This window comes from Juglans microcarpa x Juglans regia, chromosome 3D, assembly GCF_004785595.1.
Source record: "Juglans microcarpa x Juglans regia isolate MS1-56 chromosome 3D, Jm3101_v1.0, whole genome shotgun sequence".
Lineage (NCBI taxonomy): Eukaryota > Viridiplantae > Streptophyta > Magnoliopsida > Fagales > Juglandaceae > Juglans > Juglans microcarpa x Juglans regia.
Window position 1 is genome coordinate 6383360 of NC_054598.1, and position 69473 is coordinate 6452832.

Genomic DNA, 69473 nt, shown 5'->3' on the forward strand with positions numbered 1-69473 from the left:
CGAACTTGCAGGCAACTCTACATTAACTCCTCCTTAGGAAAGAATCTTTATGGCGCCAAAAATCTAAAGTGACTTGGCTCACTATTACGGATTTAAACGCTAAATTTTTTCATGCCTTTACATTGATCAGACGTAGAAGCAACAATATTGATTGTCTCAAAATTGGAAGAAACCATTGGTCTTCTGATCCATCCATTATATTTGCAACATCTTGGAACACTTTTAGAATACTTTCACCTCTTTCAACCTTGTTCTATCTGTACATCTGGATCATTTTTTTCCCGAGGAAAGTTATTGATGCTGAAAATGGTTTCCTTTGCCGAATTCTTACTGACGAGGAAATTTCCCTAGTTGTCAAAACTCTTCCCTCCTCAAAAGCACCAGGACCTGATGGGTTTACTGGCCTTTTCTATAAAAAATTATGAGAAATCATCAAACTTTATATTTTGGTTGCTATTAAAAGCTTCTTCATTCATGGTAAACTCCTAAAAGAGTTCAACCATACCAATTTGGTTTTAATCCCCAAAGTGGAAAACCCAAATGATATCAATCAATTTAGATCTATTAGCCTCTCAAATGTTTGCTATAAGATTATAGCTAACATTCTTGCTAATAGGCTTAAAGCTATATTGCAAAATATCATCTCTCCATATCAATATGCTTTCTTGCCAAGTAGACTCATTCAGGAAAACACGATTTTGGCCCAAGAGACTTTCCACCTTATGAAAAAAAGAAGAAGCAGAACTTGCACTCTGGCTATTAAAATTGATATGGCCAAAACTTTTGACTTTATGGAATGGTCATTCATCCTGGATGTCCTTCAACTGGTTTTAATCTTAAATGGATTCATTGGATTAAAGAATGCATTTCAACCATCTCCTACTCAATCATTATCATTGGATCCCTACATGGTTTCTTCCAACCCTCGAGAGGATTAAGATAGGGAGATCCTTTATCTCCCTTTCTTTTCATTCTTGGCACTGAAGTGTTAACTAGACTCATTATTCATAAAAAAAATCTTGACTGTCTTAGGGGCATAAAACTGTCAAGAGAGGGCCCCTCCATCTCCCATTTACTCTTTGGTGATGATTTATTCTTATTTGGAACTGCCAATTCTCAAACTGCCCAAGCTTTTGCACTAGACACTTATAACTCTTGGTCCGGGCAAAATATTAACCACAAAAAATCCTCTTTTCACTTTAGTGCAAACATCAATCCTGTAAAAAATTTCTTTGATTTCAGAATTTCTCTTCCAAACTCTAAATATTTGGGACTGCCCCTCATAAATGGTGTTGAGAAAAAAAAAATTCCTATCAGACCTTATTGAAAAAATTCAAGTCAAACTTCAAGGTTTGAAGATAAAAATTCTATCTAAAACATCAAAAACTGTCCTGATCAGATCGGTGGCTAGTTCTTTGCCCTCATATGCCATGTCCACCATTCTCTTCCCTAAATAAATGGCAAAAAAAATTGACTCCTTGTTAAGAAGGTTCTGGTGGGGGTATGAAGATAATAAAAAAAAGAAGTTTATCCCAAAATCTTGGAATTCCATATGCTTGCCAAAATCCATTGGAGGTCTTGGTTTGAAACAAATTTCCATTTTCAATATTGCCTTCATTTCTAAACTAGCTTGGGCTTTTATCAATGGTTCCACCAACCTATGGAAAGAAACTCTTTCTAAGAAATATCTGAGATCAAATTCTTTCATAGAAGTATATTCCAAGTCTACCGACTCCAGATTTTGGAAAAGCCTCTTAACACAAAGAGACTTCTTAAGGTCTAGCATCTGTTTTCAGATTAATAATGGAGTCAACACGAGAGTATGGACTGATCATTGGATTCCCACTCTACCTACTAGTATACCTTTGCCACGTCCTATTAATACCATTGTAGACTACTCCATGACTGTTTCTGAGCTCATCTTAGAAGAGCCAAGGCGTTGGAACACTCTTATCTTGGATACCATTTTCTCTGAAAATACCTCTAGAGAGATCCAAAAAATCCCCTTAGCCAATCATAACTTCTAACACATTCTTGATAAGACCAAATGGCTTCATCATGCTTTTGGAAAATTTTCTGTAAAATCAGCCTATGCAACCTTGGTTTATGAAAATGATATATCTTCTACTAGTAATTTGTTCATCAATTGGAAGATCATTTGGAAGATGAAGCTGTAGGATAGATTAAAAATGCTTCTTTGGAAAATTAGTCATAATATTCTTCCTACAAAAACCATGATCAACAAAGCTATTCCCCTTGATGATGACCAAATCCGATGCCCCTTATGCAAGACAGAACCTGAAGATTTCCCTCATCTCTTTCTAAACTGCATATTTTCTAGAGTGATGTGGAGACATTCCAATTGGTTGATTGATACCTCCCGCTTTGCAAGCCAACCGATCTCTAATTGGATTAACAATATTATTAATGCATTATCCAACCTGAAAATACTTGAAGAAGAGCAACATGATTTCTAGATTTTTGCTACCATTGTAATGGATAACCTATCGTCATTAGAAATAAGTTTGAACATCATCAAGCAGCACCCTCAATTTATGTGTATATAGAATCAGTGTTTAGACTTTCCAAACAGCACATAAGAGCATAGGCATGGCAAGAAAACCATATTGAAGAAAATGAAGAAAGACAACCCGATGGATATCAACTCATAACATTTGATGTTGCTACTAGAAAAGAGGGATTTATTCTTGCATCACTTTGTTGGGGAGTCAATGGGGAATTATTATTTGCAAAAACAGACCCCATCAGCAAAGTAAGCTCAAATGTAGGAGAAGCATCTGCAGCCTTAATGGCCATTAATGAAGCAGAAAAGTTGAAGCTAGAAAAAATTATCTTGGAAGGTGGTTCAAAAGTTACTATCCAAGCAATCTTAAATACCTCTCTAATCTAAGAATGGATCATAAGCCCAATCATCAATGATATTAGACACCACTTTGATTCATTAAAAAAATAGAAGGTGAGAAAAATTTATCGATCTAAAAATCGATGTGCGCATAACTTAACACAGTGGGCAGAGGCAAAGCAAACCTTTGATAATATCCCTCTAATCTAAATTCTCTCATCACTGCTGCAATTCTACAGTGGAAAGAATCCTCCCAACCATGATATATTTTATTAATCTCCAATCTTCAGAACTTATTGTATGCAATTTCTATTAATATCATGCAACTTGCTTAAAAAAAAAAAAAAAAATTATGTGCTCCAAACATTAAACAAATGGAAAGAATGTTTCGGGGGTTAATGGTTATTTTGGCACCATCGGTCGTCCCGGGTTGTCGGGGAATACCCTCTGTAATTTGGTACACGGGAGTTTCGTTGCTTTTTTTTTTTTTTTTTTTTTTTTTTTTTTTTTTTTTTTTCTACAAATAATTTCCTTTACAAAATACAGTAATGGTGAGTAGGACACCTAAGCCACCCATGGATAATTAAAGAACAGTGCTAGCGGACTGTCAAGTGGTTACCGTTGGGTGAGTTTATTTTTATTTTTTTTATTTATTTAATGATTTTTAATATTTTTAATCATTAACAAAATAAAAAATACATAATTTTATTAATATTCATTTTCTTAATTATTAAATAAAAAATAAAAATAATTAAATATCTTTAAAGCACTCTCTACTGACATTTTTTCATTATTAAATTGACGTAATGGACGTGCTTAATTGAGGCTCATCATGCGCCATTATGGAACATATTCCATAGCTTCCAACATTATAAAGAGTCGGGCTACTCTCATTTTGACCGATTGTTTTTATGTAAACCTTTTTTTTTTCATTTTTATGTTCATATTTTTTAATATATTTAAATATTTTTTAAAAATAAAAAATATATCAATATACTTAAAATTATTTTTTTTAATCACTAAATAAAAAATATTTTTTTTTTTTCAAGTGATCAACTTGAACAGTCAAATTGAAACGTAAGGTAGCTTTTTCTTTACATAAAATAAAAGGATCCTAGAAAATAAACATAAAATAATATAAGATTGCAGTCTTTTTCACCAGAATTCTTGTCAGGTGTATTAAAAGAATAGAAAAATATCAGTAATTATTCGAGAAATCAGATAAGGGTAACTGCTAACTGTCTTAAAAAATAACTAAATAAATAAAAAGTTCAATATTAAATTGAGTTGAAAGGAATTGTGTTAAAATGATAAAATATTATTTTTAATATTATTATTATTATTTTAAAATTTAAAAAAATTAAATTATTTATTATATTTTGTTAAAATTTTAAAAAATTATAAAAATAAATTAAATTGAGTTAAAATGAGTGTACGTCTCAAGCATTAGTTTTTTTTTTTTTTTTAATTTTAAAGTTGCCATTGCGAGTTCCAAAAAAATAAAAAGGATTGGCTAAAAAGGTGGTCGGACAGGCAGACACACACGCACAGGAAAAAGACAAGAAATAACCGTTGTATGCTTGGCTTGGCTTGGCTTTAGTTGCATGACAGGCTGACGCCTGAGCCGGTGAGCCCCACTGACCCCCCCAAATCCACCCCAAAGATGATTTTCCTTTCATGATTAGACCCATCACATGGTCTCGCTGTACACTCTGGTCCCACCCCACCTCGCTCTCTCTCTCTAAACCCTAACCCTAGCTAGCACCCTCTGGACTCTGGAGGAGTCTGGACCCTCTATATCCAAGAGTCTATAGTCTTTTCTTATTTCCCAAGTTCTAGCATATATTTTATTCAAAAAATGCCCTTAACCATAAGATGCACAATTTCCCTACCCTCCTCTCCGCTCTTTAAAAGACTGTCTCCCTCGCCATCTTCACCCACAAAGAAAGTTTAGAGAAAGAGAGAGACAGAGAGTTGGGAAAACAGAGAGACCTCGTCTACAGTACAGAGCGAGCAGAGGGAAAATACTAATTGTAACTTAGGTGTGAAAGATGTCGAAGGAAGTGAGCGAAGAGGGGCATGGCCACCACCATGGCAAAGACTACGTCGACCCTCCACCCGCACCTCTCGTCGACATGGCAGAGCTCAAGCTCTGGTCTTTCTACCGAGCCCTCATCGCCGAGTTCATCGCAACCCTCCTCTTCCTCTACATCACCGTAGCCACCGTCATCGGCTACAAGAAGTCCGCGGATCCCTGTAACAGCGTCGGCCTTCTCGGTGTAGCTTGGGCTTTTGGGGGCATGATCTTCGTCCTTGTCTACTGCACCGCCGGTATCTCTGGTAAAACCTCTATCGCTAACCTTCAATTAATTATCACCCAAATAGTTTCATGATTCGTCGCCACCCTTCGGGTTTTCTTCATTATCGAAATATTTTTTTGATGTTCGGTGGGATTTCTTGGCATATTATATGCAGGTGGTCATATCAACCCGGCTGTGACGTTCGGGCTCTTCTTGGCCAGGAAGGTGTCGCTGATACGGGCTGTGGCGTACATGGTGGCACAGTGCTTGGGAGCCATTTGTGGTGTTGGTTTGGTTAAGGCTTTCATGAAGCACGACTACAACGCGCAGGGTGGCGGAGCCAACTCAGTGGCTCATGGGTACAGCAAGGGTACAGCTTTGGGTGCTGAGATCATTGGTACCTTTGTGCTGGTCTACACTGTTTTCTCTGCCACTGACCCGAAGAGGAGCGCACGTGACTCACACATCCCTGTATGTAGCCCTTCGTCTTTACCTTTGTTTCGTGCAATTTTTAGAACTCAGAACATTGTATGGTGGTAAAGTATAAAATTTTGTTTGTTTTTTGGCATATGGGTCTGAGTTTTTTATATGGTTTTTGTATGTGCAGGTGTTGGCTCCACTCCCTATTGGGTTTGCCGTGTTCATGGTGCACTTGGCCACCATCCCCATCACTGGTACTGGTATTAACCCAGCTAGGAGCTTTGGTGCTGCTGTTATCTACGACAATGATAAAATCTGGGATGAACATGTATGAACTTTTCCATGAATGGGCTCTACCATATGCATATATACATATATATATATATTCCAATTTTTTTTTTAATTTTAATTTGTTATTTGGAGTATTAACTGTTAAGGCTATGTAATGATTTGGGCATGCAGTGGATCTTCTGGGTTGGTCCATTTGTGGGAGCACTGGCCGCAGCAGCATACCACCAGTACATCCTGAGAGCAGCGGCTATCAAAGCTTTGGGATCCTTCCGCAGCAACCCCTCCAACTAAAAATAGAGACGGAAAGGAAAATCCCCACCTTGAAACAAAACGTTTAATTTTTTGTCTCATTTCTCTCTCGCCCCCTACTTGTTTTGTTTGCGTGTGTATTCGAGGATGTTAATGAGGTCACCCTTTCTCTTGTTCTTGTTTTATTTATAACTTGAATCTTTTGTACGTTGTTTAGCATTATTAATGGATGTGTATTATATTTGTTCATGGGTACTGCTGCAGCTGCTGCTTCTTTTATAGTCCGTGTACTACTCTCTCTCTCTCTCATCTTAATTATTGCTTGTGATTATCGTAAATCAATCTATACGCTTAGTAAGGAAAAAGTTTCTCCAATGAAAGAGTGGGAAACAAATAGCCCAGATCTACCGTTTTAGTGAATGATAAAAACAGTACTGTAACTCATGACTAGTACCCAATTTCGTTGAAACTGTTCAGGAAATGGGGAGGAAGGGTGAGCTTCTGGTAAATACTGAATTGATAAACCAAGCCTAGCTATGTTGATACATGAAGAATTGAAAGGATTCATGGACCCCCAATCCATTATCCAACGGATTCATGAACTTCGATGGGTCCAGATTCCCCTAGTCATGATGTGCCACGTGTGTACTTACAAGGGCACCTGGAAAGGACCAAAGATGCTTTCATGGGTTCGGTACCTTGCTTTTTCAATCTGAAAGGGGCCCTTGAGTCCTTGACAATCTGGCATGACAAGAATTGTCTGCTTTTGGACACCAGTCCACCCAATGGGTGTTATAGCTAACGAAAAGCTAAGAAAAAGAAAATGGAATTCGAGGACTTTGCCAGGCCTGCCATGTCAACGTGTCATGGCTCCCATAGGACCATCATGTCATGGCATCACATGGCCACATGGGGGGTGGGTCTCAATTTCAGCATCCGTCCAAAAACTGTAACAAAAGCTATAAAATAAAAAGGAGAAGAGTTAAAAGAAAAAAAAAAAATTACTTTTTGATGTATTTTATAATTTAGCACATAGGTGGGGAGAATCATGAATTTCATCTTTTAACATTACATGGGGGTCATTTCTTTGATTGAACCATAGAGAGGAGCAGTGGTCCTCAAAGGGTAAAAAAAGGGGCTGACAGTGGTCCCGTGCCTTTTATCAATGTGTTTCAGAATCGTTTACCCGGGTTCGTTCTTCTTCGGCCACTTCAATATTTTACCATCAAGCTTTTCTCTGGAGCCCCCCTTGGGTGGTACTAGTTTGTCTCTACCAGATACCGAAGGCTATCATTCAACCTTTGAAGTGTGCGTTCCGAACTCAAATTTTAATTTTTTCACCTAGAGAGTCGAGTCATACGACACCAGACTGTTGACGGCTACCATTCAACCTGAACAGCTTCGTCGCCCCTTGGTTCACTGTACCCTATCTTTTAAAAGACGTACGGGGCCCCTCCAAGAGGGGATAGGCGAGACTTGTTTTTATTTCCGAGTTATTTTATAAAAAAAACCTCACGCATTTCCATCTAATTATTATATAAATTATCATTTTATTTAAACATATTTCCATCTATTAAGTGTAGAACTTTCATTTAAAATTTAAATATTTCATTGGAAATGGATTAAGTAAAGAGTAATGCTACTACATATAATTGTGAAGTGTATAAATATCACGTAATTTTTTTTTAAAAAGTCAGATTTATTATTAAAAAATTAATTTTTTTCATGTGAATCTCGTATTTATTTATTTTTTTAAAAAAAATTATACGGCACTTATATAGTCATGACTAAAAATTTTATTTTTCTTTAAGTAAATACATTTTGATTTGCCAGTCGATGCTTCTGAAAATTGAATGGTAAGCAAATCAGTACCACGTTTGTAAACTTGCTCTCCTCCGTTTGTTTACAACCGTTCTCTCCAGTCAAGCTAAGTGCTCCAACTGCTCAAGGAACACTTTTGGAATCCACCCATTGTTTCTGTTTTTTTTGTTTTGAGGGGGGTGGGAGGGTTTAATATTTCTATAGAATATTAGCATTGACTTCATTAAAAGCCTAACTAAATATAAAATTTGATAAATTTCATTAAAATAAGACTGTATTAGATTAGTAAAAAATATAAACGTGAAATTTTAAGCTACAGTAAATGGATAGATTTTTTCAAATTTGAAAGATTACTATTCACTCATCAAATCTATTTTTTATTCACTTTTAAACTTCGTTTGGAAGCTCAACTTACTTCAACCCATCTCAACTCATCATTATAACTTTTTCAAATCTCAATACAAAATATAATAAATAATTTAACTTTATTAAATTCTAAAATAATAATAATATTAAAAAATAATATTTTAACAATATTTTATCATCTCAACTCAACTCAACTCAATTCAACATCTAAACACACTTTTAATCTCCAAAAGTCTTTTTTATTCTCGTTTAATCTCCAACCGTCTTGTAATAATAATGTAAAAATCAAATTAAATTATTAATTAACATACAATTAATATAATTGTAAAATATGAAAAAAAAAATTTATTAAAAAAATAATATTATATTATTATTTTGATGAATTCAATAACTAATACAACGTGGAGTTATAGCTAAGAAAATTTTGAATTTATAGAAATCATGTACTTTTCATCAAATTTTAAAGATAAAAACCCAATGTCAATGCTCTTATAATTGACCAAATCTGATGATTTTCGGAAGAGATTGCAAGTGGGTTAAACAATTACTGGACCTCTCTGCTTGTATCCTCATCAACAAGTAACTTGGATAAATCTAAAACTTCATTGGAAAATTAATCACGATGCATTTCACACCAATCGATATCATTCTCTGGCAACAGATTAGCCATACGCCTTCCATTATATAAAATATAGGAGAATCAGATTTCAAACATATCATACCCCATTTGACAGAGTTGCACAACTAAACAAGAAAATTTACTCCAGGCAATTGCTTTAATCAGGTAGCGCAGTTCCGCGCTCAAGATTGTTCTTAATCTCCAGCGTGTATTTACCGAAGGCTCGTTCAATCTTCTTGTTGAAATGCTCGTTACGGTCATTGATTGAGTCGATATCCTTCTCATCGTGGAACCTCCTCCTCCTGCTAAATGATTTGCGCTTCTCTTCTCGCTCCTTGAGTTCCTTCACCATCTTATCAATCTTTTCTTCTGAGGTCTTCGGTGCCTGCAATATGAAAGAAAACCCAGAGCTTAAGGACCCTAATATAAGCCAGATCCACCACAGCAAAATTGGCTTTTCTTTGATTGAATTGTACCTTCCCATATTGGAGACTTGAAGCTTCACGAAAGAACTCAGGGTCAGCTTCTTTCATTCTGTTATATTCTTCCAAGTCAACCTCAACGTTCTTTGTTCGCTTTTTGTACGCATCGTACAAAGTTTTCTGATTGAAAACTGTTATAATAGATAGGTGTTAGCTTCACTCTTAAGGTAACATCTGTGCCCTTCATTTACAAAGCTTCAAGTTCATCTTTAGTAACAACCAATTTAGGTACTTTAGAAAAGAAAAAAAGAGGAAGATTTATGACAAGTAAAAAAACGGAGGAAGATTGAGACATGATTTTGTAATCATTAGACTAAACACAGGAAAGCTATCTAAACATCTATAGATATAGGAATAAATTAATAAAATATCTCTAAACATACCATCCCAACCATATGGAGCAGGATCCTTCTCCCATTTCTTGTATTTTGATTCTGCCGACTCTTGTGTGTCTAACATATAAGCCTTTGCCAGATCCAAACCATTTGCATCAAGAAGCTTTCCAATTTTTTTCTTCCTCTCGTCAAGCCATTTTTGCTTAGAAATGCCTCTTGACTCGGTCGGAGCTTCCATTCTTTTCTTTTCAGCAGCAATTTCTTTTTGATTGTCGCTTTTTGCCTTCATCTGCAATCACATAGCCACAAGCCATTTTAGTTTCAAAGGTCTATAATTTACAGAAGTAAACAATATAGCACTTTTTTTTATAGGTAACAATATAGAACTATTTTTAATAAGTAACAATATAGAACTATGTGCTGTAGCTAACAACAAACTCACCATCTTATTTCTCAACTCCCACAATTTCTTCTTCCTTCCTGTGAGTTTTGTGACATCTCCTTCTAGGTTCTCTTCAACAGGATTCTCTTTACCACCATCAGCATGATCTTCAAAATCCTGGCTGTCATCATGTAGATCTTCGTCCAGCTCTGGAGCACCAGACCCGGACTGAACACTCCTACCACTAGCTTTCACTACTTCTGATACAAGTAAATACCATTGTTGAGCATGGAAAATAGAAAAGCATGATGGTATAACAATAGAGTATGGGAAAAACATATTATCTTGATATTGTACTCAACCTATCAGTCAAATAACATGGCGTGCATATTTGAAAGTAGCCAACGTTTTAGGCTAAGTAGGGCAGAGCCTGGAATTTTAAAAAAATAGAGAAATACTAATAAAATATAACTAACGCAACTCCCTAATCCACCTTGAATAATTATAGTTATTTACGTTATTTAAGTACACCTTCCATAAACTATTGTACTTACAGGAGTTGGAGCAGCCTTGAAAGATCCTAGAGACACAAGTGCAGCTAATTTTTCAAACTTTATTGAAAGATCCTAGAGACAGGAGCGAAGCTAATTTTTCAAACTTTAGTAGGATGCAAGATCCAAGAAAGCGTTGATCTACATAAGGAAAAGCTTAAAAACCAAACTATAACAAAGGCTGTGTTAAAAACCCCCCAAGAAAGTCTTGCCCAGCATATTAGTGATGAAAGGAAAGTCCCGAAACAGAGAGACACATATAATGATAACTTTCTAAATAAGTAACAAATATTATAATGTACAAGCTTATAACGATGAAAGTAACTTCAAAATAATGCAAAAGGAAACCAAACATAAAGAGGAGATAGGCAACCTGATTCCTTTTGCTCCATCCAAGCCTTTGTATCAGCAATGATTTGGAAGCAATATTCACTGCATTCATGGTAGGGATTTGAGGCATTTCTGCAATCTGGGTGTACTCCTCTTTCATCAGTCATTTTTATGCTAAGCTCGCCTACTACTATATCACTTCAGTTACCTGAAAGACACGATCGATAATGAAAACGTTGTATTTGGGCAACCAAAACCTAATAAATTCCCTACAGAATAAGCAAAATAAAAGCCCCAAGCCCCATTTTCAGATTTCATGTTGAAAATTGACCACGCAGTAAAGGCTTCAGTACTCAGCTTTGACTATTCTAGCCATTCTGAAAAAAGGCAGTTTCAACTACAACACAATATATATATATATATATATATATATATATATATATATATATATCACTTCGTAGAGATAATACCACAACAATATACGCAATGATTTTAACTACAAGAAGGCTCTCTAAAATGACACCCATATATACAAATTGCAAATAGATTCGAATGATTTCATAACCCTATGTTCGGTGCCCGAGAAAACCACGGGAAAGAAATCAGAAAATTTGAGGTTGTACAAGTTTCTCCATCTAATTACCGGTCAAGCAAAAAATAATCAGCTACATACAACCAAATAGGCAAGTGAGACATTTAGCCTGGTTATCTCATTTGATTCTGAAACACAGAAGAAACAGAAAGAAAAAAACTTCGATTCTTTCCGTGGTTTCTCAGTAACCAAACAAGCATAAAAAGCCCTAGAAAACCAACTTAAATCTCAGCAAAGCAATCATTTCAATTGCACAAAGACAAAAGATACGAACCTGCGAACGAAATAGCTTCGATTGCAGTGTGCGGTGCCTCGAAGTTTTGTTTGGCAAAGAATGAAATAAGATTAGGGATTGAGAAGCGCGACCCTGAGGAACGCAGATGCGATGAATTTCACGAATAGAAATTTTATCTTCTTAACCATCGTCGTTTCACGAAGATCGTATTTTTTATTTGTAAAAATATGAGCATCCGCAGCGCAAAAAAAGCCATCACGCCACGTGGGTGTGCTGCAGCTGTAGATTGATGTATAGAATGCTCTTTTTATTTATCTTACGAGTACCACACTCGTGATAAAATTAGGATGGAAAATAATTTATACAATATTTTCTACAATATATTTTATAACAATATGTTAGATGATGAGTAATTTTATAAAATATTTTATAAAAATAATATTACTTTATAAAGATATTCTTATCTTATAATATTATTGTGAAATATGTTGTGAATATGTATTGTCTGTATCAATACTCAATTAGGATTTAAGACTTGCAACACGGCATATTCTAACATGTCATTAGGAAACAAATCGGAAAATCAATTCGGCCGGACTAGACTGGTGGATTCGGTTCGGTTTTTAAAAGAACTTATGTGGTACCAGTTCTTAATAATCGAAATTGTTCTAAATTGATACTGTATCGATTTTCATATAATTTAAATTGAACCGAACCGATATGTATTTATAATTTTTTATATTATATTATATATATTATATACTACATTGTTAATTAAGATAACGTGAAATTATAATCTTATTATTAAAACCTATTAATCTTATAATTTTTAATATAACATTTGATATAATATATAAATTTTAATCTTATAATATAAAATTAATATAACATAAAATTTTAATATTAACATTAAAATTAATATACCATAAACATTAATATTAAGTTATTAATATAAACTTACTTTATATATATATATCAATGATAAATACATTTTTGGCATAATAACTTATAATATATATTCTTTTTGTAAATACATTTTTATACATTTGATCATATATACTCATATAGAACTTATATGTATTATAGTTAAATTCAATATTATTCTCATCATATGTAGGGGTGTAACGGGTTAAATATCGGTTCTTAAATTTTCAAAATCGGTGTATACATGTTTGGTTCTAAAAAATGTACAAAATCGAACCGGTTACACCCCTACACGTCATCCCCACATCACACACCAACACGTGATTTATTATTTTTGTCATTTTATTTAAACACACATATTTATACATCAATATGTGTGTTTAAAATAAAAGGACAAAAATGATAAATCACATGTTGATGTGTTGTGTAAATGATGATAAGTAAAATTTTTCATTTTTTTTTCCAGATATTTCATTTCTAAACATAATTTAAATACATAATATTTTTTTAATTTTAAATTTGATAAAATATCTTAATTCAAACTATTTAACTATTATTCACAGATATATTGAAGTAATCTAAGTATCCAAACAAGTCTTTAATGTTTTTTTAAAGGCTAATGCTACTATGTCTCCTAATTTATACAACTTACTTTATCTCCTTAGATGTGACATTACAATATGGTGTCACTTGACTTATTAAGAAATTTTAAAAAATATACATTCAAAACAAAATAGTGTTCAGAAAAAAAAAAGAAGCTAAAACTCTAGATTTTCTAGTATAAATTAGGGAATACAATAGCATTATCATTGTTAAAATAATAATTAAACATATAATAAATATTATTTTTATTTGGTAATAATTTGTCAAGACGGTTCCAAAATAAATTACTATTATATTCGCAATGCATGTATATAATCTTAAGCAAAAAAAAAAAAAAAAAAACAGTAATAAAATTAACTCGTTAGTTTTTAGACTTTTCAGTTCATAAAAAGTGATATCACTTTTACAAATGATAAAACAACTAGTAAATCATTTATTTTATGCGAACTATGTTAATCATCGGGATCAATTATTGTACAAAGAGTGTCATATCTATAAAAATAAAATAAAATAAAATAATTCACAAAATGACGTTATTTAATGTGAAACTTCAAATTTATTTTAAGGTAAATTCTAAAGAAAAAATTTTTATTATAGCCTACTGTGTGCTACAGTCGCAGCACACCATGTGCTGAGTTGAAAAAAAAAAATTCATATAAAGTGTACAAAGAGAGTGCGGCTGATGAGCAGAATATCTCAATTCTAAAAGATAATTTATAATGTAATATACTACAATGACCTCATCATGATCAAGTTACATTCGTAATCAAATATGATTCTCTCCTAATATATTACTCAAAATATCCAATTCGTACATATAGCAAATCTTGTGAGTATGGTTTTGCCAAAATAATAAGGATAGAATTTGGATCTATTCGTTTGTTTTCACAGATAATATGAGATAATTTGAGATAAAAATTAAAAATTAAATAAAATATTATTAAAAAAATATTTTTTTAATATTATTTTTATTTTAAAATTTAAAAAAATTGAATTATTTATTTTATTTTATATTATAATTTAAAAAAATTATAATAATTAGATGAGTTAAAATTAATTGTGAAAACAAACGAGACCTGACAATAGATAGAAATATAATTTAGTACCAACAAGAAGGCAAAATCTGTCTCGTTTATCCCAAATTTTGTCAGCATTGAAGTAGGTATATCATTGGCAAGATGCATTTGTGCTACAGTACTTTATAATTATATAGAAAATGATAATATGACTATTAAATATGTTTATTTATATATTTTTATTTTTTTAATAATTAAGTAAGCGACTATTAATAAATATATATTTTTAATTCATTTTAATAATTAAAGATGTTTAAAAGTGCTTAAAAAAAACTCATTTAAAGTTCTGATGGCTTTGTTTGGAAGCTAAAATCACTTCAACTTATCTTAACTCATTATTACAATTTTTTCAAATCTTAACATAAAATATAATAAATAATTCAACTTTTTTAAATCTTAAAATAATAATAAAATTAAAAAATAATATTCTAATAATATTTTATCATTTTAACTCAACTCAATTTAACATCTAAACACAATTTTAATTTGCCTGCCTAGCATTATCCTAAATATATATATATATGTGTGTGTGTGTCCAGTCTACTGTTGCTTAGCTAACATATTTTTAATTGTTTTCTCACTCTATCAAACGGTAAAATATTCTATTATTCTTTCACTTCGCGGTATCATGTATATGAGTTTTGCTATATATCAATCATTACTTACACTTTTTTTCCATAACGGTGTCACCTCCTTTCATGCAGAGAGCCCCTTCTATATTTTCTCATCCATTTCATCTCCAATGTTTTGCTCTCATTTTTTTCCTCAATATTTTTCTTCTCTGTTTCACCCACAGGACCACACCAAATGGACGGAGAGCCCCCATGTCGGTCACTTGTTTTCATTGTTGCCAATAAAATAAATCCTGCCGTTAGTAAATAATACGAGACTCAATTCAATTCATGTATCTATTTTAGGTTCTAGAGTTCAGATAAGAATTGTAATGTATCCCTATCTAATTAGAGGATAATAAGATAATCAACTTGGTATCACACCATGTTGTCTGAATCTTTATGATTAGAAGATTTGAGAATGGAAAAAAAAAAGAGTAATACTACATATAATCGTAAAGTGCTCAAGCACCTTATAGTCGCTTTGAAAAGAGTGAGGTTCACTATTTAAAATTAATTAATTATTTTTTTCATATAGATCCCGTATTTATTCAATTTTTTCAAAATAACTACACGGCGCTTGCACACTCACAACTACAACTATCATTTCTAAAAGAAAAACGTTGTTATAAATGGTTCTAAGCTCAAGAATATAGTAGAACATAATTTACCAAAACAGAAAAACAATTACAGAACAGTGTAGTGCCATAAGAAAGTTGGGAAATGGAGGCAGGGGAAAAAGAGAGAAATAAATAAGGATGCAAGTGTCAACTAAAGCAAAGCATTTAATCCAATTATATCGTATCGTTTATGCATGCAAAATATGCCGGAACATTCTTTTTAGTGTTCTATTCTACTGCTTCATCGTACAACATGAGAAAATGAAACCTTTTGGTTCTTTAAAAGTTGCATCACAATAATTCATCTAACAAGGATTGGCCGGGAGAATTCTCGATCTTGGACCTGATAGACAAGCTAGTCTCATTCAACTGGGAAGATTTGAGCTCAAACTCACTCAGTCGAGCTCTGGTTTTAGCTACTTGTTTCTTGGCAATGTCAACCTCTTTTTCTTTGAGAGAAAGATCTTCCATTTGAGATTCTAGTTCTTTCCTCATGGATTCCAAATCACGATCACAGTCGGCCTTTGCTGCCTCGATGGATCGATGCTGACCAATGAGCTCAATGTCCTCTGTGATCTCATTGATTCTGCCTCGCAGCCAACTGACATCAATTTGAGAAGATTCTGCATCCTTGAGAATAGCCAAGAGTTCTTTGAGTTTGGCTTTGGTCAGATGAATAATCGAACTGGATTGTAATTCCTTAACCACAGTGCACACACACTCTAAATAATAAGAGCGCAAGGAAATTGATTCTAATTGACAGCTTGCAGCTATGTCTCCATACTTGTCAAAGATTGACTGCAGAATGGAGGCCAAACTTTCTTTTACATGGTATCTTCCAACAGAGACACAGGAATCAGAAATTACAGATTGGATCTCTTCCTCATCACTGCCTTCTGAAGCATTGGGAATACCAAAGAAACTAAAGGTCATGGACCCAGCAGCTGAACCAGCACCATGTTCTACCATGTCATCAACAATTGCATTCGGCTTTTCATCCACTTTTTGATTGTTTGGTGTTTTGCCAAAAATGCTGGTACTATTTTCCTTTGGCGTGTCTATGGGATGGGAAGGCTGTCAATGAGAGAGAGTCAAATGGATATAAAAAACAGAGGACACGTGTGCTAATTGTCAAAAAGGGAAAAAAGAAAGAAAAAACATGTGTACATGTGCTTGACGAGAGTGTGAGAGAGAGTATGCACCAATGCTATAATTCCAGAAGTAGGCACTGAGTGAGAGGATTGGACTGGACCCTTGTAAGAAGGCTCTTGGGAATGTGTTTCCTTTGCACGTGCCGGAGAGTGAGGAAAATCCTCACCGTTTTTGGCTTCCACCTTTTTCTTTGAAGAAAGATCAGAAGGGTAAACCGTGTTCCGAAAAGATGCATTGTCATTCACTTGTGGGGAATTTGGTTGGGAACGTTCCTTCTTTCTCCTGCCAAAACTTCTGGAAACATCAAGAATCATGGAACCTGCAATTACAAAAAAAAAAAAAAAAAACTGGATTTAGGAACCAATATAACATAACATGTGGATGTGGGCGCATTATGTACAACAGTGTTAATTCCTGACCAACTACATATTTGAATTAGCAAGGCAGACTGCCAATCAGAATTCTGAAATATTGTAGAATTTAAAAGAACCAAGGAAATAATACTTCATAAACACCAACGTCTGGTGTCACAAGGTCAGCATCATGTTTTGTCATTGGTTCCTCTGTCCTAGCAGTTGTAAATGTAGGGCCTTGAATGGCACAAACTCTTAACATGTTGAACTGAATTCAATAGTTGTTTAATTGAATACCAAACACGTCAAAGAAGAAAAGAGAGGAAAAATTGGTGCTAAGTGCTAACTAATTTAGATCAATTGGATTTTGAAGATTTTTGGAAGCAATATTGCAATCACCCAAGGAAAGTCCAAACAACATATGGATTATATGCTGCAAAGGCGAGTCAAAGCTATAATTGGAGTTCCTTAGAATCATTATAAAATCCAATCCCACTTAGTAAGGAACCAATATGAGACTTGACAGTTAATTCATCTTTATCATAGGCATTCATCTCTATTATTCTTCATACATCCAATGTGGGACTTGGTAAGACATCACAATAACCCCCCCCCCCCCCCCCCCCGGTAAAATCCCTGATGAACATTGCACCAAGTGTTCATTTCCACATGATGTTATTAGGTCAACTTTGATACCATTTGTAATGACTCAAGGAAGGTGAAGGTCACATTGAAGCTCATAATCTAAAAGAACTACTAGCTAAGGTTATGATTGAAGTTCCTTAGAATCATTCTAAAGTCTAATTCCAGCTAGTAGCCTAGTACATAACTAGTATGGTACTCGACACTCATAGCACTTTTATCATATCCATTTACCTCTATCATACTTCCCTCAGCCAAAGTTTTTACTTAGATGTTACAATTATTACTGTTTTTGTGAAATCCAATGAAGATCTAAGTAAGAAGGAAACTTTTGAAAAAAAAAGAATCAGTGTTTTGCTAGTAATTCGACAAATCAAATGGAGTGATTAAAATGGTAGAAAAGAGAGAGTGTGAGAGAGGACTGAAAATCAGGTGATGGGTGACTGGTGGTGAGTGGCAGCCCAGGATGAGCTCTGTGACAACTGAAGAGATCAACCTGTCTCTTGAGCACAGGCTGAGATACTTGCATCTCTTTTCTATGGGAAGGATGATCGGTTTTCAACTCAGCAAGTCATTATATGTGCTCTTGGGTCTTCCTTCTCGTTGATCTGCAGTATATTTTTTATTGACCAAGCATCTTTTGCACTCTAAACAGGAGAAAATAAGTAAAATGTATTCTTGACGGTCATCTTCTATGACACAAACACAGATTACTTTAATGAGGTTAGCTTCCAAGGCAAATACTAGAGCCATATATATATATATATATATATATATATATATATATTCCCCTTTTTTCCCTTTTCTGATAACTAATGAAAATACGGAGCCATTCCGCAAGGTTTCTAAACTTTGTGCTCAAGTGTTCCAAAATATACAAGAACTGCCAGTCGGACTTAGTCCATGGTCAGACTGCTCATAGGCTCATAACATATACCGGGTTGTTTCCATAGTTCTCTTTGATGAATAGATTGCCCAACCATCGAGTCGGTTTTTTGCCAAGAGACTATCACCACCTCAGAGCTTTTCCGTCCTTTAATTGGTTTTCCTATGTGCCCATATTTTGTGACTGGCTGCTCTTCTTCCTTTTCTATCAGCTTGTGCAAACCATCATAAAAAAAAAAACAAAATATGATGAACTACAGAAATTACTTTAAAGAACTCACAGAGAAAATACCATACACGAAAAGGCACTAACAACCTGTTTCCTTCTTATCCCTCCGCACCTCAGCTCCAGCAACTCTTTTGATGCAAAATTCATCACATTCATGGTAAGGATTGGATGCCTTAGGGCAAGCTGAGTGCGTTTTTATTTCTCCATTGCCATCATCTTAAAAGAAAAAAGAAAGAAAAAAATCCAAATTTTCCACCTATGTTCAAATGAGGTCAAGAAAACTTATATTGAATAAAAATACTGTGTTTACCAATATTAATATGTAACTGATCATTCACCCCCCCTTCCTCTCCCACCCCCCCCCCCCCCCCCCCCCCCCCCCCCCCCCCCCCCCCCCCCCCCCCCCCCCCAACCCCCAAACCCAAAAAAGAGAAAATAATGAAATAAAGAAAGAAAATAGGTTATCCAATAAAGCTATCCATATCAAACACAGTGGATGAATTTAAACATTAGGATAGGTTTAGCAATTCACAAACCAGATTAAGTGCGCTAAATTAAAATTTAATCAATTCCCAAGCATAACAAAAATCTAAGGCATGCATGTCATCGGGAAAGCTTGCAAAGCAGCAGGTGCCAAATTACAGAAGATGCATCTGCAAGACTAACTGCAAATTTGGTATAAACAGTTACCTGATTTCTTTTTCTCCTGGCGTGTTTGCCCTTGAGCAATCTTTTTGATACAAGACTCGGTGCATTCGTGGTAGGGGTTTGATGCGTTAGGGCAATCTAGGAGTACATTTCCTTTCTCAGCCATCTCTTTGTTTAGCCCTCGGGTACTCCTGCAAACCAAGAATGAATGAAAAACCTTGTTAATTTCAATAAATCTTCCCAGACATGACTCACTAAATTTGAAATTCCCAACTTCTTCTTCCACTTTTCAATTGAAAATGCATACCGAAGGGTAAATATCTTATCTTCCCTTTCAGTCCTTTAAAATTTCCAAACATGATCCAAGTAAAACGTATGTGAAGATGCCAACTTCAGTTGGCACAACTTAAGAAACTCTATCTAGTCAGAAAAACACAAGCGATAGCTTTTCAGATTGAACATAATTCTCAACGAACTCAGAAAAAGCTAAAACAAAACCCAACTGAAGCCAAGGTACTTCGAATTTCGTACAAGACTCACAAGCACCGATCAGCAAAATAAATCACAGGTCCAACGCATAATTTGAAAGAAAAAAATTGTTTTAGAGACTGCAAAATTGAAATCCAGACATACCCAGAATTTCCTTAAACCTCTGTATAGTTGCTGAGAACTTGTAGGAAAAGAATATCAATCAAACTCTGGTCAAACTTTTCATTGCTAGGTACACAAGAAAGACAACCACCGCTCAAATCAGCTCGATTCAACCAGTCAACTTAGTTGTGGCTAGTTTTTTCAACTCCGTAAGGCGGAAAGTTTTATGTTCAGTTCTTTTCCCACCTTTTCTCCCCAACCAAACGAAAGTAGGAGAATCTACACAAATGTAGACCCAATATGGAAATATCAATCACGCAACTTTTTTCCTTCAAAAACTAAATACACGCAAGAAAGAAGGTTGGTGAAGCTCAAAAAGCAAAAAGGGTATAAAAATTAGGTACAGAGGACTTTCTTCCTTCACAAATTAAATAAATGAACCAATCAATTTATTTCAAGAGTACACTTGCATCCAATAAAATCCAAAAAGAATGATTCGGCACCCATAAAAAATATAGCAAAACAAAAGTTTTTGTTAAAAAAAGAAAGAATTAGCGAGCATCAAACAAACAAAAAGAAAGAATTAGCGAGCATCAAACAAACCCAGCAAAATCACAGTAAATTTGCAAAACAGAAGGTTCAATTTGAGAGAGAGAGAGATAGAGAGAGAGAGGGAGGGAGGGAGAGAGACGGACCTTTGAATCAAATTGGTATATGCAGGAGCGAGTTCTCCGATGCTATAATAATTTTCTCTTTCTTGCAGCCCTGCAGGTACAGCAGAAGTGAATTCTTGACGTTCTTGCCGTCGCTGTTTTGCTTGACCACGTTAATAAGTTAATAACAGTTCTCGAAGGTCGACGAATTTCCAACGGACAATAAAGTTAAAAAAGGATGGAAAGTGTATCAACAACATTTTCAAAAGGTTTGAACTTTGAATTCCAGACCTTTGATAATCAGAGGTGGCCGTGCAGCACGCGGACACCTTCGCAATTCCTGACGTGTAACACCTTAGAAGAGAATGGATTGTGGCTGTGGGTGTTAGTATTCCTTTCCCATTATATTGGGTCGGGCTAAGAAGTAAACATCCACGGTGCAGTTCTTCTGGACATTTAAGTGGACTACAGTTGGGGGAAGAAATCCTCTCCTTCCACGTATACGTTTGAAAAGATGGTTTTTATTTACATGGAGGGAGATTTTATCTTTTATTCGAGAAATTAAGATCAATTGATTCAAAGAAAATAATTAATTACAATTACACATGTTATATATATATATATATATATATATATATTTTCAGGTCATACATTAGCTTTATTTTATAATAAAAATAATTTTATAATATAATATATTATATTAAATCATATTAATTTATAAATTTATTTTATGATAAAAATGTTTCTCGATTAATGATAATAAGTACAGTTTTTTTTTTATTATTGTTAATTGACTTTTCATTAACCTTTGATATCGTACCTTAAAATGCGCGCAATATGGTGTTTCACTATTTGGACAGAGTTGAATAGTTGATTGAGTGAAACTAGGATGTCTAAAATTACCTTGTTGCTTGAAAAAAATAATGATGATGGCCGGTTTAGGTTTTTTTGTTTTCGTAACTATTTTTACCTTATCTAATCATTAAAATTTTATTAAATTTTTATATAAAATAAAATAAATAATTTAATTTTTTTAAAATTTTAAAATAAAAATAATATTAAAAAATATATTTTAATAATATTTTATTTAACTTTTATCTCAACAAAAAATTTACACGAATTAATTAAGAAAAAATCCACTAAAGAAATTATAGCGTGATTGTATAAATAATTAGGATGTTTTTGGGTTGCAAAGTGGGTTATTCTATTTCTTCTGTTGCACGTAAGGAAATTAATGGGTGTATTTTCTTTTCTTTTATGTGGCAGAAATGAGTATTTTATTTTATTTTATAATTATTAAAAATATGATTATTAATGAATTGGTGTATTTTTTTTTAAATAATTAAAGAAGTTTAAAATATATTTTAAAAAAATAAAAAGTACAACTTAATAAATTTAAAAAAGTAAACTCACGGGCTGAATAGCAGTAGTGTAGACTGTAGACTGTAACCAAGTGGTAGTTGTGGGCGTCTTTAACTTTATCTGTTTAAGTTCTAGTTGCAGTCTATTTCAATTCATTTCAATTCATTTTATTATTATTTATTATTATTTATTAATTTTAATTCATAAATTTTATTACTATTCATAATTTATTTCAACTCACCTCCAAATCAAAACGACACCTTAATAAACTTCAATAGGCAAGACATCGGATATCATTTGTTTATATATACATGCGGCCGAAATAAAAATATTATTCATGTCATTTTAATTATCATTCTCTAATTTATGTTTGGCAAGTGAGATGTCATTATTACATATTTTTTAAATTTTTATATAAAATATAATAAATAATTTAATTTTTTCAAATATCAATTCAATTTTTTTAAATTTTTAAATAATAATAATATTAAAAAAATAATATTTTAATTTTTTATTTAAAATTAAAAATTCTCGTATCACTATCCAAACTTGACAAAACGGGCAAGTTCGGTGCACATTTTGAAAAAAAAAAAAAATTATGACATTTATATTAAAAATTTTATTTTTTAACGATGTTAAAAGAGAATATGCGAAATTTGTAGGTAAAACATGATAAATAATTTAATTTTCAATTAATAAAATAATAAGACGTGCAGAAAATGACAGTAATTTCCAATAGAACCTTCCTTTGTAGCTTGAAAAGCTGATCCTACGGATAAAGTTTATTAATTTGAGGCTAGACCTGACTAACCATAGTCTACTATAGTAGGAGCGTAGAACAAATATCATTCACGATCAGGGTACTGGGAGATAGGAAATGATGAAAAAAGTCCCGCTTTTTAGCTCGTGCTTGGGGAAAAAAAGGTCTGGTTCTAATCAGATTGGGACAACCTAGCTAGCTCGAATTCCTTTCCATGTCATTATTATTATTTTTATTGAAAATAGACTTTTTTTTTTATTCAATAAAATCGAAATTATATTTATGACAAATCAATATAAGAAAAACTTAGATTATAAATTAAACTACTCATCTGTTCGAAATATCTAGCACACAAATTTTTTTGTGATAGACATTGTTTTAATTTCTATAAACTTTCTACTAACAAACCTTCCGGTTCTTAAAGAACTCTATAAAAACAGAGCTAACAATTCTCTTCCTCCAAATTGAGAAGGTTTGTAAAACCACCATACTTGACTTTGGTGGTGACGTTCTCATTTATAAAAATATAAGTTGACAACGTACAGATATGGAAGCATTTATAATTGTATATTGTACAACTAACTATTAAAACTATCATCTAAAAATATCTCCTATAATCAAGGGAGATCTCGTGAATATGGTTCACAATCATAGAGTAATATTCTCGAATCATCTACACAAAAGAGAAGAGGGACAACCACTCAACATCCTCCAAAGAAGGAACTGTGACATTTTTGCTATAGACATAAAGTCCTTTTCTATGTCATTACTAAATAGAAAAAATTACTTTGTCCTCTCAATTGTACTGTTTAATTTGACTGCTTGTTAATTTTATTTTATTTATTTTTACTTAGTGATTAAAAAAATAATTTTATGTGTATTAGAGTATTTTTTTATTTTTTTAAAATGTTTAAATATATTATAAAAAAAAAAACTGAAGAGCGGTAAACTTGAGCGGGTGAGCCCGACTCTTATTGAATTGCTGATGTGTTAGCTTTCATTTTTAGCTCAAAGTTGTGGAGTAGTTGAAACATGGAAGAGTATACAAACAAGAACTGATAGAAAAGGTCGTCATGCAATATGCTCCTCCCATCATTACCAACTCACGGATTATCTTTCTACGACCTTTTTTTTTTTTTCTCCTGTCAATTCTGTTATCTCACTCATGCAAGGGCTGCAGTTCACCTACCAGTTTAACAGCTTGGATCCAAATATAAAAAGAAACACTTCGTAGAATGAAGAGTGGTTAGCTTTTATATCCTTTGTTTCTTCTTCATTAAGAAGATCCAAAAGAAAAAAAAAAAAAAAGGGTTTTTGTTACTGCTGCTCAATTTGCTGAGATGGGTGTTTTGGGATGAGGTAACGATGCAGGACATGTAGAGATTTAGAACAAAACACAAGGCTTTAGAAAAATAAGCTCAACTATCAAAATTAAAAAATGGTCAGTTGATAAGTACTGGTATTTTTTTTTGTTTGATTCTCTGAGATTTTGATGAGCTTGGCTAGTTGATGTTGGATACTCGGTGTCAGAAGGGTGCTATATATATATATATATATATAAGCTTGGATGGTGATGCAGTTAACTATTGCAATAACTTGTAATTTGTATATATTATCTGCTTCTCTTTTGTTGCTAATTATTCCATTCCTCTATTTTCTGCCAGGCCTCTCTCTCATTTTCTCACTCTCAAAATGTTTGATTCAGTTGTATACTTCACACACAGACAAACATGCACATACCATAAAAGTTTTATGATGAATTTTTATGTTACCTTTTTTTATTTGCTGACACACTGTAGTAGATGCTAGGATTCTTTAAGCATTTGCAATCCCATTTTTTCACTTGCTTTATTCAATTACGGCAGCAAACAAGAACATCATCGTGCACAACCTAATGGATATGCCAAGACCACTCATCGGTTTGAAAAGTTGGGATTGCTGTGTTCTGTGGAAATTGAGTGAAGACCACCAAAGGTAAAATTCAGACAGTACTGTCTAATCTCTCTCTCTTCCTCCCTGACTTCTGTGATTTATGTTAGGTCTATTGAGTGGATGGATTGTTGTTGTGCTGGGGCTAACAACACTCAAAATGCCGGAGAACTTCTTTTCCCCTGTTTCTTCAAGCCTTCCATGTAGGGATACCATGTTTCAGAATCCAAAGACAAATTCTTGTGAATTTTTAGCTCAACTGCCTTCTTCCATGCCCGTCGACTCCGGGTATCTAGTCACTTGTGTATTTAGGGAAGTCATATTAGTTATTCTTGAAACTCTTTTCTTTCAAAATTCAAAATGTTTAATCTCATGAAGGGTGTGTAAGATGGAGCAGAATTTATATATAGACCTTGATATTCAAACCAACCCAGTTGGCTAAACTTCTCAAATACCACAAGATCAAGTGTTCTAGAAGTGAGTACTCAACAACCCCACCCCTCCCCCTTCTTGTTCCTAAAGAAATTAACCCCTAGTTCATAAAATTGATAATGGTCCTATTCGCAATTGCAGGAAACTTTTGGTACTAGGGTTTTGATTCCATTGGCAGGAGTAATTATTGAGTTGTTTGCTAATAAGCAAGTATGGTGTTTCTTAATTAATACCTTTCTTACCTTTCTTCAGAATGAATTTAAGAAATACAAGAATACTTTTCATCCTACTTTCGCACGAGCATTATGGTCTCTGGCCTTTTCTTTGTTTATTTGCTGAAAATGATCTTTTCATGATGCCTATTATATTCTGGAAAAAATATCTAAACTATTTTCCATAACAGGTTACTAAAGATAAGCGTGCCATTGATCTTATCATAGCCTGATGCAACATTTCACAGGAGCAGAAGGCCCCCATCAATTCAATCAACATGGACACAAGCTTCCCTGTTAATTTAAGTGCGATGAGTGAAATTCAATCAAAGCCTTCTTTTTCAAGTGATGAAGAAAATGATCAAAAGGATCCTAACAATCATTTTCAGCCACCAGTTTCACCCAAAACAGCATTCGGAAATTTGAATCTACCTTACAATATCTCTGTTGACCGAGTTCACCTATATGATTCTCCAGTGGACTTCCTTCAGCAATGCAATTACACTTCTGAAAACAGAACCAAGAATGACATCAACCATGAAGGATCGCACAATCCATCTGTTTCTGACAAAGCCATAAGCCCATTCAAATCTTCCCCCAGAATGAGTACCAATTCGAGATGTATGCATTACATCAGTCCAAGATGAGCAATTCATCTAACATGCATATGCAGTTTATGGAACCGCTTTCACACAAAGAGCAGCAGGGGAACAATAAGTATTCCATCAATCATGAAACGAGGAGAACAAATTCAATCTCAGATTGCAGTGATCAGTCTGACGATGAGGATGATGCAAAGTATAAGCGAAGGACTGGAAATAGGCCTCAGTCGAAAAACCTTCTTGCTGAAAGGAGAAGAAGAAAGAAGCTTAATGATAGGCTCTATGCTCTTCGGGCTTTGGTCCCTAAGATTTCCAAGGTAATCATCTTTAATGCTTTGCTTGGCTCATAAGAATAATAGAACTGGAAAAGTCATTGGATCTTCGAAGTTTCTTTATGCTGCATGTGAAAACTTCTCCTAGCTACTGATGTTGTAAACTCTAATGCGTGGTGGCATGTTCAGATGGATAAGGCTTCTATCCTGGGGGATGCAATTGAGTTTGTGAAGGAGCTGCAGAAGCAAGTAAAAGATCTCCAAGATGAGCTTGAAGAGCATTCAGATGATGGAGGTAGAAATACAGGCACGCCTGGCAACCACCACAACGTCCAACCCGAAATTCTAAACCAAAATGGAATCAATGTTGGGCCTAAAAGGGAACATGATAAAGCTCCAAATGGCATTCATTTAGAAGAATCAGGCAATGGCAGTGTCTCGAAACATAATCAACACTCGGAAAGTACTAATGATAAGGCACTGCAGATGGAGGTATCTTAATGTCTTCTTCTTCTTCTTTTTTCTTTTCTTTTTTTGTCTTGGAATATGTTCTTTTAATTCTTCATGAGAAAGAGGAATGAGACAAACATAGGTGCAAGTGGAAGCGGCACAGATAGATGGGAAGGAATTCTTTGTGAAGGTATTTTGCGAGCACAAGCCTGGGGGGTTTGTGAGATTAATGGAGGCATTGAACTCTCTGGGACTAGAAGCAACAAATGCAAATGTAACTAGCTTCAGAGGCCTTGTGTCCAATGTTTTCAAAGTAGAGGTAAACTGCTTTTAATAGGTGATCTTTTGTTTACAAAGGGCCAAGTTCAAAATATAACATGCCATAGAGAGTTATTAGTATATTTTTTTTTTCTTTTATTTATTTTATGGGATATTAGGATTTCTTATTCATGCAATCTGTGGGTAGCATAAAAGCGACAGCGAAATAGTTCAAGTTGGTCATGTGAGGAACTCCTTGCTTGAGCTAACGCGAAACTCATCCCGAGGGTGGCTGGAGACGGCTAAAGCATCAGAGAATGGTGGCAGCACCAACTATCATCATAACCAGCACCACCTGCTCAACCACCATGCTAGTTCCTACCACCACCCTCTACTCCATCTTCATAACTAAGATTTAATTCCAGAGTATCAAATGAGAAGAACCTCGAACTTGTTTCTTTTACTTTCTATATGACCCTATGCGGGCATCTTCTACAAACTATGTATTAGTCTGTAGATAGTGTAGACAAACTTCAAGGGTGTGTTTAACCTTTAAGAAATTATGCATGCACGAAGATTGTTGCATAAACAAAGAATGATAGCGTGAAGGATACGGATGGGGTATCTAACTTCCTCTGATTAGTTAATGCAAGTGCCTTAGCCCCAAATAAACAAAGCTTAAAAGAATACCCAGATTAATTTGATCCAAAAATTAAAAAATGACCATATATTATGACGATGACGATGAAATAACTGACAATAAAAAGGAGGAAGATGCTAATTAATAAATATTGCCAATCAATGTGATGCAATTTTCCCTCAAATATCCAATATTACTGCACTCACAGTAACATTCCAAATGCAACAAGATGAATTCCCATGCTCCACCTAACAGGGTCATAACTTCTACAAGAACTGACTGGTGGAGATGATTGCCTCGGAGGAGTTGATATTGCACTGTTTGTGGTATTAGCCCCAGAATCAGAGGCACTTGCTTCTTTAACATCTATGCCAAACCTCATTCCCCCGAGGCAATGTCCAGGGATATTGCAAATGAACCAATACTTCTTTGCTTGAGTAAGTTTTACTTGATCGTCTCCACTCTCATACTTTGCCAACACTCCAGAGCTCGCATCACATGATCGGTAGGTAGCTTCTGTTACTTCATAAGCATTGTGTTTCCCCTTCACATATTTAAAACCTGCACCATATGAACAAACAAGGTAAAAATCAGATTTTACTAATTAATGACCATTTGCAAGGTAATAATGTATATAACCTGCTAACATTGGAGATCATTCGATGAGAAAATGTGAGTAAAATGAAACAAATCTTGTCTGAGTTAGTTTTTTGAAATATTTACAACGTGAACCAATCCAATTAAACAACAAATCCAACTGAATTAAATACAGTATGCAAAGAGAAAAAAACCTAAAAACAAAATAAACCCAGATATTAAAAGGCTTAAAGCAGCAGAGCAAAAAGCATAGTTTTAACTATTCAATATTTGTTTCTTTCTTCTTCTCCACCACCATATATGTTCTGAATTTTAAAGGGAAAGGTACATACGAAGAACATCACCAACTTTGAATTTGCTTTTCTGTGACCATGAGACGAAGTCTGCCTCATCATTCCACTTTCCCTCATCACCAACTGTATAAGCATCAGATGTAGCACTTTTCAAAAACTGAATATCGATCATAAGAACGACCATTAAGAAGCTGCAAAGTTTGAAAAACCTGGTTTCTTCCATAGTCTTGAATGTATGAAAGTAATGGGGAATGGAAGAAAAATGGATGGCTTTCAGAGGTTTGTCTACGAAGCAAGAATGCAATAAAGACATTTTGGTCATGATGGGGAGGGCTCTGTATTCTGGACCATTTTGGTCAAGTTAAGTTCGAATGCTTATTTCATAATCATTCAAAGGACCAGTAACGTGAATCCAACCAGGGTTATATAATATATATCGAATTTAATGTGAATAAGCCAGCGTGCACGCGCAAATGGGCCCCAAGATTTGCATCTTAGGGAAGTAAAGGAGGCCGTGCAGGAAGTGCACACCCATTTTCTTGGAGTTGAATTATCAACATCTGAAGTGAACAAACTAGTTTGCCAACAAGAGTAGTTAAAAGTGGTTGGAAAATTGGCCCGGTACCATAAATAAATATTTATGCGTTTGAAGATGCATCATCAAGGGCCATAAAAAGCTCTTAAAAGAGAGTAGTACTATTCCAGAACCCTTCAGTATTCTAGACACTTTCACTTCCTAGAATTTACCACAAACATTGGAAGTACAGAAAGTTATGGACCACAAAAATTTCCAACAAAGACAACATAGATATCATAGAGTCTCAAGAGTCTCTGTTTGAAAATCAAAATCAAGAAGGCAGAACATATAATTTCGGGCTCACCATAGAAGCCAGTGGGTCCACCAAAAACCCACACGAGATGGACCGTTTTGCCTAGAAGTGACTTCTACAGCAGCAGCAGCATCAAATGCACCAGCATGGCACACCGACCAATTCATAGTTTAGGGCATAAAAGATATATATAAAAAAAGAAGTATGAAGCCCTACTGCAACTAATAGATGTTGGACACAGTGTCCACAAATGATGATCGTAGAAACTTCACACAAAAGATACAGACAAAAACATGCCCTTTAGTGAAGCAACAGAGAAAATTGGTTTATCTTTTCGGTGGTTTTTTGATATGAACAGGTCCCCAAAGAAGGAACCAAGCGCTCATTGTAAGAATTGCAGAACTGTTAAGAGACCATACTTGAAGTACACTAATTATCCCAAAAAAAAAAAAAAAAAATCTAATCCTTGAATAACAAGGTCCCATATTTTTTATTATTGCTTGCCTCAAATTGTGAAATCACCACTTATTATGCAAGGAATTCTTTGAAAAATATTCGAAATGCTTGTATTTGTAGTCTTTTATTTTTCAAACTAGACTTGAACCCTATAAAATTGTCAAAAAAATTTAAATTGATGAGAAGAGAAATATTTAAAGTATGTTTGGAAACGTAATTGTTCTCATATATTTCCATACTAATTTACTACTATTTCACAAATTGTTCTCACTACTATTCACAGATTATTTGAGATACTTTTATCCAAACAGAGTCTTAATTAAATGAGATAGAATGTAGAGTCAGAATTCAAACTCAAAACCTCTGCTCTGATTAAGTTGATGAGAAGACAACTGTTCTCAGATTTTCACAGACTACTACTTCACTACTATTCACAAGCTATTCACTACTATTTCACAAATTCGTCTCAAAAGTTTAAAATAATAGAAAAATATAGATTTAATTATTTGTATTATATTCTTAACACAAATTTCAAAATATAAATCCTTTAAGTAAATATTTGCGAAATGATGATCATTTAATCAGTTCCAAATTAAATACTTATTATTTTAGATACTCTAGTATCTAGTTAGAAAATGGTGGTGTGAATATTTCAGCATTTCGAATATTTTTCAAGCAAGAAAAAATGGTGTTGTGAATGATTTAACTCCCGAGTCCACTGACCAAGTAATGTACATGTAAGGCTTGTGAGTTTTGAGCTCATTGACATTACCTTTCTGTACGGTATAAGTGCATGAATCATGGCCCAGTTTTGTTATTCAGAAAAGGTTTTATTTACAAATTACATCCATGTATTATTTACTATTTATGAAGCATAAATTTGTATTCTCTACAGAAATTTCGATTTTATAATCCAGTTTTTTAAATAGCTTTTATCATATTATTTATATCATTATTTTTAAATCAAAACTAGTAAGTGTAAAGTGAGAATTGGGAGTGTGTGATGGAATCGTTTATTTTTATAAATGAGATTAGATGAGTTGAGATTAAAGTTAAAAAGTTGAATAAAATATTATTAGAATATATTTTTTAATATTATTTATATTTAAAAATTTTAAAAAATTAAATTATTTATTTTATTTAATATTAAAAAAAATTATAATGATTAAATAAAATGAGATATTTTCTAATAACATTATTAGTCTTCCACTTAAAAATATTATCAATTTTAATTTTTTTTAAAAATTATATTTTACAAATGAATATAAAATATACGCTATCGATCATTAATATGATGCGATCGTTAATAAATCCGAAATATGATGACATGAGAAGATTTAATTTATTTAATTTGACTTAAGACAGAAAATGAGACTGCTCTCCACCTACTTTATTTATTTTAACCGACTTTATTTATTTATTTATTTATTTATAAGTAATATTATTTTTAAGTCTCACACTCGTTTAAAAATATATTATTTTATCTTTTTATTCAATTTTATTTACAAATATATCTGTAATAATTTTTATTACATAGATAAAAAAATAAAATAACATATTTTTAAGAAAAAATTTAATTATAAATGATTCTGTATATTAATACGCGTACTTATTTAATATGATTAGTCAAAAAATAAATTTTATGAAAAATAATATTAATTTAAATTTAAAATATAAAAATAATAATATTAATATATAAATTAATACGTAAACTTATTTGTATATAATAATATTTTATTTTTAAATAGGTGTTAAGGGCGTGGACTTGTGTCTAGAATTTTTCTTATTTATAACGCAAAGCGTAAGTAAAAGTTCAGCTTGTATGTCTTCCGCAAGCTCAAGCCCAGAAGCTCAAAAACCCTAGAAAAACCCTAGCCTCCATTTTTCTTCATCCAACAATGGCGGGCGGGAGATTCCGCGAGCTCCTAAAGAAGTACGGGAAGGTGGCCTTGGGCGTCCACTTCTCGGTCTCTGCGGTTTCCATCACCGGACTCTACGTCGCCATCAAGAACAACGTCGACGTCGAGTCCATGCTCGAGAAATTGCACATGGGTGGTGTCGGCTCCTCCACCAAGGATCACGCTCCCCCTGAAGCTTCTTCTTCTTCTTCTTCTTCCGATGGGTTTGTGGTCGAAAATGAGAGACCGACTTCAGAGTCTCAATCGACGGTGGTTATGGAGGAGAAGAAGCGGAATCGAGTGGCCGAGCTCACCGCCTCGACCGGTGGGGCCCTGGCTCTGGCTGTACTCTGTAACAAGGCTTTGTTTCCGATTCGGGTTCCCATTACCATTGCGCTTACGCCTCCGATGGCGAGGTTCTTGGCTAGGAGGGGGATCGTCAAGAACGGTGCATAATATTTTTTTTTTAGAGGAAGAGAACTTGTGTTTTTTTGGCCTGAACCAATTTTCCATATTTTTTTTTTCTTGCCTATTGCCATAGGATTATTGGGTACGAATTAATATGTGCCTGGAAGTTGTTGATCCACCTGAATTTCTGGTGAATAAATCACATGATTAATCAAATCCCATTTTTATTATGTGCTGATAAGAAAAAGAGAGAGAGATAATGTAAGAAATGGAAAGAAATAAAGCGTGATTAATAGAAATAGATAATATTAAATAGAAATAAATGGAAAGAAATAAAGCGTGATTAATAGAAATAGATAATATTAAATAGAAATTTATTTTACGAGTCTATCTCTCTCTCTCTTTTGCCGTCCAATTTCAGGGAAATATTAGTCCTTCTCTTGTCTCTGTTAAGTGATACTGAACGGTAGACCCTAGAGATCATGATATGCTGTTGACAGTTGTAATAAACTCATATCATGTTTTATCGTTAAGGAAGCCCAGCAAATATTATCTTTGTAGATTAGTCCTCTTAACTCTTTGGTTGGTACGATCTGTGGTGGTAAGTTCTGAAGAGCGTCATCCAACGGTCCCAGAAAAATAAATTAGAAAGGAAATACTCTAAAAAGATTTTTATTTTATTTTCTACACATTAATCTCAATTGTGGATTGTTGAACTCAACCAAAGTGTAGCTCTTGATTTACTCATATAAAATATCTAAGAGTAATGCTAGATAATAATAGATTATGTAATACTAGATATAATAATAGATTATGCAAATACCACGCATTGCTTTTGAAAAAAAGTAAAATTAATTATTAAAAAATTAATTTTTTTTTTTATATAAATCTCATGTTTATTAATTTTTCTCAGCATCCAACACTTGCGGTGTGTAGAATCGGATCCCTTTTTTCCCATTTTTTGTATGCACCCGGATCTTTAACCCGGTTTTCCTAACCGGTCCCCCCCCCCCCCCCCCCCAACAAAAAAAAAAAGGCTGCTTGATCTGTTCTTGTACAGAAAATATTCAAGAATGTTATTTATTTTGTATTGTTATGTATTGGTTTAATTAGTTGTGATATGTTATTATTTATTTTGTTCTTTGTAAATTTATGTTTTGCATAGTTATGTAACAATAATATTATCTATTTTACATTTTTATTTATTTTGTTCTTTAATTTATTTTTTTATAAAACTCTTTTAAAAAGTGTTTAAATTATTATTATTTTTTAAATCTAGGCAATTTTTTTTTTTAAAAAAAAAGTGCTATAAAAACATTTTTTTAAAGTTTTGAAGTCTTCTTTTTTAATTTTCTGATATCTTGTGCTAATCTTCAGTTAAATTTAATTAATCTATCATCATGGGGAGCAAAAATAAAAATGCAAAAATCCGACCGCCTTTCCAATCCCAGAGAATATCCCAATAAAGGGGGCACCAAAAAATAAAAAAAGAAATTAGTTTGAAACCAAATACAAAACAAACGCAATCATTTCCAATATGCTGTGTGAGCTGATGAAAAGTTTCATTTATGAAAAAAATAGGAGATCCAGCAATTTTGCAGACTAGCCTTCCAAACGAGACACGGGAACGTTTCTATCACAGGTCACATAAATCAAACGTTCACAATGCAGGAAGGAAAGCCTTTTACATTGATGGGTAGCTGGAAATCTGAAGTAATTAATGAAAATGAATCAAAGACTGACCTAGTTGAAGACTGAAGTTGGTGGCTTGACCAAGATGTCCCCAAATACGCTAAGACTGTTGCAGATGCTTAAATTCAAGACAATCAGCTCCAACTTCACTGAGTGCCACGAAAAGCCTTGGCAATATCTTTGCTAGCATCAGCTTGAAACCAACTGAAGTTGAATTGGCATTGCTCTTATCACTCACAGAGGCGTCCTCAGTTAGAGAGCCTATTAAACCACCTTTCATATATGCATCACAGGCCTTAAGGATGTAATAACCACGCTTCCTGAAATGGTCTTTAACAAGCTCTTCGAAGTCCTAGAGAAGCCATTAAGATGGTAAAATACTTCAATTAGACAAAAATATATAAAAATGCAACTATACCTTGATTATATCTTAGATTCCCCAAAATAAAAATTAAAAAAAAAACTTTTAAGGACTTACCAGGATGTGTTATTATATGGCACAAAGCCTCAACACAATTAAAAAGCAAACTAAATCAGATGTCTAATATTCATCCAAAAACATATTGCCGCTATCTTTTGTAGTTAAAGAATAAAAAATTCCCCAGCGGCTGACTACATGAACATACAGCTGAATGATGATAATATTATTGCAGGTTTGGCCAGACTAAGCAACGGTTCTAGCCCAACTCAGAGAGCTTTCCAAGCACACTACCACGCCTTCATCAACGACACTTGTACAATTAAGTGTGTGCACAGGATACCATGCCTAATGCACATCTGCAAACGAGATTGATGTCTATGGAAGCGGGCAAGTGTGGGACTTGATTAACAAAAGTGGAAGGATGGCTTAAGATATAAATCAGCCACCTTGTTTAGCAAGCGAACAAAAAGGCCAAAAAAAGGAAAAAAAAAAAAAAAAAAAAAAAGGAAAAACAAAAAGAAACCTAGGTGGCGCCCCTCCTGGAGATCCCCACAAAAGTACTATGAATATTATCAGCTCAAGGTTCCCTTGATTTTTCAAACTAAAGTACAGGTGACAATGAGGTGGGAAAGAAACTTTGTTGACAAAATTTTGGGCAAATAGGATATGTCTCCGATAATAAACGGGAAAGGGGTTATTCATTATAAATTATATAAAAAAAAAAAAGCAAAGGGCTTCGAACCAAGAAAAGCTAATATTGAATACTGGAATAGGACACATTACCTTTGGGGGCTTCCGCATAAGATACATAATTGTCTTGCAATTTAGCAAGAAAGTATTCTCATTGTATGATAATGAATTCTTCTCTCCCTCAGGCGTCCCAATCTGCCTATCATAGCCAGCTTCATTAAAATACGGCTTAGAATTTAGCACCAATCCCTGGAGTGAAACAAGCACTTGTAGGATGCTAGAAGACTTTGAATCCCAGACTTCATTTCCTTTTCCAGTCCAAGTATTTAAAAGGCTAAGGCACACCTTCCCTTCCTCATATAAATTTGGATTTATCCGCCAGCCACCTGAATGATAGTATGCTGACTGCACATCACAAACTTAGTCAGATAACAGATAAAGACACCCTTTTCTGCATCAAACTGAACAAAAATGTTTTTGGGATCAGTGAGAAAATATAGTAAGCACAGCTTATAGACCAAAGATAGAACTAGAGATTAACATCAGTATATCTTACTGGAGGAACATCAGGGTACTCTGGTGGAAGGTGAAAATCAAAGAAAAAGAGGCCATCTTGGTAAGGCGTCCCATATGCCCCAACTATAACAGCCCTTAAGAGATCCATTCGATCTTCATAAACTCGTACATAGATTGTATCTGTTAAACACTTCTGTTCGTTAAAACCAAGAGTTGCTAAAATAGGACAAAATTATCAAAGCCTTGTAAAATACTATAAATTTGATGTCCTAAGTATTGCTTACCAGGCAGATTATTCTGAAGGATGCTCCAATCTTGTTGAACCTTCTTATACCACTTCCTTCCATTGTTATTCTGCAAGAGACATTCATTTGAAAAGGGGTTCAAAAAACACAAAAAGTGATCCTTGTGAGAATGAGAGTGATAACTGAAACATATTAAATAAGCATCCCCCGGGTTTTGACAAGACAACTATACATTCTTTTTCTAGTTTCAAAAGCCGCATCCCTCTAAAGTTCTTCCTAGTTACTGCACTCAATATATCCACATAGTTTTCCTTTTTATTCTTCTCACCAATAAGCTAAAGCTCAAATAGCACTTCCTTCCCCTATAATATATGATGGTCAGGGAAATGTGTTTAAAGCCACTGAGGGGTTGAGGGACCCGTGTAACTCACCAAATATTTCAATCCATGTACATTTGAAGAGTAAGCCTGTAAGATCTAACTAAATAAGGAAGTTTAATTGCAATTCTGATAGAATGAAGAAAAACAACATTGTAAAGTATTTGTGGCATCAAGGATGATACCAAAAATGAAGAAGGCATTCACCTGTCCACATGCACCAAGAAAATAATGGTCCATGGGATCTTTAGCTATATCGAAGTGTTTGAAACCGCAAGTGTCATCCCCAGAACATGCTGGAGCATTTGATTCTTCAGTCCTCAAGTTACCTGATGCCTCTGCCGCTTCAAACAGTTTTTGGGCCTCAGAGGCGACCTCTTCTTTAACATCTGTACCAAAACTATCAATGACGTTTGATTTCTGAGAACTAGACTCATCACTAGAATCTTTTCCCCCAGAAATCTGTATGATCCGCTGGGATTCAAGCTCACTTTCAATTTTGGAATCCAAACAGCTTGGATCTAAATTCTTTTGTCCCCGCGAGAATATCCCAGTGGCCAGTCTTGTAACAAACCGAAGTGCAGCTAAGGGAACTGATAGTGCTGTATTTTTGCCAGAATTCTCTCTACTTTCTTCTGGTTCAGAATTTGTGTAGTGGGCATCATGCAGCCCATCTTCCTGAACATATCATTGACTACAATCGTTCACTCTACCGGCATAAAAAATGATATGCACCATTGAGTAAATCTTAGTTCTAGTACTAGCAAATTACATGCAAGGAAAAAAAATAGAATATGAATTATGTACATTTTGGCAATCATGTAGAGGAGAACCATAAAGGTTCAGCTCCAATATAAGGACAGAGTATTTGTTTCCCAACATGCACTTGACCATCCAATCTATTACACTTGGGACTTATTGTAAAATGAATGTCCATACATTAAGATCTTGAAAATCACAAAGTGGAGTTAGAAAAGTTCAGATATGAGTGGCCATAGTATAATTTTTCCAAACCCCATTTTTATGAATCCTGTGACAAGTTGAATTACAACTCCCATCCCAGAATGCGCACCACACACACTAGTTTCTTTGATCGGCCTTCTTTAACAGACAGTAAACATATTGAATGACACACATGATAACGCTCTAAACAGAAACACACCTCCTGAACATTCTCAAGGGCATCCATCTCATTGTCATTAACAGTTTCCCAACTAGCAGCATCATCACTGATTTCACTCCCAGCAGCAATTGACTCATCATCATCATCTCGATCAACAACATATATTGCTTGAGGTCCAACCTAACGACGTACAAAAGATTGAAATAAGCAAATCAAACACCATGAGAACTCTTAACCAAGAATGGAAAAAAATCAAAATAATTGTGTGGTGGAACATATTAGTGCAATAGACTATGTGAAATGATTCTCCCTTTAAGCTGCAAGTTTAGGCTGACCAAATAAAGAGAAAAGAAAAAGTTACCATATTGCAACAATCTTATCCCATTGCCAAACAATCATGAGATTTCAAATTACATTCCCACTTCCATCTAGTAAGCTCAAAACAAACCATTTCAGGAAACATCATATATCTCCCACAAGATTTCTACACTTATTTTGGATACACTCTGGAGGTTTATGTGATACCCTTAATGCCCTATTTGTTCAAATTTAGCCATTTTACGTAGCTACCAGATATTTAACATCTATTAATTGATGAAAATATTACCATTCAAATCTGGAATAAAACAAGCCTTTATCATTTTCTGCCTTTGCCAAGGGGAAGTATATATGTGCAGTGCTTATGCTATAAATTTACAAACTCAAAGTCGCTGATTAAGCACAGTTTTAGATAAAGACTGAAAAAATTACAATGTACGCTTTTTTTTTTTTTTTTGATGTCGGGGAACCTCTCCAAGGCAGGGCCCTTCGGACCCACCCCTGCAGAGTAAACTCCGGTCTCGTGCACCGCACATGTACGCTTTTCTCATTCATAAAGAGAAAGAAAACATTATTAAAAAAGAACATAATATTATGTCGCAAGTAATATACCATTGAAACCATCCCATCAGCCCATGTAACTTCAATATCACCATTACTAAGACCAGTTATATTCCCAACCCAAGAGAGATCTGAGAAACCACTACAAGCTTTATATTCAGATGCATCATCTACTTTCTTACATCCTGAGTGCCTTTTCATATCCTGTTTAACCTCATCCGGCCCATTTTGCTGCTTTGCTTGATCAATGGAGTCTATGCCAGTAGCTGTTTCTGCAGAAACAGAAACTGGAGATAATCGAACAACTACATCCCCATAGCAGTAATCATAATCCGGATGTCCCTCCAACTCATAGACGCTTACGATTTCCTCCTTGTCAAACTCTCGAGGATCTTCTGCACGGGTAACTGGCTTTAACCACCTCACACAAGCTGTCCGTTCCTTGGCATTCACACTTTTCACAATTCCAACACGCCTGATTTCACCAACATCACCACCATCATCAGAGGCCTTCTCTACCACATACTGCTCAGCAACAAACTCGTGATCACCAGGACTACCAATCGGAATTAAACTTGTCGAGTCCAACCAGTGTCCTGTCTTTCCATCCTGCCATGCCACATCAACCTTTGTAACCGTATTGACAATCAAAAGGGCTCTTTCAAAACTTTCCTCTTTCTTTCGAGTTTTCCTGTCCCTCCTAACAACAACTTTACGGATCTTCTTGCGATGAAGAGGCCAAGACTCGTGGACAGGCTCCTTAGAAACTGACAATGAACTACCACAAGAGCTAGACTCGGTCTCATTGATGGGAAAGTTTCTATCATTTTCATCCACTGCAGGAACAGGATCAAGATCCATGGATTCACTATTTTCATTTGATTCCTCCAATGAAACCTCTTCTGAATCACATCCACTTCCCAGTTGAGTAGAATCTAATTCACTATTGATGGAATGATGCAGTTCTAATTTTGATAAACCGTTGTCTAAGGTAATGGAGGACGGAAGTGCCAATGAGGGGAGAAGACACCAGTCACCCAGTTGCCAATTTGCATGGGAAAAACAAGACAACAGTTTTAAGTTTTTTGGACTCTGTTCTTCAGCAGGGGCAGTTGAAGAATCTGGTCCATATCCGGCAGATGCTATCCAATAAATAAAAACCGATCCTACTGTAACCTTTGTAACAGTACCTTCCAATCGATTAGCTTTCCATAAGCCAGATAGCCACCTAGAATTCTTGAAAACTGATGAAGAACTAGCCTTTACACGCTGGCCTGGATAATAAGGAAAATGCCCATCTTCGAGGATATTCTTGGAAATTGGTTTTAGACGCAGTGGCTCAGCTTTTGGAACCTTACACACAGAACCATCATCAAACAAAACAGTCACATTATCTAAAACATCATCAATTCTACCAAGCCATGGACCAAGGACAACATAGTCACCCACAGTGAAATCCCTTACGCGTTTCAAATCTTTGGATGGGACATCTTTCATAACAGACCCATCTGGAGCTAATAAGTCGACGGAGATATTCACATCCACGACAACACCCACTTGCCCAGTTGGGTCCGAAGCAGCGGCAACAAAATCCCCATGTAAGAATCCACGGTCAACAACTGTTACATCATTAACATTTACGGTTGACTCAGTTTCATCCATCCAAAGTACTCGCACCTGGTCTGCTGGTAGAGGATCACTCTTACCACCACCTCTTTTCCAATCACTATTGGCATTGGCATTGCTATTTCCATCACCATCTTCCTCATTCTCGCCACCATTGTCTTCTTCTTCTTCATCATCATCATCATCATCATCACCGTCATCATCCTCGTCATCAGTAATGCTGCTATCTGAATCTGTTTCACCTGCAACTTCAGTCACTATCCCCGTTGTGCCACTGTTATTTCTCTTCACAACGTCTTGCCTATAGATATATGGAATATTGTGGGTGTTACTGGCAGTGTCCATAGGTTTGCTAACTTCCTTACTTTCACTATCTACACTTGGATCACAAACAAGCCCGCTTGTGGTAGAATAATCTTGTTTCGGAGGATTATTATCATAAGGACTTGTGGTAGGCTCACTGACCATACCAACAGAGTCACATTCTTCATTTTCCATCTGAAAACAATCATAAGAATAAGGTAAGGTTATCAGTCCATATTTTTATCGTTCAATCCAAAATCATCATGTAACAAAAAATTCAGCCACATACAATATAATATATATGACTGTCTCCACCCTTAAAAGAGTTTCAGAAAGAGAGAGTTTTCAGCAACAAATCTAAAGCAAATGAAGAGACCACAATTTTTCCGGTCTCGCAATTCTTTCAGTCTATTCCCTAAGAAAATGAAACACCCAGCTAATTAAGAGTCATTTGATAGAAAAGTTGATTATCCCATTTGGGAAATCTGAATATTAATCAACTTCCATTTACCTCCAGATTGTAAGCACAAATTAGAGTTTTACTGATTTCTTAATGGGCAATCTTAAATATATAAGAAAAGACATTCTGTTGATTCTCAAATCAGAGGGAGACCCCAGAATATTTTTATAAAACCGTTTGTATATCTATCCCTTACTTCTCCCCAGTCACCTTAAATCAAATTATCGCCAACTTATCTCCACATTCAAATTAACGAAAATCCCAGAGCTAAATGCCAAATCCACTAAAGCTCAAAACACATAGGTATTCGTCCACCGTATGATAAATTTACAATCTAACAAATTCATAATACTCATTCACGCAACTACACCAATATTAATTCCATGCAAATGTTACGCATTCTTAAATGTCCTACTCCCGATTGATCATGGACCAAATAGTCGAAACAGATACGACACAATAAAATCATCATAGAAACAGGAAAGAAATTTCATATTATTTTAATGAACGAAGCTAGAAGAACCCTAGGGTAGCTCAAACTCTACCAAGCCAGCAGATCATCTAACCTAAAAGCTACGCATACCAGCTCAAATCCATGTAAAAATAAGCACCTAATTGGATCAGAAACTGGTTTAACCGACATGCATAACGTCGCAAAATTTAAATGTTTAGAAGGAAAATGAAAAGTCCGCCATTTATTTTGAGAGTTAGGCGAGAGGTAGCAGCTGGATTTAAGATCTTCTGAGAAATTACCTATTCGAATCGAAGATTTTGAACCCTGAGAGATTGAAGAAGAAGACGAAGAAGAAGAAGTGTTGTCGTTTTTGAACAAGGAGCTCCTGTTGGAGAATATAATGCAACGCGGAGAGGGGGAGGACGAGAGGGAGATGGACAATGGAAGAGGATGTAGGGGTATAATGGTAATTACAATATTGTCGAATTGTCTGTGTTTATATAGAGTAGGGTGGGCCCCGTGGGGTACGAAATGACGAAGACTGCCCTTGGGTTTGGGTTATTAACTTATTTATGATTTGATTTCATGAAAGAAGTAAAGAGTTAGAAGCTAAAATTGGTTTATGCTTTGCTTTAAAATAACAACGTATTCAGTTTAAGCGAAAAATGAAAAGGGATATGCTTTCTTGGTCCGTGAGAGACCCCAGTGCTGGAGTTTTACAGGGACAAGCCAAACGGCTGCCCTTCTCCTCAAGGAATGATTTAAATTCGATTCCATTCAATTGATAAAAGACATCTTGTAATATTAATTTAATTGCTTGTGCATTTATGACTATATTTAATATTTTTTTTTTAAAGATTGTTGAGAGTAGACGTGTACATTAAATTTATTTTATAATAAAAATAATTTTATAATTTAATACGTTATAATAACTCACGTAAATTTATGAATTTTATTACGTGAGAACTAAACATTTCTCATTTAAAATTGTTGGATGTTTTTTTAGAATTAAATTATTTTTCAGACTCATTCATAGATCTGAATGTTCTTGGCATTACTATCTATTCCAAATGTGCAGATCTATGAATGAGAGTTTGACGGAAAAATACAAGTACAAATGACATCTTATCAAGTCAATATTAATTTCTTTAATCATACCTTAAAAATAAGATCTCATTTAATTTTACAGATAATTTTAATTTATCCCATCTCAATTTTTAATTTGTTATTTCTAAAACAATCACAACGTGATTTCCGATGGACATCAACGTGCGATCTACGCGAGAAGGCTGTGACCTCCCGTAAGACGTCTGACTACCAACTGATTTGATTAAAATTATATTTTATTATGGTCGGGCCGGGCTCTTTTGAGTCTTTATGCTGGTGAGAACGGCCCATGGATTTCTATGGGCCTCCATGCCCAACTTGAAAAGAAAAGGACCGAAAAGGTGTAGCGCACAGATCGAGACAAGTGCAACTGCATTTCCCCAGTCCAGATGGAAAACGCATCCGCTCTATACGTAAGACAGTGAAGATGATCGTCTGCGTCGCCGTCGTCGGCCACCAGGTGCGTACACCCGAAACAAATCATAATCTCTCTCTCTCTCTCTCTCTCTCTCTCTCTCTCTCTTCCTGTTTTCTTTTTAATATTTACTTTTAATTTTCTTCACAGAACAACCCACTCTACATACAGAGCTTCACGGAGGCCGACGATGCCCTCAAGCTCCACCACATCGTACACTGCTCCCTAGACGTCATTGGCGAGCGAGGTAATCACTATTGTTGTTAAGGATTTCGGATCCAAGTCCATGATTCGTACGGTACAGCTTATAGGTTTTAGGATTTCAATTTCTTCAGTAAAGCGTGTTGTGTTTTTAGAAAATTGATTAAATTTGTATCATTTTATGTTTCAGTGAACAATCCCAAAAAATCTGGACCGACACTAAATGAGACATTTCTGGGTCTGCTTTATCCGACCGAAAATTACAAAGTGTAAGTGTAATTACCGATGCTATGGATTCATATTTTTTTTCAAGGAAAGTGTTTTTTCTTGCGACAATATCATGGTGTGCTTGTGGATGATTTTATAGATGATGTTGTGGTAGGTACGGGTATCTGACCAATACGAAGGTGAAGTTTATCGTGGTGACAACGGATCTAGATGTCAGAGACGCGGATGTTCGAAATGTGAGTTTGGTTATCAATTGGATTTATTTTGTTCTATGGAAATATTTTCCCGGAAAATCAAAGTGACGTGACTTTGACTTTTGCTTTTAAGAGAATGTACGATGTGAGAAATTAAATGGCATCGTATTACGAATGGAAGGAAATGAATTTTTGGTTAGTTTTGTCATAGCTTACTGACAAAAATAGGAAGAACTGGAATTTCTGTGATGTTTTTATCAATTGTATGTTGTCTTGTCCTTGTGATCCACTCCCAAAATTGTTGGTGGTTGGACAATTCTTTTATGTTATTTTAATTTGCTCGGTGATATGCAAACAAAATCGTGTATAATACATGTTTATGTAAGTTGCTTGATATGTCCATTTAGAAATCGTTGGTTTTCCTGCCTTACAATCCACTTATTCCATAATAGAATGGTTGCCATTTTTTTTGCTTATTCATCCTACTCCTAGGTCATTTATGGCATACAGAAAGAGCTGGTGCAGCTGCAGCAGGATTTGAAAAATATCATTGCAGATTTGAATAGGCCCACTCCTATTTTCTGTTGCCACTTTCAATTACTGTAGTCTTCATCTCCAGCATACTATGAATGACATCTCTTATAGCTGTTCCTGATTTTACATTTTTCTGTGGAATATGCTGTACAGTTTTTCAGGAAGTTCCATGTTGCATATGTAGATGCGGTTTCAAACCCATTTCACGTGCCAGGTAAAAAGATAACCTCCAGAACTTTTGCAGAAAGGGTCAGCACCATTGTCAAATCATTTGGGTTGAGTTCAGCAGGGTGAATGGTTGCCGCCCATGTAGAAGCTAAACCTTCATGAATCTGCCTTTTTGAAACTTGTTGAATATGCTTTATCCCCCTTTTGTGTTGCACTGCTTTTGTTTCACCTAGGAATTGGACTCAGGTAAGCTCATCCGTATGAATCTCAGGAAATTATTTAGAGATTGAAACATTTATCTTTCAATAGAACTTCAGTTTAAGTCGTAATGGAAATACAAACAGGTGATCTTGTTATTTCTTGTCAATGTGTATTGACAGAATAACTTTACAATCTTGTCAAACAGGTAGTTAATGATTTTCTAATCTGATTTCATTTGCATTGTCGGAAAATAAACATAGGAATTGAGTTACTTAATCATGCTTGGTGGAAAGAAAAAGAATGCAGGCACCATTTGCGTAGGCACCGAGCGCACGACGCAACGTGGCCAACTACTGTAGATTAATGAAACGTGGCGTTTAGCACAAATTGTGTTTTCAGCTTCGTTTTGAGCGGGAGAAAAAAAATTGCGAACGCGTTGTTGGGAGAATAAATTTCATGAAACGGTGCGCTTCATTGAATATCAAAACACAAAAGGTACTGAGATGAGAAAAGAGAACCCTATTAAGAAACTACAAAAGCTATTCAGTTAATCGATGCCCTGCCAAACCTCAAGTTTGTCAACAATGGCAGAGACCAATGCTCCTCCCTTCTTGCACAGTCGGTGCCCGATTTTGCAGCGGCATTGCGAAAAGAGAACTAGAAGCCGGTTATGAGCCTTCCATCAGTGCAAGAGATGACACTGCCATCAAAGAACTGGTCTAAAGTTGATGGGGTTTTGTCAAATTCGAGAGGAGCAAGTCGACAATGCAGAGGAGAAGAGGGTGGTGTGCTGGTTGATTGATGGCAAGGAAGATCTATGCTAGTTTGGAGGAATTGAATGGGCTGTCCTCAACTGCAGCGAATGCAATTAATGGAGAAAACCAGGGTGGAAGGAGCTGAAAATGGATGGGGAAGATTGTTATGGGGTGAATACAGTTTTAAACGTTCCGGTGATGGCGGTACTGTTTTTTCATATAGGATTTGCAATTCATTCATTCTTCTTTTCTTATTCGGAATTGGGTTTGTTTCAAAGTCATTAGTAGAGCTGAAATATGAACTTTCAAGTTTCTAAAACCAGTAGCATGGGCAGTTTCTGTTCAAAGTCTTTAGTGGCAGTTACCGTGAATGTCCATTTACCATCTCAATCTTGGGCTTCATGAGCTTTAACATGTGAGTTGGCCGTAGTTCCGATGATTATATTTATGTCCAAGGGGATGCTTCGAAGATCAGAAAGAGAATCTCATGATATTATCTGCTTGGTGCAACTTTGGCAGGGAGAATTAAACAGGAGGGACATACAGTCATAAATCCCCAGAAGTTCAATTACGCCAGAAACATGTTCTACGTTCCTGGTATTGCCCGCGAAACTAATCCCTTCATGCTTAGTAGACCTTGTAAAATGCCGCGGGTGATAAAATGCATGCCAATTTGTACGAGGTTGCTGTAATTTGGGTTTATTATGATAAATGGAGTCATTATTCTCCCGAATAGGTTTGTGAATTACAGAATGAAAACATCTTATAGGTTCTTTGTTTTATTTTTTTATTTTTTAAAGAAAAAAAAATTAAAATTTGACATCGGAAGCTGTTTACTTCGACCCGTTTGTTTCGCAGTCTTTCCACCTCACATGGATTGAGCGCACTCCCAGGACAAACACCCCAGTGCATTGGGCATTAACGCGTCTAAGGTCTGATTAGGATTGTGAGATGAGATGAGATGAGATGATTTATAAATAATAGTAAAATAATTTATAAATAATAATAAAATGATTAAATTAAGATATTTTATGAGATTTTGAGATATAAGAGAAAAAAAATTAAATAAAAATATTATAAAGTTATAATATTATTATTATATAATTTTTTAATATAATTTTCGTTTTGTGATTAAAAAAATTAAATTGTTTTTGGATGATACATTTACTACCCTATACTACTGGTTTGCTACGCATCCAACGTGCCTTTATTTTTTATTTTTTTATTTTATTTTCTTTTCTTCTCTGCTGCTTCTCTGTCTAACGCCTTTTACTTTTTGAATTTCTGAGTAGTCTCTGCTCCCAGCTATCCCAAACTAATCCTGTCAGAAGCAAGCGTGAAGCAAAATTTTAATGTCGCACCAAAACAACCCAAGCCCCTCTTTCGACCCTCTGCTCTCTCTCTCTCTCTCTCTGATCCGAATCAAGTTCTCGTCTCTGGCGGCACAAGTGCTCCAACGCCATCCCCTCCGTTATCTCCGATCTCCTCTCCTCCTCCGTCTTTATAAGCTCTCTAACAACAAGTGTCTTTATAGAATTTTATAACTCTATCTTTAATAATACGGGATAATCAAAAAGCAATAATAAAAAAGGAGCTGGCGACAAAGGAGGAGAGGAGATCGGAGACAATGGAGGGGATGGTGTTTGAGCACTAGTGTCGCCAGCAAACGGTGCGAATCAGAGACGAGAACTTGGTGTGGATTAGAGAGAGAGAGAGTATAGGGTTGAAAGAGATGCTCGGGTTGTTTTGGCGCGACACTGAAAATTTTGCTTCATGCTTGCGTTTGACAGGATCAATCTGAGACGGCTGGAAGCAGAGGCTACTCAGAAATTCAAAGGTCAAGTTAGAGGTGTTTGACAGAGAAACAACAGAGAAGAGAAAAGAAAAAGAAAAAGTAAAGACACGTCGTATGCATAGTAAACCAGTACAATAGGCCAACCATATCATTATCCATTGTTTTTTTGTGTTTTGTATAAAAGTTTAAAAAATTTATAATGATTAAGTAATGATTAGATGAAAAAATTAAAGATTTAAAACTGAACAGTATTTATATTTATAGTGTTTGAATACTGAGATGAGATGAGATGAGAAACTTTCAACCTCCGAACCAGGATAATCACTGCTGTCACAGATCCCAATTATCGGAAGCCAATGACCACCAGAAGCCCGTCGTTTTTCAGAAATTGATCTCAAACCTGGAATAGAACTTTAAACCAGAACCATACAGCACTATTCCCAGCCTGGAATCAATGTAGATATCCACTCTGTCACCGCCATTAACATCATATTCAACAGAAATTATGGAACTTCAGAATATAATTCAATATGGTAAAGTGTAATCTGTCAGATTTAAAACAATAAGCCGATGACATAATATAGATTGAAAGAAAAGGCCAATGATAGTCAAACAAACAGTTAAAGAAAGCAAGCATCCTGCCGGACTGCCGGCGAATTTTCAAAGAGAAGGAAAACTTGAGGGAAAGCATTGCACAAAGCATCAAAGTACTGTGCAATCAGAACTCATCATCATCCTCCTCAGCAATATGCTTGGCAAGCTCTTGCTCTTGCTGTTGTCTCTCCCTCCTCTTCTCTGCACCTTCTTTCTCTTTATGAGAATTTGGTGGAAAGCGAAGAGCACGCACTGCCTCGTTATGCATATTGAGGCAGAAAGCAATCCTAGAGTTAAATGCAAATTGAGGCTCATTTGTAGAGTAGATGTCCCCTGTCTCCTTGGATACCATCCATCCATTTGCATGATCAATAGTGGCATCAATTGCGCCATCTCGGATTGCCTTTGATACAATACTCTCAGCATCAGCAACAGGGTTTGCAGAATCCAATCTCAACTTCTTAGCAACATCGGCCAGAGAGATCCGGGAGTAAGATATACTGATGTTGCGTAGCCCAGTCCTTATGACATTGTGCCGCAGCCTGACAATCAAATTATGGGTCCGGTCTGAATTGAAGGTACTTGAGAACTTCTCGGCAACATTTCTGAAAAGCTCCAGATCACCAATTCGTACAGCCTGAGAAAAAAAAACTGTCTTGATCCGAGAAGGAAAAAAAAAAAAAAGTCTTTCTCAATGTTAAGCAAAAGCTGAAGAACCTATATGAGGACTTGATCCAAAACATACTATACCAGACCTGATACAACTAAGTGTTAGCATTTTGAGTTTATCGTCTCAATTAAGATAGCATAATCAAGGGTATCCTCACACAAATTCTTCTCCTCCTTCTCTCTCTCTCCCTCTCTAGTTTTCTTGTTTTGTATTCTTAGGTCTTCTTTCGTAGCTAAAAGAAAGACAAATGATCTCTGACCATGATCTCTATTGTTCTATCAGTGGGTTTAATCAGGATCATCAGAAATATTCTAATGATTGCAATTCAAATACACCCTCTGTGCCATACAAATTGTCCATCTTCAAAAGCTAACATTTTAACGTAATTTTGAAAAGTCCCATCATTTTGTACACCCATTTTGGAAAGTAGATATCCTTTCTGGGACATCAACAAAGGGAAGGTAAAAAAGCCTGAGGGAGTATAGTTTTAAGTTGGAGTTATTATCGGATCAAATTCAGATAAGAGTAGGCTTAATCAATTAATTTGAATCTGATTTTCTGCATTAATCATGAAATATTATATGGTTACAAACAATAGTTTTGATGCGTGAAACTCAGCCTTTTTAGAACTTTCTATTAGCATAAAATTTGGATCCAGACTCGATTTTCTATTTGTATTCGGATCCAAACTTGGCTATGTCTTTAAGGTATCAGTTGTTTCGGACTTGAACTTGGATTCAGGTGCGTGTGGGTGTGTATACATACATACATACATATATACATATATTATGTAAAGCCTGTATATATCACTGCAACTTTGGTGTCTTTAAACTCAGCTCTGTATTTAAAGTATCAGCCCTATTCTACATGGGAAAACTGAAATGAATGACTCAAGTACGGGAAAACCTGGACTTACATTTGTCAATTCAAAGTATGGCCTTAAAGCCTTCTCCATGCCTTTCTGCATGAACACAGTCCTCTCTGGAATTTCCCCTAGCAGTAAGCGAACAATGATAGCCCACTTGTTGCATTGAACTCGAAAACCAAGTGCTGCAACAGGGGCTTTCCGAGCAGCTTGTAGGAGAGATTCTTTTGCATCTGTATACTCCAACTGAATTGTCCTGATCTTTCCTAGGTAAAAGAGGTAGCGGCAGAACTAGACAATAGAATGGTTAGTGTCAGAATGTGCAGCTTATAAGCGGAAACCTTTGAAATAGACATAAGCCTCTGGTTGACTGGTGTAATCAATGCATCAGTGATTACATATTTATGGCAACTGGAACTCTCATATTTATTTTTTAAAAAAATCCAAAATTTTCACATATTTTCCAATTCCCTATAAGTTAGGGACCAAGATTAATTTTATGCCAATATGTTACAAAAGTACTTAGTAAACACCAGTCATGGGATATAATTAAAAAAGAAAAAAGAAAAAACAGTGATGGGATAATGAGGGGATGTGTAAAAACTTATGAGATAATAATGATCAAGTGAATTGAATCCCGATTTTTTTTTTTAGAGTAGCAAAGAGTAATTCTACATACAACAGTGAAGTGTGTAAATACCGCGTAATCACTTTGAAAAAGAGTGGGGTCCACTATTAAAAAAATAATTTTTTTCACGTGGGTCTCATGTTTTATTCACTTTTTTCAAAGCGATTACACGGCAGTTGCACAATTCACGGTTGCAAATATCTCTTCTCAATGGACATATAGCTACATAGTAAAAACAATTAAAATTTACCTGCTGATTTGAATGGGCTTCAAACCGAGGTGCCTTTGACCTAAGCTTCTCTGCTTGATCAAACAAGTTGTAATGAAGGTAGTTGCGAAGCAACAAGTTAAGAAGTGTTTCCTGCATTGCGCCATTCCACATATAAGAAAGTAGTAATATAAACGCCCATGCCTCTTCAACAGAAAATTACCTGACCCAACTCATCATGGCGCAGGGTTGCAATTCGGTGCAGAGCAAGGAGGTTACTGTTAATGCAAGTGTGTCTAAGTTAGTCACTGATTGATGAGAATCAAGTATTCATGACATAGGAAAACTCACCCTCTAATTTCAGCAAGATCTCCAGTGAGCTCATAGCAAAGAGAGTAATAGAAGTAGAGCCTGGATGCTAGGACATCAACAGTTCTCCTATTCAGGTTCTTCAGTCGGGCGATGCTTGCTGAGGCACAAGCTTTTGCCTGAGAGACAACAATGTGATGTTTTACACCATGTGTCCAGGGTTATTTCTTTTTAACACCTCGATCTATTAATGTTACCTCATTGTATCTCTTCTGATCAATCAGAAATATTAGGATGAGCAAATAGCAGTAAATCTCCAGCTCTGGTAATGAGTGTTTGCCAGGAGTTTGAGTTGTGGATGTTGCAGTGTCAACATCCATGTCATGTACATCGTCCTGTAACCAATCCTCAATAGTTGAAGTGCTTTTTTTTTTTTTTTTTTTAAATAGGAAAGCATTCATTCTATTAATAAAAGTAAGGCGTAGCCCAAGTACACAGGTCATTTACAAGAAAACCACCTAGCTAGAATTATAAACCAATTCCCAGTGTTTAAAAACATGAAAAATATTTGACATATAAACTATGACTGGCGAATTAACAATACGTATTTCTTGGGCTTTGGCCTCTCGGCAGGACAGGGCGGCAATCCTCAACTCAAAATCCCAGGGTTTTGGGGTATCTGGTCTAAACTCTGCCCCATAATGTCCCATAATTATTTACCAAAGTATAGCTGCCATTATTATACGGCAGGCAAGCTTAAGATATGATCTAATTCCCTAGATTACACACTGTGCATCACTCTGCCCGTACCTTTATGCTCGGATTATTACTCCAAAAATACATATCATTCCATGCACAAACATGCAATTTTTATCGAGAACAGGAACTACAAGAAGAACCAAAATCACAAGGCCTCCAACGTTACCTTCGGAAGATACGTGGACAACCGACTGTGCAACTCAGATCCCGGGGCGACAGCGAAACCGAGGAACGCAGAAAGAACCTGCGCATTTAACTTCCGCCTCAGCGCCATGGTAAGTCGGACCACACGCACAATTCGTCGGACCTCCCGGGCATAGGCACCAGTCTCAATGAGAGACGCAATCTCCTTCAAATCTGAAGCATTACCCATAAAATACAGATTTCGCCCAATCCAAATCAAACATTCAAACTTCAACACCAATTTTCGAGTATGAAAAACGCAATCAAACCCCAACTAACAAATTTAGAAATTTAACAAGAAGAACGGAGATTTAGACCCAAAATACATATAATATACTTTACTGGTAAGTAGAGGATGATCTTACGGTGGAGAGTTGACGGAGGAGAGGAAGCTGAATTAGAGGGAGCTGGGAGCTCCTTCATCTCTACGTCTTGGGTCATGTTCGACGGAAGTTCGACGGAAATAGACCTTGAACAGGGCTGGAGATAGGTTTCGCCAACTTGTTCAACACTCCAAGTCGAGAAGAGATGGGGAAGGAAAGGAATGAGATAAAAGAAAAAGGAAAAATGTTAAAACGACAAGGCGAGCTGGATTAGCTAAAGTTAAAAAGGATATTTTTAATAAATATGAAACGAATTTAACTTTTAACTATTTTATTGTATACTTAAATTAAAATAATTCTTATTTTTGTATAGCGTTAAAATAAAATAAAATAAATTTGATTTTAGTTATTCATATCAAATTCTTATATTAAATTATCTATTTATTTATTATATAGTAATAACTAATTAATAATTAAAAAAATATTTAATTTTTTAATTATTAATTTATCATATTTTACCATTTTATTTATTATATATTAATTAGTAATTATATTCTAAACAAAAAAGAGAAGGTCTAGTACCATGAGAGGCCCCCCCGGCACATGAGCCGTGCATTAATGATTTTTTTTTTATGAGTAAACTAAAGTCGTGCATTAATAATTATTTAGAAAATATAGACATTTACTTAAAAGTAGTTAATTTACTTGAAGTTGTGCCTCCCAAATATTACTTGATAATATTATTTTCGTTTAACTTGAAAGTAGATATGAAAGAGAGAATAAATGATAAAATATACATTTTGTGTATTTACAGTAACTAGAAAATTTGAAAATGATTTTGGTGTTCACTGTAACTAAAGTCCAAATATTTAGATTTTAACTAATCCATTGTGATGTTATTTTGGGGTCTAATAGCTAAATATGTGATGAATTTAGTTTTTAGTTAATCCATTGAGGATGCTCTAAGTATTGGCTAGGCCTACAACCCGACCTGGTAAAGTCGGGTTTGTACCCGACCCGACCCGTAATTCTCATAATAAGGCACCAATCCGAACCGACTCAACCAAAACAAAAGCAAACCGGGTCGAACCCATATGACCCGACCTTTAAAGCAAGTTGTTCTCCTTCTCCATGCTTCCAGAAACGAAAGCTCATCTTTTTCAAACAAACATGAGAAACGAAAACTGATCAGGTTGAGGCATGGAAGGAGAAGTCGTCCTGGGATCGAAGGAGAAGATCTCACTGAAAAAGTGAGGCATCCCCAAGCCTCGACCTGCCCAACAGCAACAGCGGCGGCGGCAACAGATCTGTAAACGGCAACGTCTAGCTCGAGCAACACTGCGATGAAGGCACAAAACCAGATTGGTAAACATCGGTGTCTAACGGCGTCTTCTAGACTCTTCTCTTCTCTTCTCTGCATGGCAAGCTCAAAAAAATTCATCCATTTTTACTTCTCTTTCGGCTAGGGGGCTTCAAGACAATTGCTAAGAAATTTAGTTTATGGTGAACGAGAAAAGGGCGTGGAGTATTGGGTGGAAGGAAAGAGATGGCCTCCAAGACAAAAGAGCGAGAGAGAGAGTCGACGAAGACGAGCGCCGAGGTGGGTGTAGAGCGAGAGAGAGAGTCGACGAAGACGAGCGCCGAGGTGGGTGTTGATGCTGTTGAACATGGCACCAGACATGGGGACATCTAAACAAAACTGGACAAAGGTTAAGTACTAAACTGTATCTCCATGCAAGTCATCTTCATAGGAATTGAGTGTATTTATGTCTTTCTCAAGGCTACAAATCAAGGGTATCTCCACCACCTTACTGCACCGAGATTGAGCATAGTCAACGAGATTTTGCCACATTGTTGGTTTTTGGCCGTGAGTTTCAACTTCCATGCCGGTTTCAAGTTTGATTTTTTTACTCTTGATTTTTCAGTAACATTTCTGCTGTTGAATTATGATCTGGTGGTGAAGGTAAGATTAATAAGATGAATACGGAAGCTTCGCGGCGGGGACCAAGTCCAACGATTGAGTAAGCAACTGGTTAGGGTTTGAGGAACTCGGACGGGTTGACACCAATTAATAAACTCGTTAATTTAGTCGGGTTGGAGATCCGCCCAAGTAATACCCGATAAAATACGGGTCGGTTCGGTTCAGCACAGTCGGGTTCAGCGGGTGCTCGGGTCACATGCACACCCCTAGTATTGGCAATGGTAGACCATTGTCAAGTCTAAAATTTGGCTAAAGCTAAAATTATTGAAAAGGTTAAAACACATTGGACTATCCATCCAAAAGTCAAAATAATAATATAATATTAGATATTTTAATAATAATTTTTTTTATATATTTTGTAAATACACTCCATAAATTAATTAATAAATTAATTTTTACTTAATATTATTGTTTACCAAATATTTTTTTCCTCAACCTAATTATCCAATAGTACCCATTGAGAATATTTTTAGAGTAAAATATTATTTTGGAGATGAATAGTGGCTGACCAAATTTGAAGAAATTGATGAATTTACTGTAGTTCAAAAGTGGAGCCTTAGAGTTTTGACTACTCTAATGCATATCACTTTTGAGTTACTTAACCAAAATTTGGCTAGGTATTGGTATTAGGCCAGTGCTCTTAGGCCCTTACAGAATAAAGACGGCTGAAAACCTTTTTACTATTTCTCAAATTTTTTTAAAATGTCTCAAAAATGAAAAAACGATTTCATATGTTCAATCTAAACATATTTAAAGAAATTTTCTGCTAAGAATTTTCACTTATATCTTATTTTTATTTTAGTGAAAAATATAAATCTCAAAATGATTTTACAAAAAGAAAAAATAAAGATTATAAAAAAAATATTAAAAAACTTTTCAATTTTATCTATCATTTTTCATAAACTCAAAAAATTATTCTCCTTGTTTCGGACGTGTTTCGCATGCACAATTGGACCTCCTCGAACAAATAGGAATTAGCTTCCTTCCTGCACAAACACAATTTAAAGATGACTCAGAGGTGATTTGGGGATCCTTCGATGCCTAAGTCAGTTTTCTCTATCGAAATTTTGATAGAAGTTTATGCCTCCTCTAGTATGTACTTGGTGATCTATTTTTATACTAGGTATAAGAGAGCATCTTGCATACGTTGCCAGGGGTAGTCCCATCACCTTCATACTCCGGCCGCCTTAGGCATTTTAATGCAACGTAGTGTACCGGAGAAAAGTAACTAATGCGGCATGGGTCTCTGACAGATACGTCGGCAACCTCTCAGCCCATGTCGGTGGCGCTTGCCTTTTCCACTCTCGGGACGCAGGTGATGGTTACTTCTCCCACACGTCCTCCAGCAGCCGCAACTCATGAGTACTTGGGACGTGCCTGAGGTAATCAATGTGGCGTTGCATATTGGAGAACGGTAACTGATGGTCTCTAAATTATCACTCCCCAGTGTGAAGTGGATCAGTTGTAACAATAGGGAAATCCTAAGGTCATTTCTACAGGGACAAAGGTGTTTCAAACACTTCAATGCCTCACGAATCTAGAAATCAAAGTATAAGAAGAAAAAGGTTTAAAAATCAAACAAGTGGAGAATTTTTTTTTATATGAAAGTGGATATTACACAATGAACTATTTATTGTCAATGGAATGTATGGTTGAGCATGGAGGATTTCAGATTAACAATCGTTGGGAAATTGAAATAACGAATAAACATCAATACTCAAGAAAGTAAAGCAATTAAAATAAAACAATGGTAACTCTTGATTTTACCAACTTCAGACCAAAAAACCATTCAGGATTTAAAGGCAAAGATTAATATAGAGACAATTTGACAAACATTTGGGTTGCGGCGTATTACTTCCTCTGATTCAACATTTCACAAGAATTTCTGGGACCACTCATCAATTATTAACTCAATCAAGATATTAATAACTTGAAATTTTGGAAATACACGTTTAGAGTTCTTTGTACCAAAACTTAGAAAATTTCTCACTGTAGCTACAACCAGATTTTACTTTAACATTTGGCTGAAGGAAACCTTGATTAATTCAAGGTTTTGTTGTGCCTTATGTCAACAATAGAACAAGAGCAAGCAAATCTTTCAAACTCCTAATTTTTAGAATCTGAGTTTCAACAACGTGAAGCATAGAATGTTTACAAAAATTCAGAAAATATTGAGGAAAAAATGAAGTTTTTACCGCAACCCAAGTTTCAGACTTAGTTGATCTTCCCTGTTGTGAATGTGAAAGATCGACACAAGAAAAATCCTAAATTCCTTCGATGATTTGCTACGGAATGTAAAAATAGAGAAACAAACTTTTGCTCCAAACTGACACACCCTCTCTGGTATTTTTGCCCATTTTTATACCCATTTCTAGCTTCTCTTTCTCTCTCTGTGCCACTGATTCTCCTTTCTCCAGCATGCTCCCGTAACAGTTTCACCCCTTCCCTTTCTCTCTTTCTTCTTGATGGTTCTGTCCGGAGCTTTCATTTTTCTTCTTCTTGGGTCAACTTTCGTGGGCCTTACTCCTGCACTATATACTCTTACTTAGTTTAGACTTTATTCAAGCCCAATAACCTGAGCCCATGTTCATTCTTTTAAGGGGTAAATAGTCATTTTACTTGCCACAAGTCCAGTTACCATACTATGTTTGATTAATACTCTTTTTTAACAAATAAAGCTTACTTAACCAATGTACTAAGAGTATTAATAACAACATAATTGCTCGTTTATCACACCCCCTAACTAACTTTTTGCTAGTCTCTAGCAAATAAAGTGATTGACATCATAGAAAAAGGAGGTTACCTTTTTCCTCCAAAACCAAAAACTCATGCCATGAATCAAAACTTATTGAGGTTAAAAACACTAGAAATAGATAGATAAAAAATTTAGTGCCAAGAGAAAGGTTTATACAGTGTCTAGTTAATCAACCAAGAGAGATAAGTGTAATAAAGTCTTGCTTTCCTTTCAGTGCATGGGTGTAGGGTCAGAATTCCAAAATCGACTACCAAGAGGTATTAGAAGTTTTAACCACAACAGCTGATCTGAGATGACCACATGGTCTTACTCTAATTCAAAACCATTGTATTGTTGGCTTTCACGCTATTACACTTTAAAAGGCTCATTCTTTCTTATTTGTGGAGAGTCCCGGTAATAGGCAGCCTTTTCCAATACACAAAAGTAAAACTATTTATGAGTTTTTATTATTATTATTATTATTATTATTATTATTATTATTATCTCTAGCTTGTCCTTTTTTTCATTTGTTTCATTTCTTTATTAGATTTTTTCCTAAGTCATTAGGATATGGTTTATTGGAGCCCCAAACAACAAAAGTGTAAATCAACAAGTAATGACTCACTGGTGTCTTTCTAATTATTCTGAGTATGTATGTGTGTGCTCAACAAGACTTTAACATCTATCCCTTGGTTTAAGCAACTAAATAAAATGGATAAACTTCCATTTTGACCTAAATTCTAAATCAGATTGAACTTTAAGTGTTCCATAGCCTCAACAAATCAATTCAAAGCACAACAGGTTCGAAAATAAGGATGTTAATCTGCTACTGACTCATTAACAGTACTTCCAAGGGTGGATCAAAATGTGTCTAAGGCATGCAAAACTAAGTCCCCCCCCCCCCCCCCAGTAGACCGTAGCATTGTCTTCAATGATGCAAAACAACTAGAAATATATGAGAAAAATAGCACTTCAATGAAAGAGTCTGGGCAACAAAAGAAAACATCTAAAGGAGAAGAAAACCAGTAGAAAAAGAAAAAATATTTGTGGAAGAAGAAGAGAAAATACCTGATTGAGTTTGAAGAAGACAACCAAAGAAAAACTAAATGACAAAAACATAAAAGAACCACTTGACAAATCAAAATATCAAATCAACTTGATTCTATAACTGCATTATTATTTGGGTCAAGCAAATGTAGAGTAGACTCTTTAGGTGAGAAATTAGAAATGAAAGGCTTGAGCCTTTGACCATTAACTTTGCAAGTGTTACCATTATGAGGGTTCATGATCTTCACAGCAGCAAGGGGAAAACAGTTTTGACCATATATGGACCACTCCATCGAGACTTTAATTTGCCAGGAAACAAGTATAATCGAGAATTGTACAATAACACTTGTTGATCAGGCTCAAAGGTTTTATGTTGGATATGTTTATCATGGAATTTCTTGATCCTTTCCTTGGACAGCTTGGAGTTGTTGTAAGAATCCATTCTAAGCTCATCCAATTCAACCATCTGCAATTTTCTTACAAAGTAAGCTTGGTCAGTGTTAAAATTGAACTGTTTAATGGCCCAGTATGCTCTATATTCTAACTCTACAGGCAGATGACAAGCCTTACCATAGACTAGTCTATATGGAGACATGCCCAAAATGGTTTTATAAGTTGTTCTGTAAGCCCAAAGAGCATCAAATAAACGCAGTGACCAATCCTTTTTGTTAGGGCTAACTGTTTTCTCAAGAATGTTTTCTATTTCCCTATTGGCTAGTTCAGTGTGTCCATTGGTTTGAGGATGATAGGGTGTAGAGACTTTATGATGAATGTCATACTTCTTCATTAAAGCAGAAAATGTTTGTTGCAAAAGTGAGTGCCATTATCATAGATTATGGTCTTAGGCATTCTAAACCTTACAAAAGTGTTTTCCTTTAAAAAATTTAAAACAACCTGATGGTCATTGTTTTTGTAAGGACTGCGTCAACCCACTTAGAAATATCATCAACAACAAACAAGATGTACAAATAGCCATAATAAGAGGGAAATGGACCCATAAAGTCTATTCCCCATCAGTAAAAAATTTCAATCACTAATATAGGCTGCATAGGCATCGTATTTCTCCTAATGATTCCTTATAATTTTTTACAAGGTTCACAGGTTTTGCAAAATCTATATGCGTCTTTGAACATAAAGGGCCAATATAACCCACTCTGAAGGATTTTGGTGACTATTTTGTGGGTTGAAAAATGCCCACCACAAGCTTCTAAATGGCTGAAGGATAAAATACCAGAAATTTTAGTATTAGGCACACACTTCCTAATAATCTAGTCTGAGCAATACTTAAAAATGTATGGATCATCATAGAAAAAATAATTAGTTTCAGCCCTTAATCTTTTGATGTCCTGAGCAGTCCAGTGAGGAGGAGTTTTTCCTGTGACCAAAAAATTCACAAGGTCAGTATACCATTGTAAAGTTTCAACTGGAAATGATTGTTTATCAGGAAAATAGTCAGAAATTAAAGGAGATTGCTCATAAATTTCAGTCGTAAGCAAAGATAAATGATCCGCCACCATATTTTTCACCCATTTTTTGTCCTTTATTGTGAGATCAAACTCCTACAGCAGGAGAATCCACCTTATAAGCCTCGATTTTGTGTCCTTTGATAATTAAAATTTCAATGTTGCATGGTTAGTGAAGATTATAACAAGTGAACCAAGAATATATAATCTAAATTTGTCCAAGGCAAAAACTATAGTAAGAAATTCCTTTTTTTGTGGTGGAATAATTCATTTGAGCAGCATTCAAGGTCATAGTATATTACATGTGGCAGGTTATTTCTTCTCTACCCAAGGGCAACCCCTACAGCAAAGTTGTTGGCGTCACACATTAGTTCAAAAGGGAGTGTCCAATCAGAGGGCTAAATGATAGGTGCAGTGGTGAGAAACGATTTTAATTGATCAAAACAATTTTGACATTCATTGGTCCGTTCAAATTTGACAACATGCATTAGGAGTTGGCAAAGAGGCTTAGAGATAAAACTAAAATTCTTTATAAATCTTCTGTAAAAACCAGCATGACCTAAAAAAGATCTAACATCTTTTACACTATTAGGCACATGCAAGTTTGAAATTAAATCTATTTTAGCCTTATCAACCTCAATACCTCGTGAGGACACAATATGTCCAAGAACTATGCCCTGTTGAACCATAAAATAACATTTTTTCCAGTTTAACAGCAACTATTTTCTTCACACCTGGTCAGAACAACTTGTAGGTTAGTCAAGCAAGCATAAAATGATTTTTCAAAAATTGAAAAATCATCCATAAAGACTTCTACAATGTCTTCAATTAAATAACTAAAAATGCTTAACATGCATCTTTGAAAATTGAATGGGGCATTGCTTAACCCAAATGACATTCTTTTAAAGGCAAAAGTGCCAAAGGGGCAAGTAAATGTTGTTTTCTCTTGATTCTCAGGGACTATCTCTATTTGGTAGTATCCAGGAAATCCATCTAAGAAACGGTAATACTCATGCCCCACCGCTTTTTCTAAAATCTGGTTAAGAAAATGTAAGGAAAAATAGTCATTCCTAGATGTTGCATTTAGTTTCTCTATAGTCTACACACATTCTCCAGCATGTGGTCACTCTTGTAGGAACTAATTCCCCCTTGTTATTTTCTATTATAGTCACACCATATGTTTTTGGAACAACTTGGATTGGACTATCCCATTTGCTGTCTGCAATGGGATATATGATGCCTATGTCTAATAATTTCAAAACCTCAGTTTTTACTACTTTCTTCATTGTAGGATTTAGTCTCATTTGCATCTCCCTAAAAGGTTTTGAGTCATCTTTTCAATATATCCTTTATGTGCAAATAGGAGGCTTATACCTTTGATATCAACAATGGACCAACCAATGGATGCTTTATGCTGTTTCAAAACCGTCAGCAACTTACCCTCTTGGTTAGAAGTTAGCTGAGCATAGATCACTACTAGAAATGAGTTATCAGGACCCAGGTAAGCATATTTCAGCTTTGATGGCAGGAACTTTAGCTCCAGTACTGTGATCTTTTCTGTGGAAGGCTTTAATGATGCTGACAATGATGGCAATGGCTCAAATTTGAGCTTCCACTGCACCTTAATGGAGTTTCCTGCAGCACAAGCAAAAGAAATATTATTAGCAGATTCAATTAAATCAACGGAGTTATCTAATTCCTCTCACTTCTCATTACAATTATATTTCAGCAAAAGATTTTCAGCAAGCAGAGATTCTAATGCATTGACTTCTTGAATTTCCTCGAGTTCTTGAGGTTGCCTGAACAAATTGAAAATGTTCAATTCTAAAGTCATATTCTCAAAACTTAATTTTAAGACACAACTCCATTTAATTATGGCATTAGAGGTTGCTAAAAATGGTCTCCCTAAAATCACAGTTGCTGAAGAGTTTGATTGAGCTAGTAGTTTCATATCCAATACTACAAAATCTATTGGGTAATAGAATTTATTTATTTGGACCAAGAAATCTTCAACCACCCCCTTCGTATTTGAATAGACCTATCAGCTAGCTGTAAAATAATGGAAGTGGCTTTTAATTTTTCCAACTCCAACTGTTCATACACACTAAAAGGTAGCAAGTTAACCCCTGATCCCAGGTCAAGTAAAGCTTGGCCAATTTTTGAATTTCCAATGACACAAGCAATGGTGGGTGATCGAGGGTCTTTATACTTAAGTGGTGTGTGATTTTGAATTATTGTATTGACTTGCTCAGTGAGAAAAGCCTTTTTCTGCACATTTAACTTTCTTTTCACAGTTCATAAATCCTTTAAAAATCTAGCATAACCAGGAATTTATTTAATAGCATCAAGAAGAGGAGTATTAATTCTGACTTGCTTAAAAATTTTTAGGATTTCAGCATGCTTTTTTTTTTTAATGCAGAGAAAGCAGTCAAGTGGGAATGGAGCAGGTATGTGACATGCATTTATTTTTTATTTTTTTTATAAGTATGTGACATGCATTTATTTCAGATTCTAACATGCTTGGCTCACATTTATCATGAGGAGGATTAATATTTTTACCTGAGCTTGCATTATGTGCAGGAATGTCCACAACCTTACCACTTCTTAGAGTTGTGATTGTTTTTATTGCTTTCTCATTAGCTCCATCAACATTACTCTGAATGTGTGGAATTTTTCCTTGAGGGTTAGGTTGTGGCTGAGCTGAAAATTTGTCTTTCTCTTAGGCTCTCAAGGTAGTGGTCAATCTTGTAAGTGTTCCTCATATGTCATTGATGACTTGTGAGTTCTGATTGTTTATTATGGTCTGACTTTGCATGAACTGTTGTAGGCGAATAATTAGATGTTGCATTGAGTCCTCCACATTCTTTTTCTGCATTGGAGGGGGTTGACTACCAAACTATGCAGGTCCTTGTGCTGATGATGAATAAGGAGGGTACTGTGCTGGTCCCTGTGTTGATGGTGCAGGTTGTTCATTCCTCCAGCTGAAGTTTGGATGACTTCTCCAACCTGCATTGTAAGTGTTAGAATAGGGTCCAAAGAAATTCTTTGAAATCATATTTACAGTATTGGATTGATCTAGCAAAACTTCCTTAAAAGCAGGAATTGTTGGGCATGCACCAGTCACATGCCCTGAATCCTCACATATATTACATTTTTCAAGAGTTGATGGTAAAACATGCATTTCATTAACTTTCTTCAGCTCAAGAGAATCTAACTTCTTAGTAAAAAATGCAAGTCTAGCATGTAAATCATCAGCTTCTTTCAAATGATATTTACACCCCCACTAACAGATTTTTGATTTTTAAACCTATCATACAAATCTGAGACATCCTAAGATTGAGCATTCTCGGCCAAGTAGTCAAAATATTCAAAAGTTTCCTCAGGTTCTTTGTTAATAAAATTCACCATTACACATTGTTTCTACGAATTACCCCATTTTTTGTTGTAATCCCTCATAGAAAAAACTTATGACCCTCCAATTCTCATATCCATGATAGGGACATGCATTTAACAAGTCTTTAAATTGTTCCCATCAATGATAAAATGTTTCCACATCTTTTTAGCCAAAATTTATAATTTGCCTTTTTAAGGCATTGGTCCTGTGCATAGAAAAGAAATTTTTTAAAATTTAGTTTGCATTTTCTGTCAAGTCCCAATAGACCTTGGCCTTAATGAGTTCAGCCAGGTCTTAGCCTTGTCTTTTAGGGAAAATAAAAACAATTTTAACCTAATGACCTCTTCAGTGCATGTTCTATCCAGAAAGTTTAGCAAACTTCCTCAAATTCTTTGATGTGCAAATAGAGATTTTCGGATTCAATGCCATGAAAATGTGGCAGCAATAGAATCATCTCAGGTTTAAAGTTAAAATTGTTTGCATTCAAAGGTTGAATGATGCAAAAGGGTGGACTGGTCCTATCAGGTTGCAAATATTTTCTAAGTGTCCTGTTTTGATTCACCAATTTCCCCATCATTATGATCATTTTTAGCCATGGTACTTTGACTGTCAGATGATGATTCTGATGAGATGGAAACAAAATTTGATGATGTTAATGACTTTGTCTTAACAAGTAGAGATGTATGATCCCTAATCCAACCAGACATATAAACAAAGGCAAAAAAATAAAAACAAATAAGAAGCAAACAAATAAAATGGAAGAGAACAAATATCACCCAAGCTGTGAAGAGGTTCAAAGCTCCACAAACATCCTCTCAGCAATAAAATAATGTTATGAAAACACCAGTTATCCCTGGCAATGGCACTAAAAACTTGATGGTCTTCAAATTATCACTCCCAAGTGTAGAAGTAGATCAATTGTAATAATAGGGAAATCCCGAGATCATTTCCACATGGACAAGGGTGTTTCAAACACTTCAATGTCTCGCGAATTTAGAAATCAAAGTATAGGCAAAAAAGGTTTAAAAATCATACTAGTGGAGAATTCATTTTGATATGAAAGTGGTTATTACACAATAAACTATTTACTATCAATGGAATGTATGGTTGAGCATGGAGGATTTCAGATTAATAATCGTTGGGAAATTGAAATAACCAATAAACATCAATACTAAAGAGAGTAAAACAATTAAAATAAAGCAATGGTAACTCTTGATTTTACCAACTTCAGATCAGAAAAACATTCAGGATTTAAAGGCAAAGATTAATATAAAGACAATTTAACAAACACTTGGGTTGTGGGGTATTACTTCCTCTGATTCAACATTTCACAAGAACTTCTGGATACCACTCATCAATTACTAACTCAATTAAGATATTAATAACTCAAAAATTTGGAAATACACGTTCAGAGTTCTTTGTACCAAACCTTAGAAAATTCCTCACTATAACTACAACTAGATTTGACTTTAACATTCGGCTGAAGGAAATCTTGATTAATTCAAGGTTATGTTGTGTCTTATGTCAACAATAGAACAAGAGCAAGCGTATCTTTCAAACTCCCAATTTTTAGAATATGAGTTTCAACAACATGAAGCATAGAATGTTTACAAAAACTCATAAAATATTGAGGACAAAAGGAAGCTTTTACCGCAACCCAAGCTTCAGATGTAGTCGATCTTCCCCATTGTGAATGCGAAAGATCGACACAAGAAAAACCCTAAATTCCTTCGATGATTTGCTACGGAATGTAAAAACAGTGAAACATACTTTTGCTCCAAACCAGCACCCTCTCTCTAGTATTTCTGCCCCTTCTTTATACCCATTTCCAGCTTCATTTTCTCTCTTTGTGCTACTGATTCTCCTTCATCCAGCATACTCCCATAACCGTTTCGCCCCTTTGTTTTCTTTCTTTCTTCTCAATAGTTTTGTCTAAAGCTTTCCTTTTTCATCTTCTTGGGTCAACTTTCGTGGGCCTTACTCCTGCACTATATACTCTTACTTAGTTTAGACTTTATTCAAGCCCAATAACCTGAGCCCATGTTCATTGTTTTAAGGGGTAAATAGTCATTTCACATGCCACAGGTTCAGTTACCATACTGTGTTTGATTAATATTCTTTTTTAACAAATAAAGCTTACTTAACCAGTGTACTAAGAGTATTAATAACAACATAATTTCTTGTTTATCAGTAACCAATGCAGCGTGGCCTCTAACAATTTCGCCGATGACCTCTCAGCCTACGTGGGCAATACCTACCTTTGTCAACTCTTGTTGGAGCTTCATCATTTTTTCTCAATCCCCGTTTTTATCAATTCAAGGGTCTCTTGGCTGGGCCGACTGGGTCCTATGTCCATGAGATGAGATTCTTGTTTCCCATGGGGCTCTGGGTCGAATAGATCCCTGGATCGAATGATGGTTTTCTTATTTTTTATTGGGCTCAGCCTGCTGGGCTGAGGGGGTTTTTATCCCTTCCACTCCTACTTTCTTTTAATAAACTTATTAAAAATATTTCTTAAATTTTTTGTTAAAAAAAAACATCTCAAAATCTTTCAAACATTTATTATCCAAACAAACCCATGACTTGGATGTATAAAAGAATGGTATAAACATGATAATGCAAGTCGATATCATTAAGTTAGCACACCGCTATACTCTATTTTAGGTTCACTTTTATCTTTAAAATAAATATGTTTCAAAAACTAAAAAAATCCTAATTTGATATAAAAATTAGTAACTTAGGAAATTTATTACTTTACATTTAATAGTTTGAGTTTTAAATTAGAATTATTGACTTAATTAGATGTATTATTTTTCATTTAATAAATGTAATTTAATTGCATATATTACTTCTGACAAATCACATCAAGCAGCATCAATTTGTAAGATTATTTTTATATTATCACTTTGTAGCTAGAATATTTATTTCTCTTCATGATTTATTATGATTTACAGCATAAATAAATTTTTGGATACTTTACAGCAGCAGCATGTAGAGCAGCGCATGTAGAGGTTTATTTTCTCAACAAGGACGGCAACTTGTAATTTATTAATAGTTCATTATTTATGGTGAAGGAATACATTATTGCAATTAATTACTCTTTTAGCAGTAACATAAAACCAAAAAAAACCCACACGGAATCTAAAAACATTATGTCCAAGGACACCTTGGCGGTTACAAATGAAATCATCCAAAACCAAAGCCTCATAGAGAAGTTTACAAATAGTTCCAAACTTAGTGAACTCGAAGTGCGGGAAATCCAGCCCAGCACATATACGAGGTTGCAATATTCAAGAAATGTTGAGCTTTCCACAATCAAAATCAGCCATTTTCAACATGAAAGCTGCCAAGAATCCAGCCAATGCTTTATCTCTTAAAAAGTTCATCATTTTCCCGCGACTCTCCTGTATAAAACCAGTCATATAAGACACACTCGTGAGCTCAATACTTCTCCATACCCTCTCTTTGGCATACTTCTTCAACCCCATCTCAATTCTCTTATAGTCGTCTTTTTCTTCTGTTGGTTCTTTCAATAAAGCCTCAGCAAGACATCTGGCTAAAACAACACCATCTTCCAAGGCAGAACACCCGCCTTGCCCAATATCTGGTACCAAGGGGTGGAGTGCATCTCCGGCTACACAGACATTGCCTTTGCTAATGTTTCCCCATAGTAGTTCCCAAGGATGTCTGTATCTTAATGGCAATGACATAAAGCCATCCAGCTCAGCATTTTCGAGCAGAGCCCTTGCTTGATCAGGTACTTTTCCAATCCTACTCAGCACAATTTGCTTTATTTTAGCTGGGTCTTGTTCTTGCTCTTCCTCTACAAGAATAAGAAGACGATCAAATGCGAGCAAATACCAAGTGAAACAAACAAACCAACCTTTCTGCTGGGGTCAAGGCCTAACCTTTGCTGGATGGAGTCCAAGTGACAAACCAGTAAACAGTACTGTCATCAACAGGGATGGCACCGGATCGAATACCTTTTCCAAAGAACTGCATGAACTTAGGCTCGAATCGATGACTACCCTTGAAATCCACGCATCCCCTGATGGCAAATCTCCCTGCAAAAGCTGCTTTCTTGAAACCAAGCCACTTTGCCACCAGTGAGTTCACTCCATCACACCCAACCAACACCTTTCATTCACAATATTGACACCACAATTAAGACTCAAGTGTTTACAATGATGGACACATGTAGGAGTTACATTCTTATTAAGAGCATTATAAATAAAATTTACGTTTCCCAAAATAATGATAATGTTCTTGGTATGATACAAGCCATCATGCAGGGTAATTCTCCTTTTACACAAATTTGGGTTCTCTTAAGGATCACAAAGCGAGTTTATTCTTTAGGCTTTCGCTTAACAAAAGAAAATGAATAAAGGGTACAACAATTTCACCTTGGTTTTGAGGATGGTTCCATCAGCAAGATGCACCAGCTTAAAGAAGCCCGATTCTTCAATACACACCACCTTGGAGGAGAACCTAACGGTGCCATTTGGGAGTTCCTTCACAAGGGTTTCCAACAGCAACTTCCTTCTCACGCAGCGAACTTCATGGTCTCCGCTGTGCACATCACAGTTCACACCCACCGCCAACCATCAAAGAAACTCAAACATCAGTCAACATTAAATTCATCAATTAACATTGGTTCCTGAAAGCAGGTCGAATAAAGGATTTTCCAAGAAAAAAAAAAAAAAAAACCAATGTTTTTTGCAGTTTGATGGATAAGACAATGAGGATAGTCATTGATCAGCAGTGTGCGTGATGACTTCATGTTTACTTTGTACTTACTGTTTCCCTTTGGCCTTAAATGGCAACTCTGAAGTTTGAAGTCCCGAAATTGTTGAAGTCGTCAAATTCCTGCACTAATTCCAGGACACTCGTAATATTACTTCTCTAAATAAAATCCCTTTTGTAATTTATCAAGCTGTTAGAAAGGTCAGATGGAGTCGGGCCCACAAACTCAATCATCATTCACAGAGAACTATCTGTAATGCAAGAAGGCCATGATAAACAGAGGAGGACTCGGCAATACCCCTGAATCCGTGTATGATGCTGCCGGAGAAAGTCACCAATGCCTAAGGCATCTAATGCCTTCCAAGCGTTGGTAAATACTGTCAAGGCATATCCTGCGATCCTCAAATCATCCGATGATTCCAATACTAAGCTCCGAATACCCAACCTGCAACATGGTCCGAACAGTTACAGACACAGCTTCACCTACACAGACGAAAGAGAGTGAGAGGGTACCTGTGAAGTCCTAAGGATGTTGCGAGACCAGCCACACCTCCTCCCACAATCACTATTTCTTCAACTATTTCCATGAAGTTCTGTGTTCGGCTTTTTTGCCACGATGGTCGAGCAGTTTTTACTTTGAGAATGAATTTATTTAGCTCAACAAAACAAGATGGGGAAAAAGATGACAGGGAAAGAATAGAATGCAATTCAGACTTGAAAGCAACAGAACAAGAAGCGAGGTCAGATTTATGTTCACAAAAAGACAGAGTTGATGACGACAGCCAATACGCATGCTGTAGAAATAATTGTTGGAAAAATACAGATACCAGAGATATACGTGCAAAAGAGAGAAGTAAAATAACGAACGTGTGCTACTACTCTATAATATATATATTTTTTTATTTTTTTTAAGTATTTTTTTAACATATTTAATTATTAAAAAAATTAAAAAATATATAACTTCACTAATAAGTACTTTTTTATCCATTAAGTAAGCAAATAAAATAAAAATGTTAAAAACTAAAGAAAATAATGGACTGATAGTAGAAGATAGTAAATCTATCATTATCTAAATTACAAAGAAAAATTATGGTGTCAAGACGGTAGGTCTTGATGGACAGTTTCTTTATAGTAGATTTTGTTGCTTTCAGATTTTAACATGTATTAAGTTTAATCACATTTTATATGTACATCCTTAAATTTGATATAAAATATTTATATCAAATTTTAAAAAAAGAAAAACACAAATAGAGGAGAAAATATTTTTCTAATTTTCTAGATGGAGATTCCTATTTATAAAAAGGAAAATTATAGGTCCTGTTATCTATTTACTACTTTTTTTTGTATTTGATTATTTTTTAATTTTTAATTTTAATTAATGATTAAGAAAGTAATTATTAGTAAAATTATATATTTTTTTAATTTTTTCTTAATAATTAAAGATGTTAAAAAAATACTTAAAAAAAATAATAAAAAAATAAATACACTATAAATAATAGATAAATAATAAAAAAATAATAATCATATCACTACCCTTACAAAAAACGAAAGCACATCTACAAAAAGTTACAATATTTCAATTTACAATAAAGATAGTGTTAATTATAACCAAATAACACATGTTTTTGTGTAGCCCAATGGTTGACTTCCCTTTAAAAGAATTAGTTAATAATATAATTAAAGTTCTATTAAAACTTTATAAAAATTGAAGCTCCATTGGGTATCATAATTTTTTTCTCTTAAATTTCTGACATTCTCATAAGACCAGTCTATTGTAGGTGGTACGACTCAAATAATCTCATATATTGTCTATTTTTATTCTTTTCATCACACGGGATATCACAATTTTAATAATTTTAACTCTAAAAATCAACAGTAATATCTCGCCAAAAATCAGAAAAATTTATTTATTGGTTCGGACTGGAAGCCTAAGCCCGGTTTGGTTTGTAAATATAGATGAAAACATCGCATCTAGAATTATGCCATACAGTAATTTTGACTATTCAAAAATAATATTTTATCTCTTAAATTTTGAAAACATCCATTTAAATAAACAATAAATAAATAGTATAAAATTGTGAAAGCTGACATAAACAGTATATAAACAATGTCAAAATTGACATAAACAATACATAAACAGTACATAATTTTTTTTTTTTAGAAAGATATAATCCAAACAAAGTAAAATAATTCTCAAATCGATCGAACTTCAATAATTTAAGAACTGTGCTACAGTCACCGCTCCCAGCGTTAGCTGGGAGCTACCGTTAGTCATAAGAAATTCTATTTTTTTGCTTTTTTATACATATATTTTTTAACACTTTTAAATATTTTTTAAAAAAATAATAATATTATTAAAAAACACTTTTTAATTATTAAGTAAAAAAAATTAAAAAATCAAAGCGATAGAATAGAGCGATAGAATAGAGTGGTAAGAGTAGTATTATTCATAATTTAATAAGACGCAAGTTTTTTTTTGTTTTGAGAGTAAAACTAGAAATATTAATGAAAAGACATTCACTAGCTTATTCATAGATTGAACGAAAAATAATGTTATTTGCTCATTCAAAATTTACGGATGATACTCTTGACCTGTCATTATTATGTGATGTCATTCGAGTTATTAAAAAAATTAAAAATATAAATATAAAAGGATAGAGAATTTAAAATTTCAGTTTTCAATTTTTTATAATTTTAGATATTTTCTTGGTTTAAATAAGTTTTTTATGTTTTTTAATTTTTAATAAATTGCATAGTATTAAGAGTGTGTTTGAATGTTGAGTTGAGTTGAGTTAAGATGATAAAATATTATTTTTTAATATTATTATTATTTTGAGATTTGAAAAAGTTAAATTATTTATTATATTTTGTATTAGAATTTAAAAAAATTATAATGATGAGTTGAGATGAGTTGAGAGTAGTTAAGAAATCAAACGAAACCTTAAATGATAATGTTTCGTCAAAAA

General features: G+C 34.9%; 9 protein-coding genes and 1 pseudogene across 18 annotated transcripts; 4 read left to right on the forward strand and 6 right to left on the reverse strand.

The window, feature by feature from the left end:
• Positions 1-4560: 4560 nt before the first annotated feature.
• On the forward strand, positions 4561-6372 carry LOC121254279 (probable aquaporin PIP2-8). The gene is made up of 4 exons (XM_041154253.1): positions 4561-5203; positions 5339-5634; positions 5771-5911; positions 6046-6372. Exons 1-4 carry the CDS (start codon positions 4915-4917, stop codon positions 6163-6165), a joined length of 846 nt encoding a protein of 281 aa, XP_041010187.1. The 5' UTR covers positions 4561-4914; the 3' UTR covers positions 6166-6372.
• A 2582-nt stretch (positions 6373-8954) lies between these two features.
• LOC121254280 (pre-mRNA-splicing factor syf2) lies at positions 8955-12030 on the reverse strand. Of its 5 annotated transcripts, none has more exons than XM_041154254.1 (6): positions 11876-12030; positions 11053-11217; positions 10189-10388; positions 9795-10035; positions 9406-9542; positions 8955-9314 (listed from the first exon to the last, which is right to left on the reverse strand). In XM_041154254.1, the coding sequence occupies exons 2-6, from the start codon at positions 11174-11176 to the stop codon at positions 9087-9089; spliced, it is 930 nt and encodes a 309-aa protein (XP_041010188.1). In that variant the 5' UTR covers positions 11177-11217; positions 11876-12030; the 3' UTR covers positions 8955-9086. The 5 variants fall into 5 exon arrangements, with proteins under 5 accessions (XP_041010188.1, XP_041010190.1, XP_041010191.1 ...); XM_041154256.1 differs by having other exon boundaries at positions 11053-11196; positions 11876-12029; XM_041154257.1 differs by having other exon boundaries at positions 11053-11193; positions 11876-12027.
• A 3792-nt stretch (positions 12031-15822) lies between these two features.
• Positions 15823-21140, reverse strand: LOC121254281. Of its 5 annotated transcripts, XM_041154261.1 has the most exons (6): positions 20866-21098; positions 20213-20449; positions 19622-19770; positions 19019-19147; positions 16873-17141; positions 15823-16744 (listed from the first exon to the last, which is right to left on the reverse strand). In XM_041154261.1, the coding sequence occupies exons 3-6, from the start codon at positions 19743-19745 to the stop codon at positions 15962-15964; spliced, it is 1305 nt and encodes a 434-aa protein (XP_041010195.1). In that variant the 5' UTR covers positions 19746-19770; positions 20213-20449; positions 20866-21098; the 3' UTR covers positions 15823-15961. The 5 variants fall into 5 exon arrangements, with proteins under 5 accessions (XP_041010195.1, XP_041010194.1, XP_041010198.1 ...); XM_041154260.1 differs by lacking the exon at positions 20213-20449 and having other exon boundaries at positions 20866-21097; XM_041154264.1 differs by lacking the exon at positions 19019-19147 and having other exon boundaries at positions 20866-21095.
• Positions 21141-24180: 3040 nt separating this feature from the next.
• LOC121254339 lies at positions 24181-27721 on the forward strand (annotated as a pseudogene).
• Positions 27722-27732: 11 nt separating this feature from the next.
• LOC121254283 (basic blue protein-like) lies at positions 27733-28919 on the reverse strand. Its single transcript, XM_041154265.1, has 2 exons — positions 28670-28919; positions 27733-28301 (listed from the first exon to the last, which is right to left on the reverse strand). The coding sequence occupies exons 1-2, from the start codon at positions 28851-28853 to the stop codon at positions 27943-27945; spliced, it is 543 nt and encodes a 180-aa protein (XP_041010199.1). The 5' UTR covers positions 28854-28919; the 3' UTR covers positions 27733-27942.
• Positions 28920-31705: 2786 nt separating this feature from the next.
• Positions 31706-32438, forward strand: LOC121254284. Its single transcript, XM_041154266.1, has one exon. The coding sequence runs from the start codon at positions 31815-31817 to the stop codon at positions 32268-32270; it is 456 nt and encodes a 151-aa protein (XP_041010200.1). The 5' UTR covers positions 31706-31814; the 3' UTR covers positions 32271-32438.
• Positions 32439-33748: 1310 nt separating this feature from the next.
• LOC121254286 (probable ubiquitin-conjugating enzyme E2 23) lies at positions 33749-41440 on the reverse strand. Its single transcript, XM_041154267.1, has 8 exons — positions 41308-41440; positions 38217-40289; positions 37326-37466; positions 36371-36841; positions 35826-35895; positions 35582-35721; positions 35119-35430; positions 33749-34266 (listed from the first exon to the last, which is right to left on the reverse strand). Exons 2-8 carry the CDS (start codon positions 40287-40289, stop codon positions 34015-34017), a joined length of 3459 nt encoding a protein of 1152 aa, XP_041010201.1. The 5' UTR covers positions 41308-41440; the 3' UTR covers positions 33749-34014.
• Positions 41441-42416: 976 nt separating this feature from the next.
• LOC121254287 (trafficking protein particle complex subunit 2-like protein) lies at positions 42417-44285 on the forward strand. Of its 2 annotated transcripts, none has more exons than XM_041154269.1 (5): positions 42417-42575; positions 42681-42777; positions 42922-43000; positions 43114-43195; positions 43646-43902. In XM_041154269.1, the coding sequence occupies exons 1-5, from the start codon at positions 42543-42545 to the stop codon at positions 43757-43759; spliced, it is 405 nt and encodes a 134-aa protein (XP_041010203.1). In that variant the 5' UTR covers positions 42417-42542; the 3' UTR covers positions 43760-43902. The 2 variants fall into 2 exon arrangements, with proteins under 2 accessions (XP_041010203.1, XP_041010202.1); XM_041154268.1 differs by having other exon boundaries at positions 42418-42575; positions 43841-44285.
• Positions 44286-47098: 2813 nt separating this feature from the next.
• On the reverse strand, positions 47099-51415 carry LOC121254288 (probable 26S proteasome non-ATPase regulatory subunit 3). Its single transcript, XM_041154270.1, has 8 exons — positions 51188-51415; positions 50806-50996; positions 50138-50275; positions 49923-50059; positions 49795-49849; positions 49614-49724; positions 48787-49026; positions 47099-47837 (listed from the first exon to the last, which is right to left on the reverse strand). Exons 1-8 carry the CDS (start codon positions 51261-51263, stop codon positions 47325-47327), a joined length of 1461 nt encoding a protein of 486 aa, XP_041010204.1. The 5' UTR covers positions 51264-51415; the 3' UTR covers positions 47099-47324.
• Positions 51416-64793: 13378 nt separating this feature from the next.
• LOC121255717 (monooxygenase 3-like) lies at positions 64794-67304 on the reverse strand. The gene is made up of 6 exons (XM_041156202.1): positions 67021-67304; positions 66806-66952; positions 66562-66630; positions 66168-66333; positions 65673-65901; positions 64794-65587 (listed from the first exon to the last, which is right to left on the reverse strand). Exons 1-6 carry the CDS (start codon positions 67092-67094, stop codon positions 65055-65057), a joined length of 1218 nt encoding a protein of 405 aa, XP_041012136.1. The 5' UTR covers positions 67095-67304; the 3' UTR covers positions 64794-65054.
• Positions 67305-69473: the final 2169 nt, after the last annotated feature.

Coding starts and splice junctions, on each gene's coding strand:
- LOC121254280 (XM_041154254.1), bottom strand. CDS start 11,176: ATGACTGATGAAAGAGGAGTACACCCAGATTGCAGAAATGCCTCAAAT. Junction 10,389..11,052: donor GATGGAGCAAAAGGAATCAG/GTTGCCTATCTC, acceptor TACTTGTATCAG/AAGTAGTGAAAGCTAGTGGT. Junction 9,543..9,794: donor TGCTCCATATGGTTGGGATG/GTATGTTTAGAG, acceptor CTATTATAACAG/TTTTCAATCAGAAAACTTTG.
- LOC121255717 (XM_041156202.1), bottom strand. CDS start 67,094: ATGGAAATAGTTGAAGAAATAGTGATTGTGGGAGGAGGTGTGGCTGGT. Junction 66,953..67,020: donor ACATCCTTAGGACTTCACAG/GTACCCTCTCAC, acceptor ACCATGTTGCAG/GTTGGGTATTCGGAGCTTAG. Junction 65,588..65,672: donor TTGGACTCCATCCAGCAAAG/GTTAGGCCTTGA, acceptor TTATTCTTGTAG/AGGAAGAGCAAGAACAAGAC.
- LOC121254281 (XM_041154261.1), bottom strand. CDS start 19,745: ATGGCTGAGAAAGGAAATGTACTCCTAGATTGCCCTAACGCATCAAAC. Junction 19,148..19,621: donor CCAGGAGAAAAAGAAATCAG/GTAACTGTTTAT, acceptor TTTTCTTTTAAG/ATGATGGCAATGGAGAAATA. Junction 16,745..16,872: donor CTTCTGGAATTATAGCATTG/GTGCATACTCTC, acceptor TCTCATTGACAG/CCTTCCCATCCCATAGACAC.
- LOC121254283 (XM_041154265.1), bottom strand. CDS start 28,853: ATGGAAGAAACCAGGTTTTTCAAACTTTGCAGCTTCTTAATGGTCGTT. Junction 28,302..28,669: donor CAAAGTTGGTGATGTTCTTC/GTATGTACCTTT, acceptor CATATGGTGCAG/GTTTTAAATATGTGAAGGGG.
- LOC121254287 (XM_041154268.1), top strand. CDS start 42,543: ATGATCGTCTGCGTCGCCGTCGTCGGCCACCAG. Junction 42,576..42,680: donor TCGCCGTCGTCGGCCACCAG/GTGCGTACACCC, acceptor TTTTCTTCACAG/AACAACCCACTCTACATACA. Junction 42,778..42,921: donor AGACGTCATTGGCGAGCGAG/GTAATCACTATT, acceptor TTTATGTTTCAG/TGAACAATCCCAAAAAATCT.
- LOC121254279 (XM_041154253.1), top strand. CDS start 4,915: ATGTCGAAGGAAGTGAGCGAAGAGGGGCATGGCCACCACCATGGCAAA. Junction 5,635..5,770: donor CACGTGACTCACACATCCCT/GTATGTAGCCCT, acceptor TTGTATGTGCAG/GTGTTGGCTCCACTCCCTAT. Junction 5,912..6,045: donor ATAAAATCTGGGATGAACAT/GTATGAACTTTT, acceptor TTGGGCATGCAG/TGGATCTTCTGGGTTGGTCC.
- LOC121254286 (XM_041154267.1), bottom strand. CDS start 40,289: ATGGAAAATGAAGAATGTGACTCTGTTGGTATGGTCAGTGAGCCTACC. Junction 37,467..38,216: donor CTGATGGGATGGTTTCAATG/GTATATTACTTG, acceptor GTACGTCGTTAG/GTTGGACCTCAAGCAATATA. Junction 35,722..35,825: donor CCTTCAGAATAATCTGCCTG/GTAAGCAATACT, acceptor AGTGTTTAACAG/ATACAATCTATGTACGAGTT.
- LOC121254284 (XM_041154266.1), top strand. CDS start 31,815: ATGGCGGGCGGGAGATTCCGCGAGCTCCTAAAGAAGTACGGGAAGGTG.
- LOC121254288 (XM_041154270.1), bottom strand. CDS start 51,263: ATGACCCAAGACGTAGAGATGAAGGAGCTCCCAGCTCCCTCTAATTCA. Junction 50,060..50,137: donor ATCAGAAGAGATACAATGAG/GTAACATTAATA, acceptor GTTGTCTCTCAG/GCAAAAGCTTGTGCCTCAGC. Junction 49,027..49,613: donor AAGCCCATTCAAATCAGCAG/GTAAATTTTAAT, acceptor TCTATTGTCTAG/TTCTGCCGCTACCTCTTTTA.